Source organism: Micrasema longulum, unplaced genomic scaffold (assembly GCF_059751315.1).
Source record: "Micrasema longulum isolate JH-2025_06_02 unplaced genomic scaffold, ASM5975131v1 h1tg000522l, whole genome shotgun sequence".
Lineage (NCBI taxonomy): Eukaryota > Metazoa > Arthropoda > Insecta > Trichoptera > Brachycentridae > Micrasema > Micrasema longulum.
This window is the reverse complement of record NW_028277719.1, coordinates 216672-288760: the sequence shown is the minus strand read 5'-3', so window position 1 is coordinate 288760 and position 72089 is coordinate 216672. Positions and strand designations below refer to the sequence as shown.

At 32.6% G+C, this 72089-nt stretch overlaps 3 protein-coding genes, 1 long non-coding RNA gene and 1 pseudogene across 10 annotated transcripts; 3 read left to right on the top strand and 2 right to left on the bottom strand.

Annotated features, from left to right (window-relative positions):
* Window positions 1–18301: 18301 nt before the first annotated feature.
* Window positions 18302–33083, bottom strand: ref(2)P (refractory to sigma P). Of its 4 annotated transcripts, none has more exons than XM_088227669.1 (8): window positions 32947–33083; window positions 29367–29558; window positions 26547–26720; window positions 24837–25021; window positions 23919–24034; window positions 22177–22862; window positions 21159–21485; window positions 18302–18884 (listed from the first exon to the last, which is right to left on the bottom strand). In XM_088227669.1, the coding sequence occupies exons 2-8, from the start codon at window positions 29545–29547 to the stop codon at window positions 18745–18747; spliced, it is 1809 nt and encodes a 602-aa protein (XP_088083795.1). In that variant the 5' UTR covers window positions 29548–29558; window positions 32947–33083; the 3' UTR covers window positions 18302–18744. The 4 variants fall into 4 exon arrangements, with proteins under 4 accessions (XP_088083795.1, XP_088083797.1, XP_088083794.1 ...); XM_088227671.1 differs by having other exon boundaries at window positions 22501–22862; window positions 32947–33061; XM_088227668.1 differs by lacking the exon at window positions 32947–33083 and adding an exon at window positions 32788–32909.
* LOC148280864 (uncharacterized) lies at window positions 28317–31282 on the top strand. Its single transcript, XR_015822483.1, has 2 exons — window positions 28317–28983; window positions 29277–31282. It is a non-coding gene; the product is annotated as an uncharacterized LOC148280864 (long non-coding RNA).
* An 873-nt stretch (window positions 33084–33956) lies between the features above and the next one.
* LOC148280861 (nuclear RNA export factor 1-like) lies at window positions 33957–56156 on the top strand. 4 transcript variants are annotated; one of them, XM_088227666.1, is made up of 12 exons: window positions 33957–33975; window positions 35420–35627; window positions 36587–36679; window positions 37723–37963; window positions 38529–38655; window positions 40506–40728; window positions 40808–41000; window positions 41707–41757; window positions 41846–41958; window positions 44505–44708; window positions 48995–49116; window positions 54814–56156. In XM_088227666.1, the coding sequence occupies exons 2-12, from the start codon at window positions 35460–35462 to the stop codon at window positions 54884–54886; spliced, it is 1608 nt and encodes a 535-aa protein (XP_088083792.1). In that variant the 5' UTR covers window positions 33957–33975; window positions 35420–35459; the 3' UTR covers window positions 54887–56156. The 4 variants fall into 4 exon arrangements, with proteins under 4 accessions (XP_088083792.1, XP_088083789.1, XP_088083790.1 ...); XM_088227663.1 differs by lacking the exon at window positions 33957–33975 and adding an exon at window positions 34990–35096; XM_088227664.1 differs by lacking the exon at window positions 33957–33975 and adding an exon at window positions 34997–35091.
* On the bottom strand, window positions 44747–47831 carry smid (nuclear valosin-containing protein-like smid). The gene has a single exon (XM_088227662.1). It carries the CDS (start codon window positions 47770–47772, stop codon window positions 44983–44985), a length of 2790 nt encoding a protein of 929 aa, XP_088083788.1. The 5' UTR covers window positions 47773–47831; the 3' UTR covers window positions 44747–44982.
* Window positions 56157–56978: 822 nt separating the features above from the next.
* Window positions 56979–59280, top strand: LOC148280860 (uncharacterized; annotated as a pseudogene).
* The last annotated feature ends 12809 nt before the right edge of the window (window positions 59281–72089 follow it).

Sequence of the window (72089 nt, the reverse complement as noted above, 5' to 3'; positions counted from 1 at the left end):
AATTATCGACAATACCGCGCAACAATAGATAAAAATGTGAGTCAAATACACATTCCTTCTAGTCTCTAAACTCGGTCGGGTAGAGCCAAGGATAATACCCGCACTCTCTTATGTAGAGATATCAGCCTCAAAATCGGTCTTGAAACTGATTATCTTGAAAAGACTGATGTGACAAAATTTTTGGAAATATCTATAGATTCACCGCTCTCATGGACGCACCAATTTGATGACGCTAAATCCAAAATCGCTTCCATCGCTGATATAATGTAGTGGTTTACGGGAATTCTTTTGATTTTACTACGTCGTGCATGCAATCGTACTACGCAATGATACACTCGCATTTAGTATACTTGTCATGCATCTGGAGAATTTCCACAAAAAAGCGTGTATCGGAAATCCAAGTTATACAAAATGGAGCAGTCAGAAATATACACTGTATGAGTATACCAATGGAAACACACGTCAAAGGCATTTATAAACTTGCTGACATACTCCCATTTTTGGTTATATCATATTATGAGATCTCAAAAGCGGTGCTTCAAATCGTAAATAAAAACTCATCAATATTGGCTAAACTATGTATTATGACTTTTAGTGCTGTTACATGTTCACTTAATTGTCATACTTACTAGTTCTTTGCTCAATGTATCATTATTGCGTTTTTTTTTTTTATTTTTTATTATTAACTTTTTGAAATCATTCTTATGTACAATTTTGAGTTTGTCCAATTTTTTGTAGACAAGGACTGGATTCAACTCCCTGGGGAGCTGTTTATATTAACATATTACAACAGAGATGAAGAACATTTGCCATTGACAGGTCATAAGCCCTGTAGATGCTTAGACTTCTATATTACCTTCTCTTAAATGTTCTTCATCTCTGTTGTAATATGTTAATATAAACAGCTCCCCAGGGAGTTGAATCCAGTCCTTGTCTACAAAAATTTAGACAAACTCAAAATATTGTTGATAAATTACCTGGTCCATGAAGAAGTATAGAAATTGAAAAAATAACATTTTCAGGCGTTGCCTAGTATGTAGGTGAAATAATTCAATAAGATGAATCTCACCAGCATAAATAAAGGTTTCAGCTCTTTAACTTCACAAACATCAACAGTTGGAAGAATTGAAGAAATATAGATGTTCAAATATAGGCAGAATGGTGAATATTACACAGTGTGTAAAGTGGCCACTTAAACCAGCCATTGACAGGTCATAAGCCCTGTAGATGCCTAGACTTCTATATTACCTTCTCTTAAATGTTCTTCATCTCCCTCATTCTTATGTTGTTGAAATTCCATTTGCGATGCGTTTTGAAGCTGCAAGACTTTTTGTGAGTATTATTTTTATCATATTATGTTAATATTATAAACTATCAAATATCTAAATTTAGTAAATGGGGTCTAGAATTTCAACCGTCCATGCGCTCAGTAGCTGCAAGACTTGTTGCTATCTAACTTCTAATTTTATAAATTTGCTTTTTATTTCGTTTTTAAAATATCACTTAAACTCTAAACTTCATTGTCAAATAATTTTTTTTTAAATTAAAATGTAAATAGGGGCTAGATTTCTTATTGTCCATGCGCTCTGTAGCTGCAAGACGTTCTGTTATCTAGCTCATATATATCATAATTGTAATAAATCATAATTGGAGACGAGGAACTAGAATCCCAACCGTCCATGCGCTCTGTAGCTGCAAGACGTGTTGGGATATTTATTTACTGTACAGCGCCTTTGAGGTGATTTTCACAAAAATGGCGCTATATAAATTATCCAAACATTATTATTATGACGTTACCAGTATAATACGCTACCGAGTCAAAATCTGCACGTGCCTGAATCACCCACTACAAAGTATGTTTTAAGCTTGTAGCATGCTTGTAGTCAATAGAACAGGCTACTGGAGTGCTATGGAACATAAAAAAATGACAAAAAATCTCAAAAAATATTACTTGAGGCTGTATGTAAAAGGCGATATTTTATTTTAAGTTTTAATTTTTCCTGTTATATTTTTCCATATGTAAAAATATTTGCTAATAATTGAAAGAATTCATTTTATTGTAATAATTAATTTGTTATATTATTTAAGTTGTGTGTTTGTTTTTACTATACCGAGATAAAAAGATTACTATACCCTATGCAAACAGCGCACTAAATTCGGTGAACCCGCATTTGCGGTCGCAGGCCCTATGGCATGGAATGCTCTCCCAGCAGAAGTGCAAAGCTGTGAGAGTGAAGTGATGTTTCGGAAAAATCTTAAAACCCACTTTTTCTCTAAACCATTTGAATAAATACGTAGCATGTGATAACAAAGTATTTTTTGTACTAAAATTACAATTTCAAAAAGTTTCAATTAAAATTATTATTTATTAATAAAACATATAAGACATGAATATCATGATATTATATTCCCAGGAGTTGTACGAGAAAACTCATTTGGGACGGTACATAAAAAAAATAGTACATTTCTTGTAACAATACATAGTATACATTTAAACAATAAAAATTTAAACAAATTTTAACAATCTATGAACTTAATATTAAAAAAGGAAAGAAAACATTTAAACAATCTGTGAACTTAATATTAAAGAAGAAAAGAAAACATTTAAACAATCTGTGAACTTAATATTAAAAAAGAAAAGAAAAACATTTAAACATTCTGTGAAATTAATATTAAAAAAGAAAATAAAAACATTTAAACATTCTGTGAACTTAATATTAAAAAAAGAAAAGAAAAACATTTAAACCTAAAACACAATATATAGACTATTCACAGAAACTGAGCTAAAAACTATCACTTTCAAAAAGATTCAAGAAATAGGTCTTCATTTCTGGTCTTTGAGATTTACCACTCGACATTTCATTTTTAAGGTCATCAGGCAGTTTATTAAATTGTATACGACCAATGTATTCCAGAGACCTTTTGCCGAACTTCGTGGAACAAAATTTAGAAATGTGAAGATTTTTTGCATGTCGTGTATTATAGTTGTGAATTTCATGATTAAATGTAAGTTTTAAATTTGTGTGAGCAGAAAAGTTTATGATGTTTGAAATAGTGTTAGTGATGTCATACAGTGCCATTACCTTGAAAGGAAGTATTTTTGTGTTACGATAAATATCCTTGACATGGGAATCCCATTTCAAACCAAGAATGCTTCTCAGAGCTCGGTTTTGAAGAACTTGAATCTCAGAAATCTGGTTTTTGTTAGCGAAACCCCAAATACAGCATAAATAGGATAGGTGAGAATGTATCATAGCGTAATAGACGGCAAACAAAACAGAGTGAGGAAACAGACCACGAAGTCTATGCAAAACGCCAGTTACGGGTACTATTTTTTATTTAACATGTTCATATTGGTATTTCCATGAAAGTTGAGAGTCAACATATAGTCCTAAGTATTTAGTAACATTGGTCTTTTCAATATAGCCAGTTCCTAGAGAAATATTAATTTTCAAATCCTGTTTGTTCCCAAAAATCATATATGATATTTTTTTCATATTCAAACTTAATTTGTTTAATCGCATCCAGTCGGCAAGACTATCGAAATCTGTCTTCATTATTTTTTCTAGTTCTTTTAGGTTACTATTATGATAAAAAATGACAGTATCATCGGCATACAGTTGAAGAGTCCCCTTTAACCCCCACTTAGTGATATCATTAATATAAATAAGGAACAAGAGTGGACCAAGGATTACTTACTGATTATTGATTACTGTATAGAATCTCTCTGAAGCGCCCCTGAGGTATTATATTACGAAACTGGCGATTTATAAGTTATCCATATTGATAATAACTCCTTTACGTAATTATGTTCCTGTCCCAAAACGAGTTTTTTGTAACTCCTGGAAGAACAAAAAAAAATGATTGAATAAGAAATAAAATTAATAAAATTCCAGAAATTTACTAAGTCCTATTCTTTCACTAGCCCCGATCTACCCTTTTGATAATAATTAATAAATTCCACGGAGTTTATGTAAACCACGTGGGTATCCGGTTATAACATAGCTGACACCAGGTCAGTGAGTGTAAAAAATCTATCATATTAGCAAATGAACATAGCCTTACCCAGTGATCGGCAAACTCATTATTTCAGTCAAAGAGCCAAATATCAGCAGTATAACTATTTAGATTTCTTTTGGTTTTCTGCGCAAGAACCCTGTTTTTAGAAGTCAGTTGGGTACCTATTCTGAATAAAAAACCATGTAATAAAATATCTTATTTTTATATGAAAATTTCGTTTTTATTATTAAAATGCGGCCTCCGTGGTGTAGTGGTCAAGACGCTTGACTCACACACGGAAGGTTCCGGGTTCGATTTCCGGTGAAAACGAAAACGAAAAAAATCCTCAGACATGTTTGACTACGGGTAGCCATGGTAGGTACTTCAAATTTTCTAACAAATATACACATTTTCGTACAGAAAGTTTCATTTAATTGTATTGACAACTAAACGGAACTCTTAACCTCACAATAAAATCGGGGCCCAAGTGTTAAAAATCGTAATGTCTTAATTCTCCGGGTCTTTCAAAGCAGACCACTGGTGTCGTGAACCAAGTTCATGTATGTGGGTTTCAATATTTTACTGTAACACACTCAAAAGGAGATTCAGTGTTATTTTACTAATACTTATTTGCTAAAAGAACTATTAAACTAAGCCAAAAAGTTTAGTTTTTTTTATTTTGATGTATCGTATTATAGCGCTTTGATTTTTTAAAGTTTTGTATTTCTGAAATTACACCGCGTGTGACGTCTCAAGTTCTCCTCCACTTCTTCTTGGCCAGTTCTGCCGATCGGTCCGTTGGCTAACCGTAAACCGGAAATATTTCAAAACACTTTGGTTGATTCATGTGAACTAGTGACGTCGTTCAAAGTAGTTCGTTTTTATTAAAATATTTTTATTATTTTTTTCGTACATTTTCAAGAAACTTCACGATACAATATCTAATTTTTACCGAGCGTAAGAAGGCATTTTTTATATCTAACTTCACGTTGAGTTGAACTTGCTCACTGATTAAAAATTGTTTTAAATTAGTGTCTATATAAAATGAAACATATATTAAACACATCATTCATCAAACACCGTGTAGCTCGCGAGCCGCAATTTCCGACCACAGGCCTAACTTAGCCTCACTCAATTGAGTATCTACCTCACGCAGACATAATTAGACGAATCGAGATTGTTCGAATGGTACAAATATAAAAAAAATCACCTCGAAGATTGATCAATGAATTAAAATAGACTTAAGAATTTTATGTTCTAGGCCAAGGCTGTTCAACCTTTTTAACGGTCGGGCCAAATGGACGATCTGAATCGGCGGGACAGTTCCTATTTTAGTTACTTTTAAGACTTGTGTAAAAACAAACCAAAATGCATTATGAAACAAAATGGTTGTTTATTAAAATAATAACATGAAGAGCATCTTAAATCAAAGTCTAAAGGTGGGTAATTGATGAAATTAATGTGATTTCTGACATTGCGTTTGTTGCAATAATTTTCTTTTATTCAGATGTTGACAGTAACAAGTCACAAATATGTTGCTGTGACGAGTGATATTAATTTTTTACACAATAAAGATTTGAAAAAACCTTTTCACAAACATATTATGTTGATCTGAAACTACTTAAGCCCACTACAAGGCCAGGTCAGTTATTGAAAAAAGGTCTTCTTTTCGTACCAATTCCCAGAAATCTGCCAAATCTTCTAAGGAATGTTGTGGTTTCGAAGATAGCTTTTTGACAAAAAGGTTTTTTAGGGAAAAATGATTCTATAGTTCAGTGAGTTCTAGCTGAATATTGGAAGTTCAGCTAATTATTTCAGTCAAACTGATTGTGAAGGGATTTATAAAAATTGATATATTTTGTTTCTTACTCTCGAAGTGAGCCATTTAAAATTCGTAGGCGGGCCACATTGTGGCCCGCGGGCCTGGGGTTGAGCAGCCTTGTACTAGGCATTTTCTTGCATGACGCATACATAAACATAATCGTTTATTAATTACCTATACTAATAACATAATTATAATGACCATTATAAACTAATTTATTTATTGTTTTAAAAACCCTCTGAATATTTTTTTTGGTCTTTCGAATTATCCCAGACCCGCGACTTATACCAATAATTTTACTAGCCTAAATCGAATGAATAATTTTACTAAACGTTATTTAATATTAGTATATAACCACTTACCGACTTTTCTATGTCTACCGGTTTCGAGACGTACTAGTCTCTTCGTCAGGACACCAATTAAACGAGTTAAAATCGTACATACAAATAATAAAGGGTTTAAAGAAAATACCATGAAAATATTTCACATTAGGAAAGCTTAAAAAATAAAGTTCCTTTGATCAATAACCAAATAACCTTTCAACATAGCCCGTAATCCGATGTTTCTTTGTTAGGATCACCCTAAACTCAAGCTCCTCCTTTCGCCCCCTCTCTTTTTATCAACTATTTCTCAAACAACATAAAATATTTTCATAATCTAATCAGTGCATGTTTGTCCTAATCAATGCATGTGCATATTGAAGTGTCGTGTTGGTTTGATATTTTGGTGCAACAACTATGGTGAAGGTGTATAGTGGGTTTTGGATGTTGGTTTAATTGGTGTCCTGACAAAGAGACGGGCACGTCTCGAAGCTGGTAGACATAGAAAAGTCGGTAAGTGGTTAGATACAAATATTGAATAACATTTTGTAAAATGTTTGACCACAAAGTTAATGCTTTAAATATTAATAATGATAGTTTTAGTATTAATTAAGTATGTACTAATCATTGACATATTAATACACATAGACATGCCCTGAGCCCTCAAAAATGATGACTTTTAACTCATGCTTAACGCATATTTAGTCATTCTTCGACCCCCAGGCCAGGTTTGACGTTTAGAATTAAAACCAAAATGCCTGCTTGTGTCATAAAAGCGTGCAAAAAACTTTACGGATGAACATTGTAAAAATAATTATTTAACTTTTTATTGGTGAATAATTTTTCATGAGTGATTAACAAAGCTAATAAAAACAATTGATATTCAAATATACATATTATTTTTTGTAAACTTAAAACTACGCCTGGCGGCGCAATTGCGAAGCTCTTTTTAGTAACAGGGGTGCACTTAGTAAACGTGAGTTAATACTATTTTTGCGTTCCCTTAAAATCCCGATAAAATATATAAACGGGTCAAAATTACAAAGAATTAAAGGAAAACATCTTATTGGGATCCACCAAAGACTATGGTTAACATCAAAATACAAACTTTTTTGTACGTGCAAAAATCAGTATCCTTCAATTTTAGGTAGTTAAATGCAGCCTTTTAATAAATATACTAACTGGGTAACTTTTTTATACTACAGGACACGTCTATACATAATAGAAAGAAAGGCGACATTAATCAATGTTTTTTTTAAACTTTATTGTATTTAACAATGTTTCGAGTATTAGATGTTTAAATATAGGCAGAATGGTGAATGTAACACTGTATGTTAAGTGGCCATGTTAATAAGACTTGTAAATGCATGTAAATACCCTGCACGCAACTACACTGGCTCAATATCAGACATAGAAGAAACATTCACATTCCATCACTTCTTCACAATATTTTGAATAATCCACTTCGCCTGTTTATCCGAGAGAGCTCTTCCAACCTCTATCACAACATGGACTATCTCTTTGCTCTAGTAGCGAGAGAACCCTTTTAATAGCCCTTCGCCGCTCTAATTTCCTTTTTCACAGTAGTAGCCGCTCGATTGTGGATTGTGGAATAATCTACCCACTAATGTTAGAGACGCCCTTACATTTAAATCAAGATTGAAATGTCACTATCTAAATGTTTGAATGAGGAACTTCAGGCCTACAGGAAATTGGATACAAAAAATGTTTTCTTGCGCGCGGTAAAAATTAGAGCAGTAAATTGTACGAAAAAAATAATAATAAATATTTTAATAAAAACGCACTCCTTTGAATGGCGTCTCTGGTTCATATGAACGCTCCAATGATATGAGAGCATTGAAGGATATCCGGTTTGGTCACCGTAAACGAACCAATTGGAAGAACTGTCATAGAAGAACCTCTGACGTCGCTCGCGGAGTTATTTCAGAAATACAAAACTTTAAAAAATCATAGCGCTGATAATACGATATATAAAAATAAAATTTTAAAAAAATTGGCTTTGTTTAATATTATATTAACAAAAAAAAAATATTTAAAAAGACACTGAACTTCCTTATTGTTCTTTTCTTCTTATCATTTCCTTCCTATCGCCTCTCCTCTCCTCTCCTCATAGTATAGTGTAAAATTTTTGGTTATTTTTTTTTTTTAATTCTTGTATAAAATTTTGCATAATTACCATACACGTAGTTGTAATTTTCTCAAACTGAACGGTTTGGGTAGGTAGAAAGAAATTGTCTTATGGCAATATTCCCGTCCTTATAGGTAGGTATATAAATGTAGCATAGTAAGTTATTTCGTTCACAAATCCAAACTCCTATAAAACCAAACGGAAAAGCAAACCAAACTCACAAATTCAAAAAACCGGGAATCGAACCCGGAATCTTCAATCGAATGTGATTGAACTTAAGCGTGGGTGTTCTGTGTTGTAATTCACCGCTGTAATTGGGTCTCCTGGCCTGTTGTGATGCAAAAAAATATGTTTAATGGCAAGCAAACGTACTAATCAGTAGGTACAACATGTGGCCGACTAATCTCCACTCGATTTCCATCAGCCAGATTTTAACCTGAGACCAGTCACTACCAATAGATAAATAAAATAAAGGATTTATGTAATTCAAATAAATCCACACTAAGTTTACCGAATCCTGTGCATTTGTACAACCGCGGCGTACATACGAAACTAGAAATAGAAAAATCTAAGATGAGAAAAACAGAGCCTCAAAACGTAATGTAATTTGTACAAGGGTTTTAAATTGTATTATGAGTTACCTGAAGAAACGTGTCCTATCAGCACGTTGGTTTTATATTTTTGTTGAAATCTACTATGGTGAAGGTGTATAGTGGAATTTGCATTTTTTATATTTTATTTTAAACATGTTTTAATACAAATTCATAGCAAATATATTGTTCATAATTAATTTATTTTTTAAAATAACATATATATTACAAACTTAAATCCAAGATGTACGTATTATAAAAAAACACATAAAGAGAACAATATTATAATATGCGATTCACAGAAAACATTGCCTTTTAATGCAATTAGTATCTCAGGACTAGTAAAGAGAGACGGGTACGTCTCGAAACCAGTAGACATAGAAAAGTCAGTAAGAATATGCAAAAATTATCTAACATTTATTAAATATTAATAATATTAAAATTAAATATTAATAATATTTTTTTAAATTTTATAAGTTAATATGTAATTTAAAAAAATAGATACAGGTAATTAATATTATCAACATGTTAAAATATTGAAAGACAGTTGCAACAACAAAGTTAAGTTCGGGTTGTGGTCCCGTGACTAGTGTCTCGGACTCACGGCTCAAAGTTCATGGTTTGAATCCCACTCTACCCTAACTTGATTTCCATTTTCTTACAGCTTATAGTTATTTACAGCTCGTTGAAAATGGCCCTCCAAATGAAATATTTGGGTAAATGATAAGAACGCAAATATTTATTTGAAAATTTACAGTATCTTCGTCGGTTTATTTTTTATGCAGAAAACATAGTTTTGTTTTATAGATAAAATTGAAGATAACTTACTTCCTATTCGAAGTGGCTCATTATCAGTCGGGGACAATCGGGGAGCCTGCGGCCCGTTCTGCCGCCCCACTTGCCCCGCCCTTGAGACGGTCCTGCTGAATTGTATATATAAGGCAGATTTATCTATACACTCGATTTCCCATCGAGTCGTAAACGCTCGTCTAGAATAGGGAAATATCATGTTTTTTTTTTTTAATTTTTAAGTAATAAAGGTCTATGAAATACTGTCCAGTAATTTTTTTTTTGCTAATTATTAGTAGCTTAAAAATTACTTTTAAATTTGGAATTTTAAATTCCCGCAAAAAAAAATCTTGGCCACGCCCCTAATACGTTCGTGGCCGTCGAAATTTGTGTAGAACAATATCACGAATATTGACGTCACAACAACCATGGCCAAACACGTCGCGTTTTTCCACGAACGGATATTTATTTTTAAAAAAATTTACATTCGGTATTCGTTGTATGTAATATTTCCCTATTCTGGTTCTATTTCTCAAACAGAATTTATTGTTTTCTTATTTCGCCGGGCCTAGACACTTATTTTACTATACCTAGTGAATAACCACAAAGTTAGTGCTCATATATAAAACCTTGTTTTGAGTATGTCCAAATGTTTGCAGAGAGGCTGGATTTCCTCCCTGGGGACTTATTCAGATCTAAATTTGTTTCAAAAGAGGGAAACTGTTTTTGAGAAGGGAATAAAGAAGTCTAGTCATTTACAGGGCTTACGACCTGTCGGCCACGTGGCCTTTTTTACACACTCTGTAACATTCACCATTCTGCCTATCTTTAAACATCCACATTTCCTAAACTCTTCATCTGTTGACTTTTGTGAAGTAAAAGAGCTGAAACCTTTATCATGTGGGTGAGATTCATCCTGCTGAACCAATTCACCTACTAGGCAACGCCTGAAAACAATTTTCCAATTTTTATACTTCATATTTTACCAGTTAGCTGATTCAACATTTTTTTTAGTGTGTCCAAATGTTTGCAGACAAGCAGGCTTTCCCTCTGTTGCAACAAATTTAGGTAAAAAAAACTAATTTAATAAATTGATAAAATAATGCATAAATTTAAAAATTAGTTTTGGAAGTACCTAGTCTTTGAATATTTGGAAATATATTGACACAATTAAGTTCTGGTGTCTCGACTCTCAACGAGTATAGTGATCTGATGGCAAATTAACCTCACTTGACCTCACATATGATAATAATGACCTTTTGGTCCTAAATAAATGAAGGGATGTACGTAGGTAAGTACCTCAATTCTACATTACCGATGATAGATTTACTTGTATACAGAATGTTTCTATTTGAATAGATTTTATTTTACTTTTCATTATCATCATTCCCTATTCAGCACCCAGAGGTGCAAAGACAATGCATTTGTAAAACCTACGCCGTATTTTAATCATTTGTTAGGTGCATGAAAGTAATGTGATGGTGATAAGTTCTATGCTTCAAGTGTTAGTCCAGAAACAATCCGAAGCTTTATAAAAAATAATCTTAATTACCATATGACAGATCTCTGAGATCTGAGAGAGAGAGAGTAGAATATTTTGAGCTGTATTACGGCGAAACGATGCAACTATAGATGCATCGTTTTGCTATCAGACAGGAGAGCTGAAGAACTTCCAATACTGGTTCCATTGCAGCACTCATTCCATGATCAGGGTAGCAGCAAACAAAGTCAGCATTGCTGCATTGACATTTGACCACTTATCGGGGAGAACGACAAGAAGAAAATAAACAGTTCCAAAAAAATTATATTATTCATAGAGAAACACCCAATATATCCACTGGTGGAATTGATTGATTGCAAAAACTAAGTGATTGATGTGATGTCATATGAATTCGTAATCATTAATAGATCACAGATTCAAAATCTTTCAAAAGATGGCCTACTCTTTACGCATTCAAAAATACATTACACGTGAAGGAAGTTTCGTTATATCTACCCAATATTTGTTTCTTGTTTCAGGACTTTTACTTGAGAGAAGCCATTGAGTCGAAAACACTCTTACAGGATATTAAGTACTAAGCACAAGAGTCAGTGTTCTTTTTAATATCATTAGAATGAGATATAGATACGAACGAACTTAGAAAATGAAGCTGTGAATACTAAGGGGTCTGGTTGTATTGCACACTCAGAACTGTATTCTTTTTGAAATATTTGCCTAGTATACTTAAGAAAATGGGTTCCATTTCTGACAAGGCCGACATGAATAAGACGATATGGAAGAATATTTGTTCAAAAGTTTATTTTATGCTTTAGCATAAAATATTTAACTGTCAGACTAGCACCTAAGGCATAAGATTAATTACCTTATCTTTATGTAATAGATTATTGAGATTTGAACCTCGCTCTGCTACAGCTAGATTCTCATTTCTGGTACTGCTTTTAAAAGTGTTCAAAATTTGTCCCAAAATAAAAATGTTACGGCAATCATAAGAACAAATAGATTTCTTTTGAAAAAACAAACAGAATTATCACGATCAGATAAATCAAAACCTTTTGAGGATAGATTTAGATTGCTTAAACTATTTTTTCCATTATTTTCATTCTATAGGAACAATTAATCTACATTGAACAATTTACCAATTTTTCATCAAGATTGGGGACATTATTTTTTATTACCAGATCTAAATTGAAATCATGATTCTTTCGTTTATCATACCCTCAATTTTCCAATCAGATAGTTAAAGAAAGAAAGCGTTCACATGCTTAGGCATCCATGCCTTTTTAAAGGGGAAATATTAGCATTCTTATGATTTACTTAAAAAAAATTCATTTTATTTTTTATTTTTACTAGTCAAAAATAACTGTCAACAATATTTTGAGTTTGTCCAAATTTTTGAAAACAAGGACTGGATTCATAAATACAGGTTTCAGCTCTTTAACTTCACAAACATCAACAGATGAAAGAATTGAAGGAATATAGATGTTCGAATATGGGAAGAATGGTGAATGTTACACAGTATGTAAAGTGGTCACTTAAACCAGCCATTGACAGGTCATAAGCCCTGTAGATGCCTAGACTTCTATATTACCTTCTCTCAAATGTTCTTCATCTCTGTTGTAATATGTTAAAAATAACTATGCTTGAAAACAGAAACCAAGATGTACCAGCGCAGGGTTCCAACCGTAGACATCTGATCTCATCAACTTAGATCACCTTTGTTAATTTAGTTTTCAATAATTGATCTTGTGTATGAACTAGATGCGGCACTAAGCACCCGTCTTGTGTTCCATTCAACTGAGGCTTCGGAACTTATCTTTTATTTGGTGGGAAAGTGTTGTGAAGCAGCATAAAAGGGTGCAACATACAGCTTTGAATTCACAGTAAACTGGCATACAGTTTTCTCTACTACGCGTTTCGCATGGCAATGTTGATGTGGCATGACGCGACAAAGCTCATTTTTGTAACATAATTTGAACATTGCATTCTATGAAGCATCATCTCTATTTAATTATACCTCGGTGTTTTCAATAGGTAATTTTGAATGCTTAGACATCAATATTAGTATTGATAACAATTTACAGCAAAGGGATATTGATAACAATTCAAAGCAATTCTGGGATGTTTATTTCACAGCGCCTTTAAAGTGAATTTTCACAAAAATGGCAATATAATAAATAAATAAATAAAATAAATTAATCCTAAATAAAAAGCAACAAAAAGCATTGAAATCCAAGTCATTAAAATAATTCAATGTTAGATCATTCATCACTCCACCCTGAGATATTAAACTAAATCAAATATAAATAAATAAATTCTTAAAATTTATTGATAAGTCAGCCAATCTTATGTGGGTAAGAAATTTAATGCTTGTAGGTACATCAATGGAATTTTCAGATGTCTACCAAAACTCGTGTGGGTGTGAGTCATTGATCTTATTCATTTAATATCATTGAAAACAATGACACATCTAATATCATTACGACTAAGGACACACTGTTATATCTAGATAAAAAATTAAAGCTGTAGCAAATTGCATCCATGTACAGTACTGTAACGGACGGTTAAAAATATGTGATATAAAATAAAATAATATGCAAATAATATAGTTACGGCCCCCGGTATCTGTCGACTAAATGTTAGACCTACAATAAAGGATGAATATTCCACTTTCGGGTCTGACATTAGCGATACCGGGTACTATAGAATAGAAAGTTATGTTACAGGCCCTTTTTAGGTAACATGGAGCTTGACATTTGACTAATTATTGACCTAAAAGGGGCACTTTTATTCGAAGAGACTAAGGTCTGCCCTACAAAGGGCATTTGTATTCGACAAGACTAAGTTCTGCCTTAAAAAGGCATTTTGTATTGACAAGACTAGTCTGCCTTTAAAAAGGCATTTTATATTTGACGAGACTGATGTTTGCCCTGAAAAGAACACTGTAGTTGATGTGGCGCGTGCGGCGGCTCCCAGCGAAGTGACCAAGCTGAGCGCCGGCACCTCCCCACATGCACTTTGGGGGAGGCGCGCCGGCCGGGAATAGTGGGTGCGGTATTTCCCCCCCCCACTCCCGAATAGCCTAACGCCGGTTCGGACGCAGGTAGCGGGAGCCTGCAACACGCCCTCCCTGTATAATTAATGTGTACATTTTAAATAATAAATCAGTTCGCCTCGAAACTTTACCTTCAGTCAAATTGTTTTATTTCGTCACTCCGCCCGACCTCCTGCTCTACTACTGGATCTACCCCTTGGACTTGACCATCGATTCACCCCAGGACTACGAATCAGTATCTTCTGCCGACCTACGCAGTGACACCGGACTTGAGAAGGATTTCAAGACATCATAACTTTCGGGTTTAATTTATTTCTTTATAATGATTTGAAGAAGCATTTACAAAATAAGTTATGTATGTGTAATCATAGTACAAAATTAAGGATCTGTTTTTTATCATAGAAATAAATAAAAAAACGTATGAATGATTCCACCAATTTTTGATAACCATTGACCAGTTTCATTGCTTTAGCGACATCTTTAACACGTTGGCAGTTATCCCGGTAAAGCCGTCAAAATTGTGTCTCATTTTTTTATTTACTTCTGCGCTTGGTGATTTAGTTTTTGTTTTTTTTTAAATTATTTAATTTATTTTGTGTTTTACTGTTTTAGGTGTTTTGGAAGATAAATAATATATATGTATGGATATTTATAAAACTTGGAGCTTGTTTTCTGCATGCATGTCCGATGACGGCAGACAAAAATGGGCACTTGTGAGGGTTTTTGGATGGTCCTATTTCCCATAGTAAACAATTACGAGATCCTCATTATTTCTTACCATGTTTTCCAATGTCTTATACTATGTTTTTTTTAAATGTTTTTCATGTGTTTTTAAATATGCGTTTTATTATGTTTCTTACTATGTTTGTTTATTATTTTTAACTATGTTTACTACCTTTTTCTAAAATATTATTCTTCATTTGTTTTTTCTTTGTATTGATTATTGTTTTCAAATTTTGAATGTCTTAACACATTGTAGTCGGGCGCTTCGAACAATAGACTCTAGCCTATAGCGGGTGTTTTTCGCGATTAGCGCAAAAATATATCGCTTTCTTAAAATTGACACAATTTCTAAACCAAATAATATTTTCGATCGAAATTTTCAAAGAAATCATATTTGACATTTGATCATCAAAAATAAATTATAATTGCTTTGATTACATCATAATTTCAGCACATTTCAAAACTGAATATAAAAACCTGAAATTAATTTAGTAAATAGCATTCAATATTTAATATTTGAAAATTCCATGTAAAAGATAACATGTTTATTCATATCATATAGTTATATGATAAATAATAATGTTTATTTGCCATGCCCGCAGTTTTACAATCGCTGGATGTGTGAAATCTGATCGCGTAAATATTGAACAGTGTCGCCTAAGGCCAAGGCGAACCCTCAATAACTCATAAGTTTAATTGCTTCTTGTCAAAAAAGGATCTTTTGCGGTTGCCTCGTCTAATTAAAGAGCCCATTCCACTTATGAATCATAGTATTTATTCTTTCAAGGAATCAGTACACTTTATATGTTGACAATCCATCACACACTATAAGTGCATGTATCACATAAATTCCTCCAAGTATATGCTTGTATAAAACAACAATGACAATTGAGTAAACAAAAAATAAAAATACATGTAAAAAGCAGTGGATGATTGGTAAGAACTTACGAAAAACTGGCATTGCAAAGGATTACAGTACAATCATTGCATTCTGCAAACAACTGGTCTATCTGTGTGGAATGAAAGGGTTTGATTTTATTTCTCCTGGGTAGATAAAATAGGGTGAAATATTTAACGGAACACTTGATTCACTGTGGCACAGTCGGTTGTCATTTTTCCTTACAAAACTTTGGCAACATGATATAACTATACATAATAAAATAAAATACAAAAAAAAAACGAAATGTAATGTTTATTTTATAAACTAATAATGTTTTACGGTGTGGTAACGTTCGAAACATTTTCCAGGGTGAAGTGGTACACAGCAAAATTGGCAAATAAAACACGTTTCACTTCGCTTTTGATGGGCTGCGCATACCCGACATTGTCTTAGGGGATTTTTTCTCTTACCCTTACCTACAATTTTACCTAATTTATGTTGTTTCATGTCTTTTGACAATCTTCCGGGAGGATCGAATTTCGGTGTTCGCTTCGTAGGTTGTGTCGATGGTCCCGGATCCGGGTTATCTAATTCATCATCAGAAGGTATTCGGTCGGTTATCCAATGCAATGCTACTTCATGCAGAAATTTTTTATATTTCATCTTTGGTTGATGAACCGAATTAAATATGACGAATGAATTAAAAAGTGCGCAGTTTATCAGGTACATCGTTACCCTCTTTGTCCATTTTGTAGTTTTACGCAATATCGAATAATATGAGAGGTATTGATCAGCACGGTCAACACCTTTCATGTGCTTATTGTATTCGATTATAGATGTTGGTTTTATGATTTTATTGCGCGTTTTCCAATCCATGTTCTGGCTTTCTTTCATTTCAGCAGAATGAATGGTGGAAATCATTCGAACTTCTTTTTTAGATTGCCAAACTTGCAATAGTATATCGCCTTTTCTTTTGAAAATTGATTCACCTTTCTTCTGTTTAATCATTTGCAATGATTTGGGTAGACCTCTGTTTTTTCTTATGGTACCACAAACTCTTATTTTATTTAGTAATAAAGCCTTGCAATTTTCGACACTGTTGTAGTAATTGTCCATATAAAGATGATGCCATAAATTAGTATACTCAGATACAACTTTTTTTACAGTTTCTAGTAATTTAAGTCCTTGTGCACAATACATCTCAAAATTGCAAATGTAGCCGGTATCACTTTCACATAAAATTCGCACAAGTATTCCGTATTTCACAATTTTAGAAGCATTGTAAACTCTAAAAAATAGTCTTCCCCTCCAAGGTATCATTCCCTCATCTAAACTCAATTCTTGGTGGGGTTTGTAAATGTTTTTAAATTTAGGTAAAAAGTGGTCAATAATTGGTTTTACTTTGCATAATCGGTCGGAACTATCTATGATTTCTTCATTGTTAGAAAAATGCCACGCTTTCCATATCTGCCGAAACCGGTCTCTGGACATCGTTTTAGCAAAATAAGGAGTTTCGGTTGTTGGTTCAGTAGACCAGTACTCGTCCCTTATATCCTTTCGAACTTGTCCCATCAAAATAATCAGCCCCAAAAACTTTTTCATTTCTTTCAAAGTAATATTTTTCCACTTTCCCGATTTTTTATATAATTTGTAATTATGTGAGTTTTGGTGGTAATATCTATTAGATTCGTTTATAAAATATTCAAACAAATCATCACCGATAAATAACTCTATCGCATCACTTACAGTTTGAGGACAATGGACATTTGAATTCAAACCGCGGCGGCCTAAAAACGATTCCAGAACTGGAGGATTATCAAACGATGACCACTCGTCCACATCCTCATCTGAGCTCGTCTCCGAATCAGAATCACTTTCAATAGTGCGACGGTGAAACGTTCTAGGTCTTGGTATTTGTTCATCATCACTCGGTTCTTTGTCTGACAACTCTTCAATGTCATCATTCCATGAACAATTAGATAAATTGTCGGCATACACTTCATCGTCACTATCATTGGCTTGTAAAGACATTTTTGTAGGGGTAACGTCCTATACAATGCTAATATATTCAAATAAGAAAATACCAAACAGTAAACAAAACAGTGCGAGCGGTATGAAAAATAGTCCAATACGTGAAATGACTCAAACTAAACTGGAGATTGAGATCGCATAAAACTCTAGATTTCTGGCGACGCCTTTACAAGTGGCACACTAGCCAATCCGGACAAGGCATCTCAAATAACGTCGACAGACTGTCGCCTAGCACCCCAGGTAGCAAATCACCCTTCAAGGCGTTTTATTTCACGCTGATAACAAACCCGTTTAATGCCGTTTCCCGCCAACAACCGACAGTCGACAAAAACGGCATTTGCCGTGTCCCGCGGTTGACCGACAGTCCGCGAAAAACGGCAAATGCCGTGTCCCGACGACAATGTGTTAAAACAGGTTAAAAAACAGTAAAATTGAAATAAAAACATTTTTTAAAAGATAATAATTTTATTTAATATGTAAATACACCACTAATCCCAATTCAATAAAAATATTTTTTCATAAAATATAAATAATTTTTATCACCATTTAAAAAAACTGTTAAATCACAAAATAGGTAAATAAGTCTACCCTAAATGCACCAATTTTTGGTTCTATAGTGAAATATAAGTTTTCTATACTTTTTATTCTAGTTAAAAGGTTGATAACACGTAATTTATCTTCTTCCAAGTCGGTCCCTTAATGCTCAGGATCGTGATCACCATGAACACTTCTAATAAGTCGGTTCCGCTCCAGTCTGTCCTCAGCCCGACGTACTGACTCAACAAATTTTAGCCCCGTAGCCACCTTTATTTGGTCAGTCCATCTATATGTAATTATGTAATGTAATAGGGTATGTAATCTATATATAATTTATAGGGCGACAGATATTTAGGGGATATTTTGAGAAAGAATATCCAATACAGAGCTGATATTGCCATTCTTGGCCTCCAATAACCTTGCGAGTCTTCCATTGTCGTCCTTGAAACCCATGCTCAACATTCTTTCAAGGGATTCAGCAATGAGAGGAGCTAAAATGGAAGAAAAAATCATAAAATTCCATACTTTTTTAATTTGAAATATAATATGAATAAAGAAAATCTTAGTATGTAATTAATATAATAATAATAAAAAATAAAACCGTCAGATTTGAATAGCACCTTACAAAATGAATTAATTTTGTGCAGATATTTATTTTTTTATCAAAGCGGCCCTTATACGAAAAAGATGTTTTATAGCATGAAGAATAAGACAATTTTTTTTTTTTTAATATTTTATGTGGAAACTTAATATATACTCTTGTTTTATCCTTTGTAGGATATTTATTTCTAAACTGAGCAAAATGCAGATTTGACTGAATTGGCCTGACAATACATACATAATGTGTATAAATTAAAAAATAATTTCGAAAATGCTATAAGACTTATATTCAATGATCAATGATCAGGCCAGGCCTCCGTACAGGTTGAGCAAGGTATATAGTTCCTATCCAACTGTGGCTCAAAATAAAACAATACAAAAAAAAAACATTAAATTTTATACAAGTTGTCAATGTGTAGATATGTTTTTAACAAAGGGTGTAAAAAGAAAACTGTTTATTTAATAGCACTGTTTTAGACAATTATTATCACAGACACTTTATTCTAAACTAAAACATGTGAAAAATAGTGATATTCAAAATCAATTTCATGATTGTGCTCCTATATAAGATCATAAAAATTTTGAAAAGTCCGGAACACTACCCCTCTTAGTAAATTATAAAAATACTGCTAATACATCGATAACGGTGTTACTTAGAGCGAGCGTACATTTATTCATAAATACAGTAAAACCCCTGTTTTAAGTTTTTCAAGGCAGCAGCGAAACTGAGGAAAATGCTTAAGTGAGGAAATGAAAAACTGCGGAAAAATTGTAAAGACGGTCATAATTGGGAATAATTGATATTTACCAATAATTTCATTAAAAATATTTTAATATTTTTTCAATCGATACCAAAATGTGTTTTTTTTTTTTTAATTAAAAAAAAACATGTTTGATAATTTTAAGTAAGTACTTAACCTTAAAAACACGAAAATAAAAATTTGAATTTGCATAAAATATGATTTTTTCCCCAAATATTGGGAAATTTTGTTTATATGGTATCACATTTTCTAGTATGGCACTACAGAATTTCAACTGTCGTTTACATCGCGGCAAAACAGTTTCACACTTTTATGATAACTGTTTAAAGAATCTTCTTTCCAAATTATGTTTATAACTTCGAATAATATTTCTGTTGCCAAATTTTTAAACTTGCCGCATCGTAATTTATTAATGTTAAAACTTTTTTCTTCCTAAACAAGCCATGCGTCAACCGTATGTCACAATTTAGTAAAATGTCAAAATTAGACACTTAAACAAAATGATTAATTACACTGAACCTACTTTGAATTTAGTTTGACACAAAAATTTACATATTTACCTCGATATTATTCATTATAACGCAAACGCGGCGGTGTGTGGCTCAGCATTTTTTAACAGATCTTATGAGTTTTTAAAAATCTTCAGCGTAAAACCGGGGTTATGGAAAACATAAAAAACATTAATTGGAAGAATATTTGAATGAGAATGTACGCAAAAAAATGGGACCCAAACATTTCAGCGTAAAAAGCGGGAAAACATAAAATCGAGGAACATAAAAACGAGGTTTTACTGTATATAATAAAAAATGTTAACGATACAATCAGAAATTTTGAGCTAGATTGTTGTGTCCTTAATTACATACATTTTACTCAAAATGTCGCATCTCAAAATGGACACGAAGCCGGTGAAACAAAAGGCATCACCTTATATGCGAATCTTTCTATCTACCGGGAATTAACTGAAAAGTTGTGGCTAACAAGTTTTCGGTTACCAGGCAGAAGGAGGGACTACCTACCCCTCGGACACATCGATGGTTGATTTCATCTTGTGAACAATAATATAAAATAGTGCTTAATTATATTTATTTAGTTGTTTATTGTTTACTTTTTATCGTAAACTTACTAGTCTGCACAATGTATACAATTTCATAGGTTTCTAGAGAAGTGATTTTGAAAAATAATTCAAAATGCCAAAACTCAACTTTTTCAATGATGTAATTTAATCTAGGTTTCATATTATCCACGCGCTCTGTAGCTGCAAAACGTATTGGGATATTTATTGTACAGCACCCTTGGGATGATTCTCACAAAAATGGTGCGATATAAATTATCCCCAGTAATTATAATAATGGTTTTTAAATTACTATAGAACTTCATTTCATTTGAAACAAAATATGAACTTACACGAAGGTTTGTAAGTATTGGCTGGTGCAGCTGGCTTCATCGGTGGTGCTGGTTGTTTCAGGGGTTCTGCAACCACCTCCATTGGGGAAGAAACTGGAACGTTTTCCTGGGGAGCAGAGGGCACAGCAACAATTTCCGGAATAAGTGGGTAAATCCCAGCTGAAGAGTAGGCACTCGCTCCGCTGGAATTTGATGATGCCATTGCCTCTTTGTGCAGAGCTCGAGCTTGTAATTCCAGGTGCTTGTTAAACTCGCGAGTCATCTGTTCCATGTCAAAGCCAATATTGCGAGCATTTATATTGGGTTTAGGAGCACTCTGACTTGTTTCTGAAAAGATAAGTTACACAAAGAATCAAGTAACCGTAAAAAAACATTCATCAATAATACAAATCAATCACAGTTGGACATCATTAAACAGAAAGCAGTCAATGAAAACCAACCAATAATGAGAGAAGTAAAAACTCAAAATGACAATGCAGTTATTATGAATTATATTTATGTTAAATACTTACCTATGAAATTATCATTTTTACAAAATAGCCAATTTGAATTGAACTTTCGTTCCCGTAGGAATTCCACATCAAAATATTTTTAAAGCAAAGTTGTCAATCAATAATTACCATTAAAGGGGCAAAACTTTATAGATAATATGGGAGAATACTTAGATTAGTTCTATGCATAATTTTCATATTTGAAAAAATCTTGAATTTTTCTATTCAAAATAGCAATTTCATATGTAAGCAACTAATACATAAAAAGCACAATTATCATAAATTAATTACTATATATATACAGTTATTTGCATATACACCTGACGATAGTATGAAGCATAAATGAAATACATATACTGGTAAGTTGCACTCCTACTACAATGCCTTGCAGTTAATGACTAGTACATCTGAGATTGCAATAGTGCGATTTTTGTGCACTAAATTGAATATTCGATTAGATGTTTGTGTGAACTTTTGGAAATGTGCATGTTTGTAATTATATGTTGTTGATTTAAAAAGTAACTAACCTTTAACAGGCTCGTCAGTGTTCAAAAGTGTCCATCCCTCAGGCCTTACGGCATTCTCAGAAAAACTGTCATCTGAATCATCGGAGGAGGAAGAACTATCATCAATGTCAACAGTGGGAATATGCTCCGGAATATTAGAATTACCCGAGACACAAGTTTCCGGGTGAGAACAAGACTGACTTTCTGTGTTGGCATTACAATTTGTCCTGACATCAATATCAACATCGATTCCTAGGGGGTCTAGAATAGTAGCGACGGTTCTGCCAATATTTTGCAAATATTGAACATGTAGATTATGCATATCTGACGCTGTAGGGGCATTACCGTTTTGAGGGTTGGCTTCGTTGGCATCTGTGCCATTTGTAGAGGCTTGAGGAGCAGATGGCGGAGTAGGATTGGCATTAGGGACCGGGCCAGCAGCGGCACCAGCTGCAGCAGCAGTTGCAGCAGCAGTCGCATTCTTGTGCACATCATGACCGAGGTCTCCCGCCAGGTTGGCAAACTCATTGATGTAGGTGGAGAAGGTATCTAACCAGCCACGACCTCCACAGTGTCTGCCCGGACGACCTTGACCCTCGGGCATCTCTCCTTGCCCCTCATGTCTCGCTCCGTGGTGCGGCCTTCCTCCATGATGCCTCCCGCGCCTGCCATATCTACCTTCAGGAGTAGCATCCTGAGTTGAATGCCTAAAAATATTACTTAAATTTTTAATTCGTTTAGTATTGTTACAATTGCCGTTTTTGAAATTGCTATATTATAAGAAATTGGTACACAATATATTTCTGATATCATTATTTGACCATATTCGATAAAAAAGGTTGGCGATTAATGTGTTATGTGAACCTTTATACTGTACCTCCAGATTCAGGTGCTGGTGAAACTGATAGTTGATAAATTAAAATGATTTACAGTAAAAAGCCCCTTTCAAATTTATAAAGGGAGCAAGAAAAAAAGTGCTAAGTGAAGAAATGAAAAATATACGGGAAAAAAATGGAATTAAATAAAAATAAAAATAATTTGCTAAACTTTAATGCAAATATGCTTCCAGAAAAATTGTAAAAACTGTAAATATTTTTATTTTATTTAAAAAAGAAATATGTGCGTTCTTATGATTTACCCAAATATTTAAATTTCAGGGCCATTTTTAACGAGTTGTAAATAACTCACTATTAGAAAATGGAATCGAGTTGAGGTAGAGTGGGATTCGAACCACGCACCTTTGGTCCATGAGTCCGAGACACTAGCTACAGGACCACAACCCGATTATTTTAATATTTTTTCTAATTTATGTAATCTGATTTTTATTTCATTTAAAAACAGCACCTTAAAATTATTTGATGTGTAAATTTTTAAAAAACTAAAAGAAAATTTAATATTTTGATAAAACACAGTAATTTTTCCCCTAATTGCTAGGAAATTTTATTTATATGGTATCACTAAAAACAACTCAAATAGATGTCTTGAATTTAGTTATTAAACTTAAATTATTAAATTTACCCTTTATTGGTAGCTAACCTGCTTGTATTCAGCATTCACATAGAACAAGCGGTGATTCCATTTTTAGAAGATAATTTCGTCTTTTTTGACAAATTTAAATGTAAAACCGGAGTGTTTGGAAATGTAAACAACGTTAAGTGGGGGGGAATATTTGTATGAAGAAAAATAGGACCTGAACATTTCAGTGTAAATAGCCAGAAAACTAAAACATTGGGGAACATTAAAATGAGGTATTATTATATTACCTTTCCTTGCGATGTCTTTTGTAGGGGCATTCTCCCTCATTCTGTCCTTCAAAGGCCCTAGCCTTTCGGAGAGACTTGAACAGTTTATGTCCAACAACTTTTGATAATTTTCCCCCCTGAAATCATAACATACATGAAATAAACACATAAGTAAAAACAAAAACTACATAATACATATATGTATATATTTTTTAAGAAGTTTCACCAAATAAAAAAGGATTTTAACCTTCTGGGGACGATGGTCTTGTAATTTCTTATCAAACCATTCCAGAGGCAGCTTTTGATTGAATATTTATTTTTATGATTGTATAATGAATAAGGCACTTAAAAATTAATAATCAAACTTGAGAAGACCTGAACTGTTCAAAAAACATTTTGGGGCACTAAAATAAACATTATTCCCTTGATTTATGAAGATAACCCGAACAAAGACAATTCGTAGTAAATCACTTGTCACTTGTAACCGTACCGCCATCTTGAATGTCATATGATACCTCAGAGCAGTAATATTGGAATACTGCGCCAATTAGCAAAATATATTTTTTATCTGTACTAGGGCACTTTAAAAGCTTTTATTAAAATGGGTTTTACTGGTTAATTGATGGTTTTTGACACATGACATGTTCTTTATCACCTAATAATAAAATTTTACGATGTGAAATTGATGACAAAACGGATATATATTCGGGTAAATTATAAGAATGTAAACATTTCTTATTAAATCTTTTTAATTAAAATAAACTTAAAAACAATAAGAATTTTATCTTATTTATCTTGTCAACAAATGAATCCTCGTCAATTAAAACAATTTTTACAGAAAAATATAGGTAGTAACAGTCAAAATTGAAGAACATTAATTAGAATAATTTTTTTATACTCTAGCAGCATATATTATCAAATTTATATTCAAAATCTTACCAAGGGTCCCACAGGTACGGGGATGCGAATCATGAAATGCTCGGGGTGTGTGTTCTTTCCTTCACATACAGAGCACAAGTCGAAATCCTCGCACGAAATACACTTGTAGCGGAACCCAGAAATGGGTTTGTCACAGGAGTCGCACACTACCCCGACGTGTTCCGCATGGGCATCGAAAGTACGCTCTAAAATCGAACACATAAATTATTATTTTAACTTTTTCTTTTTTAACTAAGCCAACATAAATTTTGTTACATGAAGGTAAGATGATCAGTCTTACGCTTCAGGTCTGGTACCAGGGATTATGAAATATCCTAGTATAAAAACATCGTTTAAATAAATATTTCATGCCAACCATGTCGGGAATCGAACCTGAGACCTCTTGCATGGTAGGCAAACGCGCTGACCACTACACAAGAGGCCAAAAACCACATCCTGGTTTTAAATAATTGGTTCTGGCATTGACACATTGTTATTGAAATTTTTTTACTATTTGTATTATTTTTTTCCTATATACACTTTGGAGAAATTTTGTCGTACAATTTAATGTTTATATTGTTACGTATGTCCGAGGACACATTATTCCTTATTATCATTAATTGTAGTGCTTTCAAAATTACAGTTTACGCAGACAGTCAACCTCAACAGAGTTGCACAGTTAATCAATTAATAAAAATATATTTACAGTAGACACAAAAATGTTTTGAAAAATGATTTCCTCAGTTTACAAGCTTATATATCTATAGGCGAGGGGAATAATCACATAAGAACACTATTTCATTCATTTTTTATTTGCTCATCTTGTAGTACGCATGTTCCAAAACACGCTAGTCAAATAACATTATTAAGGATAATATTATCAATGTATTTTATTCCACAAATAAATTTATTAGTTATCGGCTACAAAAGAGTTATGACTTAAACGACGTAACATTGAAGAGTAATCACCTTACTTTGTATCCCGATTATTAGCGATAATCAAATTCCTGTAAGTATGGAGGAAGAAAAAGACATTCTTTCAACGATAGATTTGATTCCCGCAATGTTCGAGACACAAAAAAATGTTTCCTGAAAAGGCATTTTGACTTGTGTAATTGTTGTGGTGCATAGGGCACTGCCTTGCAAAAGTACATGTGGTGTATCTTGATCGCGTGTTACAGGAAGGTAAGGTGATCAGTCTTACGCTTCAGGTGAGAATCCAGGGACAGTGAAACATTGCAGCCTGAAACCACATTTTAAACTATTATTTCATGTTGACCCTACCAGGAAGCGAACCCAGCATGGTAGGTGAATAAACCAGCCACTACACTTTGAGATGGACGCCACTCGATGATTTTTATATGAGAGTAGCTATTATACATATTAATGATTATAGAATGTTCTGCTTTTAAGACTACATTTTAATAAGAAGTTGTTTATATCTTGCATTTTAATTCAATATATTATATTATGTGTTTAATATAAATTACAATAGCAAATGAATTTCTATTTGATGTTCAAATTTTATCTGAACAGTGGAAAAATAGTCAAGGGTCAGAAGAATTAATCATTATGAAAATAATATCACAATCTGCGTTCAATTTATTCTTTCTGACATGACTCATTAAGTAGATAGGCGATAAGACGACAAAAATTGTTGATTGGTATGCAATATGAAAAACAAGATAAGGGAAAAAACATATTGTTAATTTTTATCTCAGTAAAACTTACTTCTGACACCTGGGGCAGCAAATGAAACTCCAATTATTGGCACATCAGCAACCGGAACATCAGCATTTGAATAACTCTTGGTCACATACAACTTTTTCAAGTCATCCTGAATGCTTGAAAGGGCCAAAATCAGCTCATCATCACTTGAAATCAGAACTTCATCTCCTTCATCATCTAAAAAATAACATATTGTATAAGATTACACGTAATGTGATACAAACTAATCAATGTTTGAAATCTCTACTCATATTCTACTAGTGACCTACCCCACAATTCCCCCATTCCTTCCATAAAAAATAACATCATATTGTATAAGATTACATGTAATGTGATACATACTAATCAATGTTTGAAATCTCTACTCATATTCTACTAGTGACCTACCCCACGATTCCCCCATTCTTCCATAAAAAATAAATAAAAACAATCAATCTAAAAAAAAATAAAAAAGATATGAGAAAAAACAGGAAATTTGACCCCACCCTAGAATAAAAATTATTTACATCATGACATAAAATTAGGTACAATATTTTTAATTTGTCCAAATTTTTGTAGACAAGAACTGGATTCAACTCCCTGGGGAGCTGTTTATATTAACATATTACAACAGAGATGAAGAACATTTAAGAGAAGGTAATATAGAAGTCTAGGCATCTACAGGGCTTATGACAGGGCATGAAGAAGTATAGAAATTGTTGCCTAGTATGCAGGTGAAATAATTCAATTAGATGAATCTCACCCGCATAAATAAAGGTTTCAGTTCTTTAACTTCACAAACATCAACAGATGAAAGAATTGAAGGAATATAGAGGTTCAAATATAGGCAGAATGGTGAATGTTACAGTGTGTAAAGTGGCCACTTAAACTAGACATTGACAGGTCATAAGCCCCGTAGATGCCTAGACTTCTATATTACCTTCTCTTAAATGTTCTTCATCTCTGTTGTAATATGTTAATAAAATTAGGTTTTTTTTAATGAACATCACTTCATTTTAAGTTTTATTTTTCATTCACCGCAAAACATTTTTATACTTTGACATCGTCAATAATGTCTGGTTATAAGCATTTATAAATGTATATATTTATGAAATGGTTCCATAAACTGTGAATTAATAAATTAACATTCAAGATTAAATGAAAGACAAAATAACTCTCCAACGAACAGACAAGACATTATTGGATTCTGTTAAATACATTAAATTTTAATGTTCTTATTAAATACATTATTTTTTTACTTGTTAAATGTTAATGTTCTACTAGTAAAGACCAACCCAGTGGAATATAGTGATATCTATTACTATTGAGGGGTGGACCTAGACTCTTTTAGCTCATTCTCATTTAATTATTAGCTAAAAATGTATAGAAATAATGAATCATTGTTGCATGTCGTTATTATTCATATTCATTTTGTTTTTAGTCAGTTTTCAATATTAGATTTGTGCAGATGTTAAGCTACTGGAGGTGAGTCAGTGTAATAGTACGTAATTACCCACACAATGACTCCCTTTAAAAATGTATTATCTTTGTAATTCTTAAATATTTTTTTAATACAACTTTTTGTTATTAATATAAGACCTCTTAAATAAATATGAAATTAAGTACTAATTACATAAAATAAATGCCTCAACATCAGTTTTACCAAGTAAGCAATGTGGATAGTAAAAAAAATAGCTACTTCTAAAAATTTAAAATATTTCGCACCTGAGCAATAATAATGTCACAAATCCAAAATAGTCATATTTTCTATCTGCAAAATGAGGAAGTTAAGTGTTTTTTATTTTTTTAATATTTGTTAATAGACTATTGAACTAAGCCAAAAAATGTTTCAAAAACTTTATGTATCATATTATCAGTGCTATGATTTTATCAAGTTTAGTGTTTTTTAAATTACTTCACGTTTGACATCTTAAGTCCACTTTCCCTTTTTCTCGACAAGCTCTCCTGATTAGTCAGTTCACTTACTGTAAACCGGAAATCTATCTCAACGCTCTTATTATTGGTTGATTCGGAAGAACTAGTGACGTCATGCAAAGTAGTTCATTTTTACTAAAGTGATTTTTATTATTTTTTTCATACATTTTCAAGAAACTTTGCAGTTCAATTCAATACTCTTTAATGTTTACAGCACATAAGAATACATTTTTTTATATCCAATTTCCCATAAAGCTGAACTTCCTCATTGATGGCGTAATTCTGAAAAATATTTATGAGGCCATAGAAGCGAAAATGACGATGACAAACTCAAGACATAAGAGACGCAAAATGACAATTATGCCATTATTTCTGACTATTTAAAACTAGATGGCACGAGTAAGTAAACTTGTGCCTCGGTTTTCATACTAATTAATGAAAGTTTGCGTTAAGTTTAGCATGTGTGTGTAACTGCTCTCCTTGAAAAATGAGTTTTTTTAGTTGTGCGACTTTTATTCTAAATTTGGTGAGCGCGCATTTGCGGTCGCAGGCCCTATGGCATGGAATGCTCTCCCAGCAGAGGTGCGAGGCTGTGAAAGTGAAGTGATGTTTCGGAAAAAACTTAAAACCCACTTGTTCTCTAAATCATTTGAATAAATCCGTAGCACGTGACAACAAAATAAATTATTTTAATCAAATTACAAATTTAAAGCTTCAATTAAATTAACTTAACAGTAGAATCACCATGTAAAGCGCCCTTGAGGTATTTTATTACGAAAATGGCGCTATATAAGTTATCCACAATAAATAAATAAATAGGGTGCGATTTGTTTTAATTATAAGTGAATTTAAAAATAATGCAAATGATTTGCGATGGATGTTTTACGGCAGTCATAAAAATATATATACCTTTCCAAGTAACTGTGAAGGATGAAGTCTTGATTATCGGGAAGACGCTGCAGAGCTTGGCTTTGAGGTATTCAAAGCTGGTTACGGCACTTCGGTCAATACCAAACCTTCTCACTTCGGACTTCTCTCCGTCTCCCGAGGAGAGAAACACCTTAAATGCAACACCCTGATCAGACTGCATTTTCTTCAATTCTGAAAATAGAGACTTGATACTTGTAAAAAGTAACTTAACCCTTCAAGGACAAGGATTTCTTTTCTTTTATGAACCAATTTTTATACTTAAAAATCGCCATTAATTCCACTGACTGTTTATTCCATTGTGGCACACCACATACTAAAGAACATATCTTTCGGGGATTAAACATAGTAAACGCAATCATATTTACTTAAAAATAGGAGAAGTGAGGATAGTATTTCGCGACAATGTCCACTGTTACCATATGGTCACGCTCGTACTTAATGGGTTAATTTAAATTGAAAATGAAATTGCTGTAAATTGGTTGTAAATTGATTGTCAAGAATTGTCAAGAATATTTTATCCAGATTGAAGAATATAATACTTCTGAAGTCAATAAATATTCATCCAGGGAGATGACCGATCTACGACGTATTCATATCATTTACCCAACTGTTTTCAAACATATGCGGTACAAAAAATAGGTATGACACATTAAATGCTTTGGAAGTGTGTATATTTTAAATATGAAGTTAATAAAAGCTGTGTAGAAAATTCTAATTTTATTTAAGAATGGGAAATTTAAAGTTTAAACTTATTATATCTATGTAGAAATAAAAAATGATAACATCTTGTTTTTCTTTTTGCTGATAATATAAATATTATATGAGCTCAATTTGTCAATGTTTAATGTTGCTTATCTACCATTGACATATAATACATAGACATGCCCTAGAGAGTAAAATATTATAAAAAGTAGTGACACGAAAACATACCCATAGTTACTAAGAACTGTTTATTTATATCAGAGCTCCATTCAACGAGCATGCATATACTACTAAAAATTTAATGATACTCCATTTTGGTACATAAAAAAGTTTGTGTTTTAACGTTAACAATCAACATTAATTTTTGGTGGATCCCAATCAGGTTCTTTCCTTAAATTCCATATAATTTTGACCCATTTATTTATTTTCACTGCATTTTTAGTAATGAAAAGATAATATTAACTAACGTTTTTTATATTTAAAAAACGTATTCCCATCAGTGCACCACTGTAACTAAGAAAAGCTTTGCAATTGCACCGCTAAGCATAGTTTAACATTTGCAAAAAAAAATATTTTTATTTGAAAATTAATTGCTTTAAGCTTTATTAATGACTCATGAACAAATGTTTACCAATGAAAAGTTACACAATCCTTTTTACAATTTTACACATTTTCGTGACACAAGTAGGTATTTTTGTTTCAATTCTAAACATAACGCCTAGCTGGCGGTCGAAGAAAGACTAAATACAATTTGGGCATGACTGAGTGTTTGGGCATGAGTTAAGTGTCATAATTTTTTGGAGCTCAGGGCATGTCGATGTATTAATATGTCAATGTTACCTACATTTATTTACACCAGGTAAGCATAGTCGTCATTATGTTGTTTATAATTTAAGCACCCATAGTTCCAAACAACATCATTTACGCAACCAGAGTTCCAAATTTGGCGATAGGGCTTTTGCAATAGCCGGACCTTTGGCGTGGAACGCTCTACCTCCAGAAGTTTGAAATTGTGCAACAGAATCGCTTTTCAGAAAGATAAAAAAACTTTTTTATTTGTGAAATCGTTTCCTGACTTGAAAAGTGATACTTTTTAGATGTAACTTTTAAAAATACAAACATAATATATGTTACATGGTTGTAAAATTTATCTGTAATTAAATGATAACTAAGAGTTAGCCTGCAGATAGACCTTATTTTATCTTACTAACTCAGTATAATGAACAGCGCCCTTGAAGTGATTACTCATGAAAACGGCGCCATAAAAATTTATTATAACTTACTTATTAATTCTGATAAATCAAACAATTGAATTTCCATTACTAACATACTAAAAATAGTATCAATGAGGGTTTGTTTTGTATTTACTAGGTATTTAAGAATATTTAACAAGACTACTCTCACAGAGCAAAACATCCCTTTAGTAACACAAAAACGTATCTCGATTTTGTCCAATTTGAGAAAACAGATAAAAACCGCGAGACACGATACAAAAATGAGAATACAATTAATACCTTTCAGAGCTATTACTTTTAAAGCTTCAAATAAAGTGTCATCGAGATACGTGTTTTTGTGACTAAATAGAACCTGTTATTTTAAGAAAGGATGTATATATGTTTTTGTGTTACTAAGGGGACGAAAAAGAACTATTTTTATAAGTATGTGGATAATTTCATGTAAGTAATGGTGAAAAATAATAATTTATGGACTTGTAGCTAATTTAAGAGCAATTCAATAAATTTGATAAAACTTGCAGTCTTAGAAAATAATATTCAGAGATCGTGGTGCACCACAACTTAGTTTATATCAAGATGTTTTTTAAAATGCATTTTAGTACTTAAGTTTCTAAAATCATAAATGTAGTTAGTTTTAAAATTTCACAATAAAATATAAGTACTTATTTTAAAAGTGAATTATCCTTTATAATTACTGACTAATGATTTTTTTTATTTGACATATTTAATAAGTTAGATTTTTTTACAAAAGATATATAAGATAAGGCGAAATATGACGCAAAAGATACGAATACCACATCAAAAAAATAGGAACCTCTCATGCTTGGTGTGGGAGTTAAAAATCAATTCTTCGCATGTCACTCAAACTTATCATTTCCCACATGAAGACACATAATGAAATAATACCATGAAATAGGGAAAATTACATTTTAGAAAGGAACTAGGTATGGTGGAATAGGTACTTAACTATTGCACCATGATTTCATCACAATGTGAAAAAAAAAATGAAACGCAAAATACAGCTGTATACATAACTAATTGGAACACATCTGCTTTGATAAACCATAAATCATATAAATTATGTATGCCATGCAAATACATTGTTTTTAATCATTGATGATTAATGGTTGATGCCACATGAGATTTCACAACTAGCAAGTCAAATCCAAAGTACAGTAATAATCCACAGTAAACCACAAGCAAGCGAGACTGATTTAAACTAATGCTTTGATCAAATAATGTAAAAAGAATGAAATTCAGATTTAAGCTATGTCAGTGAACGAAGACTACAAAATGGCGATTTCTTTATTGCTATCAGAAGTTTGCAAGTCAGAACCAGTGTTCAGAAGGAAAAAAAACCTTGTATCATGTTCATTCCATTGTAAATTGTTGATTGACCGGTTTATATCCTTAATTTAAATTTATTTCAACAACATGATTTGATATAATATAAAAATACTTACCGAAATTTGATAGAAAACAAATACTTAATATGTAACACGCAGATACCGCAGTAACAAACACTAGATAATTTTAATCGAATCAACACAGGTGCAGCTCGGCCAAAGAGACTCAACAAATTGATAGGAACATGGAGAAAAACGATAGATATATATACTCACGTTATTTCACTGCCTGACGCAACAAAAACAAAACACGTAATAAAGTTAATAACATTGAACATGACAGCGCGAATATGAAAGGATAAATGTTCCTGAAGTTTCTCGAAGCAACAATACCAATTTGAGAACTATGTGTCAGGTGGAAAATGTTGGGGTTAGTTTTATACTTTTTTTCTAAAGGTATTATATTATTTTGGATCAGGGGTACTCAAACAGTCGATCGCGAGTGTTTTTTTGCGTCAATCTAAAGAAAAAATATCCTTTATAGAATTATTCACAGATTTTGTTTTGGTTACCTACCTACTAAAACAGAATGTATTGAATAAACAACTAAAATTTATTCGATCCACAATTAGGCCAGAATAACCCCTCATCACTTTTTTTCTAAGCGAATGTGGAAAAGTCTACATTAAGATCCACAGCTGAAATTTACTCTCTTTCCCAAAATTACTCAGATAAAGATAGCAAAGTACATTTATTTCAAATTGTTTGCTCGATACACGAAAAGATTTTTCTTCTTTGTTATTTTAACATAATAATAAATAAGACGATTTTTCACCATAATAAACATAAACAACAAATATTACATATAATTTTATTTTTACTATTGAAAATTGCAGCAAAATTCAGATTCACGTAGAAGCAACTGGGGTTTATTTTATTACCATATCATTATTAACTAACAAATCAATAGTAGTCCTTGTCGTGTCTGAGTGCGAGAGAGACATATGTTATTTTTCTAATGCGTATGCCGTGCAATGTCATACCATACGCTTGTTCACAAATACTACACAATATGTTAATGTACGTTTTGTGAGTGCGCCAGCTTTGAATAATCCAGTATCGAGGTTTATTTCACCCTGCTGCCGACACTCACTCTGCTTCTTTCAATTTCTTTCCCCCTATCTGAAAACGTTTATGTTTTAATAAAAAACATTTCTTGGTCACTTTTTTGGAAAATATAAATAGATCAGATTTCAAACCACCCGTGTGCTCTATAGCTGCCAGACGTGTTGTAGTATTGCTCCTGTAAGTAATTAAAATTTAACATAATCGGAAACGGTGAACTAGAGTCTCAACCACTCTTGCGCTCTGTAGCTGTCAGACGTGTGTTGGGAAGTTTATTGTAAAGCCACAATTAATTTCATTGATTTTCACAAAAACAAGTTACACGGTTTTCATTTTTTCGTCTAGATTCGACTCATGTTTCATCGTGGTTTCGATGGAAACAAATATATAAGAATTACTTCATGGAAATGAAAAGGACTCGTGCACAAAAAAAAATGTTCTAGTATACCAGTAGTATAACACGTAAGAAAAAAATACTTTGCTATTTTCATTATGTTGCTACACTACACGCTTTTTAAAAATGCTATGAATAGTATGAACTTGTGCATAAAATGGGTAAAACATTACAGGATGGTTGACATAATAGACTTGCAATTGTAATATACTTTTTGAAAGTATTTCCTCATCAATATTCCACAATTACATCCAAGAACGAAACAGCGTATCACCAGCGCATTGTCGTGTTAAAAATATTATTACCAGAGGTTCTCGCAATTTCCACCGCTAGCAGCACGTCGTGGCTCAAAAATTTAAAATAATCAGAAAACGAGCTTGCGTTTATACTCCGGAATATTTTTTTTGTTGTTATTATCAACTTTTATAAAAATAATTCAAATAGCGTATTACTGTAGTTTTTCAAAAAAATATGCTTTTTTGTTTATAAAAGCGATTAAATTAAATACTTATCAAATTACTTACAGCAACGAGTCACGTGTTTTTTTTACTTCTTCATTTATCTTAAAAAAACTTTCTCAATTCACCTTTTTTTTATTTATTAAACACGGTTTGAAATTTTCCATTTCAACCTTTTTTCAGAAACCTGCTACATTTAAATTCTTTATTTTATTTACCTTATTACACTATTTATCAACAGACATTACTTGTTGTCCGAATATATTTTATAAAATATATGCGAGGATTTTAAACGTCTGGGTAGCGGTGGCTTTGCTAGAACACCCAGTGTGTACCAGTAGGGTGTAGCCATTAACAGAAGAAGAAGAACGGTTTTGTTTTCATCTTTTCATATTTATATTTAATCTGACAATACAATAATAATTTTTAAAAATCGGATTGGAGGTTATGTTAGGATAAATATTAAATAATATAAAATATATTTTTAATTATAAAATACAACGCTTTTAACTTTTTATCATTTTGAGCCTTAAATTATTCATAATATTTCATTTGCCATCTTGTGTATAATAATTTTGTTTTATGGTTATTTGTCACTACATTAAAACTAAACTTAATCACAATACAAAATCAAAATAGTTTGAATATGGAAAATACGATTAATTTTTAATGTTTACATTATACACGCGTTTTACTAGATCATGTAGTAAAAGATGTTTATGATATTTCTTGTAACATTGCGTTGACATTCAAAGTGTTATTTGCATTTTAGGTTTACAGAGTTTGATTGATTCAGAAATTTTACTTTCAAGATGATTGCTGTACCGCTTACTGATACTATTTCTGAGTATGTTTTGATTGACAGTGATGAAGACAATTCGATAAATGAATTACCTTTAAAAGCTAAAAGCAAACCAAGTTCTGACAATTTCATTGAAGATTTGGATTTGGTTGACTCAACCAAGTGGTATTCCATAACGGTATGCATTTTCAAAATAAGTCATTCTAATATTTTCTCCTTTTTACCATTTGTTCACCTAGGGTGAAATGCGTGGTTTTCATGTATTCAGATGCTGTAAATCTCAATTGTTTCTTTTACTGATGGAGTTTAGTGTCAGTACAAATCCTAAATACATATCCTTACATATTCATACAGGTTGCACCAACCCAAATGATGATCCGAAACATCAGAAAAGAGTCCGAATTACACATGGCATAAAAAACCCACGAAAACTCATTGTGCACTATGCATGAAATTCTGGATTCCATTCTTGACGAAGATAATATCTGTAATATTAATACTCTAGATTTGATTGATTGCGTCTGTCCCTTATGCTCGCGCTCCAGAATTTGGGCCTTATTATCGTGGTATCAACGCTGAACCAGGGTCCAGATTCCCTTCGGGTTGAAGTTCTTCATTATACTTGACTCAGATTTGCACTCTTGCCTGATTTCACAATTCGTAACCCTGTCATACATTGATTTCCCACACATTTGTCTGAGAGATAGTATGTCAACCGCATTCACTCTGCTTTCATCCTTCGTCTGCCAGTTCCATGTTTCACTTCCATACATAAGTGTTCCTCACATTTAAATGCATATATAAAACATACACATGCATCGCATATGGTACCTACAACATACATAACATAAACCACACAATGTGTATATTCATGAACTATCCTAAATAATCAACTCCATGAAGAAATTTTCTATGTGCTGCGAATGAAATATGCTGTAATTTAAGAACAGTAAAGTATATAGTGCCCAGTGGTTCCACATTCTACATTCCACATGATATGCTTCAATCTGCATTTTATCAGCTGTTTAATAATGCTCCTTAACAGTCTTTCACAAAAGCCACCATTGATATTATGTTGTGTATAATAATGATCAAATTTCAAATATGTATTTTTAAATGAATTTCCGATATTTTCAGGTTGAGAATGCTGGTAAGCATTCAAAAAGCTTAATTTTTGATGCAATACTACATAAAATTACGCCCTGTGAATTCGTTCCTGTTTTGATAGAGGTATGTAACAAAAAATATTTCTAAAATAAAATTTAAAAACTTCAAAAAATTACTTATTTTACTAGTACTAGTTAATTTACTTTGATCAATATTAACTGCGTTATTTTGGACTTGTAGAGCGAATGGACAGTAAAATAATGGCTAAAATGATTTACAATGTGAATGTTGATGGATGCAGAAAATGAAGAAGACTGAGAAAGACTAACCATGACCAAATAAAACACGTACTTGAAGACGAACATGTCAAAAGTCAATATAATCATGCATAGATGTGCATGCATGAGAAGACGTATGAATGTAGAGAAAGCGAGGTCTGTATGCAAAGTCGGAGAGGTATGGCGTTCTGTCTTCTCTGCCTACTTTGCCTGTTTTGTTTATATTTTACATTATTTTGATCTTTCAAATGTTTATTCATTGTTTTATACATGTCATGCCAATGTTGATTATTTATTTTGCAATTTTAATGAGTATAAATAATTTGTAAATTTATTGCAACACAGAGGAAAACCAAGAATCGTGAATGTCGTAAAGTGTGTAAAGTGGACACTTAAACCAGCCAATGACCATACTCCCTTTTCAAAAATGTTTTCCCTCTCCATTGCGATAAATAAGACGTTATCCAGATGTGCAGAAATCCTGATAATTGTATTAACCATTAAATTCAGGCAAAGTGAAAGAAAACGCTAAATTTACTTTCAGATCACTTTTTTATAGATTTCAAAATAATACAGAGAATTGGGATCACATTAACACTTACTCAAACATGTCCAGCAAAGTTAATTGCTTTGACGGAGAAATTATTATAACATAATTACAACATAATATTAAAACATCTCATTTATATTTTATTTCCTGTTAACGATCCGGATATTTGGCAATCCGGATGACTGGAGCCCTGTACTCACTCATTGTTGCAATAAATTTAGATCTTAATAACTCCTTAGGGAGTGAAATCCAGCCTGTCTACAAATGTTTGGACATACTCAAAACATTGTTGATAAATAATTTGAGTAGTCAATAATTGAATTTGAAACAATTTTCAGAAAGGACATATCCTCAAAAAGTTTTATGTCACTAAATGTGAAAGAGCTATAAAGATGATTTCATTGCTGGGATTCCAATTCTTTTGTGAAAATGACAAAAATGCATTTAATTTAAAAGTTGTTCACAATGATCCACCTCAGAAGATTATTAATCCATTTAAATTGATTCATGATGTTATAAAATCATGTTTTAACATGGGAAACAATGAATTGAATCTTTCCAACTTTCAAGAGAGCCGTGGTTTGTACTTAATTCTTATATTTCCAATACAATCGCAGCTTTAAATCATTATGCATGTGTGGGGGAAAAAAAACTTAAATAATCCTCCAGAAATCTTAAAATCGATACCAAATATTAAAACAATTAAATCTAAATATAAATAGCACAAGAGCTACTCTCTTTTTGGAAAGTTGCAGTAAAAATATTAATTAAATATATAAAAGTACATTGTAAAAGCAAAAAAAACATGCGTATCATTTGTAACTATATTAATCAATAATAATAAAAAATAAGTTAAAAAAACTCATGTCACACCCTATCCTGAACTTCATACAGTAGAAAATTATGTTTCTTTTAGAATGTAATATCTTTATAAATATTTTCTAAATTTATTTTTAAGAATTTTCTGTGACTAAAATATAACTAGTTAAAAATAGCCCCAAAATGAATTAATTAGGTAAATAATAAGAATTTAAAAAAATCCAATGAAAGCTCATAATATCTTTTTGTGTTTAACCTCATAGTCTGCTCAGAATAAATTACATATCAAGTTTTTATGGTTATTTTAAAATATTTTTTCTTTCAGAATTTCTGGATGTTATTTACTTTCCACTCTGGTACCCTGGAAATCAAAAAATAGTTAATCTATTGATCAAGGCTCTTTCATTAACACCATATATTCAAATACTGAATATTTCTGACAACAATTTGGAGTGAGTCTCATTCCACATAGATAATTTGTAATGTTTTTCATTTATCAGTTGTAAATTACTCTATTTTGAGTCGCCATACAGTTTTTTGTATGAAATAGAACCAGAACCTCAGTCGAGTTTTTACGACTCGAGCCATCGAGAACAGCCATGTTCTCAGGTAAAAATTCTGAAAATAAAATCGAGTGAACTAAATCTGTCTCGTAGTGTACAGTACCTGGCAGTTAATAAAGTACATCGGGCTTAAGAAAGAGACTGCCGACTTTGTAGAGCATCGTCTTTGTCGTAAGAGTCCGGTATCTGTATTAATGTATAAATAGCAAAGATGACGCTCTACATACAAAGCCGACGTTGATCGTAATCGGCCATAATTCAGCCAGCAGTCTCTTTCGTAAGCCCGATGTACTTTATTTAATGCCGGGTACTGTAAAGCAGTGACATTGCATTTATAGATGCAATATAGGCGTTCCTTGCCTATAAAATGATTTAGAAATCGATTGTATTAAACCATCGAACTAATTCGTCAAACCGTTTTGAATGTCACCCCATTATCCGTGTGCTTAGGTGTCCAAAAAGTGGCTACAAATGAGCAAAAATCACTTAATGAGTGTTGATATTTGCGTATTAATTCTTTGCCGTATGAGTGCGTCTGTGTGCAAGCACCATAAATTGGCTGATCTAGATACAAACATGATGCCTCTAGCAAGTTACTTGTTTATCTAGGGATACTAATACATTTATTTTATGTGATAAAGTACATTGATAATACTATCCTTAATAAAGTTTTTTGACTTCCATGTTTTGGAACACGTGTGAACATAGTTGCATACTAAAGATGAGCAATAAAAAAAAAAAAGCTGACTTATGCGATTGTTCTCCCCGCCCATAGATTTATTACTTCATATTTTTAATTTATTAATATTAAGTTATAGTAGAATTATTTATATTACGGATCTACTAAATTTATATAAAATAATTCATTCCATGTTTGACACTCTTGCCATTTTATCATTCATTAATTTTAATGTACCAAAAAGGACAACTCGCCAAACCTACCAATGCTGTACAACAATTTTTAACTATATATTTTTTAAATTGAAGTGTGTTATAATATTAATGTATCAATGTATATGGTTTAGTATATAAGAGTCCCGATTTAACATGGAACTTTCTAGCAAGTAGGGACCTGAAAAATAATAATTTTGTAATAATGGCATTGTATATCAATTTTAAAAAAATTGTTTCACTTCATATGGTAAAAATGTAGTCATCAATAGACTACATAATCCGAAAAATAAGTATAAGAACATCGGTGATTCATTTCATACCTTCAAGGCGGCGGCCCTTCTCTATATTATTTTACAGGTGTGATAGACTAATGCTTAGTAATTTCTAAATAACAATGTTTTTGATTTTTTTTGCTTATTATTTGTACTTAATATTATTCTCATTTGTTTTAATTTCTTTATTAACATGTATAAAACAAAAAAAAATATTACATCTTGATATATACGTATCACATACACATTAAAAAAAATAAATTGTTTACTCTTTTTGAGTATTTCCAAATTGTAGTTTTAACCATTTCCCTTTGAATTTCATTAATATTTATTTTTATTCTATTTTATTTATTTTTCGTACTATTTTCCTTTTTTACACGTTTTGAATATTTGTTAATTTTTGGTGTACTGTTATTAGGTGCTTATTTATTTTTAAATGCTATTTTATTTGTAAATAACTGAACTCTTTTCACTTGTATGCATATATTTTATTTTTCTCTTTACATGTGAAAGGCACAAAGTGCCTTTATTTAAATTAAATAAAAAAATGATTTGTATTTTATGAAATTTCAGGTCTCTGTCAGGATTTGACATCTCAAACTGCTTCAATGTGATACATTCATTAAATTTATCAAACAATCTTCTAGGTGATTTTAAGGTCTTAAGAGATTTTTTAAATATTTCTGATAATATAACTGAACTGTGGTTGGATGGTAACGACATGTGCTTGAATTTCATTCAAGAACAGCACTATATAAATTGTGTAAAATCAATCTTCCCAAAAATAAATAAATTGGTAACTATATGATTCTTTATTCTTTGAACCAGAATCAATGTTAAAATCTCTGATATTAACATCCTCTTTTTTTTTTTAGGATGGAAAAGTATTTAAACAAAATGGGCTCCCTATTACTCAGCGTAATTTTGTGATTGACAGAAGCGCAATTACATTAGTAAACAAATTTATGGAAGTATATTTTACATTATTTGATTCGGATGAAAGAGATCTTTTATCAGAAATGTACTCTAACAAAGCAATTTTCAATATTGCCTGTCAAAGGACTTTTGGTAATTAAAAATATATTAATATCAGCATTGTAGCTTTGATCTGGGCAGGCGAGCGGCTGCCAGGGGCGTAACCCTCAGAAGGGCGCATTTTGCAGACCCACAGCCTTCTTTCCTCTTTTCCTTCCTAGAAAATAAGTCTTGGAAGGGGGCAAAATTAAAATCTTACCAGGAGCGCTTATGATCCTAGCTATGACGCTGACAATCGAGTCAAAATCGGTTATAAAGACTACCAAATGTATTAAATTCGTCACTATTATTTGTTTGTACTTCATGTGTAAAGTGTGTAATAAGAATGGCAATATCAACTCAATTTATCTGTTTCTGGGCAGATGAGGAATACAGTTGTGTGTGCAAAAGAACCAGATTCCTGGACGAAAGTTTTTGACTTGATGTCTACTCTTAGTGTAGCGGTTGGCACATTTTCCTGCCATGCTTGAGGTCTCAGGTTCGATTCCTGGCAAGGTTGACATGAAAAGTTTGTTTTAAAATGTGAAATTTTATCGCCCCTGGACTGGCACCTAAAACTGATCACCTTACTTTCATGTGAGAAATGCGAAAAGCTGTATTTGTTTTACCAATGCATTATGTTGATTACGGTTAAACACAATCACAGTTTTATAAAAGTTACATAAAATTATCCATTGGTATATTAAATAAGCAATCTACTTTTAAGACTATGCATGTCATAAATATACTTTGATTTTAGGTTCAAACTTTCATAAAAGGTCTCGCAATATTCTACAATGCAAACAAAAAGGTATACTTTTTTTTATTTAATACAAATTAATCAAAATTTTATATTACTATAAATAAAAAGTCAAATAAATTCATGAATATAAATTTAGGACTAGGAGGAAATGTGTTTGTCGGATCAAGAGGTATCATTGGATGTCTTGGGTTTCTTCCTAAAACTGAACACGATCCACTCACCTTTACTGTGGATATTACAGGACATTCCGTAAGTGAAGACACATGTATTTATTCTTATACACTTGGTTGGGCAGATTCTATTCTCAAACCAGCAAATTGCAGATTATTATATAGCCCCGTAAATGCATTGACTGCGTAAAGGTTTTTATCTTTACCATAAAAATATCCACTCGGCTATACCAAAAAAGCATATTACATTGACTGATGATGCCTATAGAATTATCCAACTAGTTTCTGAGTAACTGAGTAGATCAAAGTTTTTTTTCTGTATTATTAAATTAAGATGAAAAATGTATTTTCTAGCCAGCATCAGATACTGGATAAAATAAGAATTCTGTTTACCTAGGTTATTACCCTCTGTCGCAGTAAGTTTTGAAAATAAAAACTTTTGCACTCAAGGCTGAAAATGAAAATATTTATTATTGTTAGCCAATAATTGCATATTTTACTATCGTTATAAGCAAAAAAATACACAACGTGACCCATAATACCCATATATGTATGAAATATAGATGGAAAATTAAATATGAACTGGTTGTGGTCCCGTGACTAGTGTCGCAGACTCACAGATAAGGGTTCCGAGGTTCGAACCTCGCTCTACCACAACCCGATTCCCATTTTCTGATAGGGAGTTATTTACAACTTGCGGTTGAAATTGGCCCCCTAGTTGAAATATTTGCATTAATCATAAGAATGCAAATATTTATCTTTTTATTCAAAAATAAATAAATTATATAGTGTCACACAAGTTAAGTACACTAAAATATAAGTACTAAAATAATTTGTAAAAATAAATGAATCAACAATTGAGGACCGTTTTTTCAAAACACGCTTTTTGCTCCACATCCTGTTTGGTTTTTATTTTATGAATTTAAAGCCAGTGCTGACACGCATCGATTAACTGAAAAAAAACTCACCAGAACATGCTAAAAACAGGCTTTAAAAAATATCAATGTTTTGAAATCTAACGTAGACCCAGATTCAAATCGGGTTGTGGTCCTGTGGCTTGAGTCTCGGACTCATGGCTCAGAGGTCCGTGGTTCGAATCCCACTCTACCTAACGTGAGTCATTTACAACTCATTGAAAATGGCCCTCAAAATGAAATATTTGGGTAAATCATAAGAATGCAAATATTTATTTTTTAATTAAAAATAAGTAAAAAAAGTATTCCGTTAAAAACATATACGTATTTGCAAAGAATTTTATTATATACCCTTGGTGATAATATTTCTTCATGTTTCGAATACTCCTGCTCTATTCTACCAACTTTATCTGCAGGCATAAAAATATGCCCTTATATGGGATTAAAGTGTATAACTTTCGAAATGTTTGCTGTTAGACAGGAATTTGCTTAAGTCAATATTATGAAGTTTTTATTCTGATTCGAGCATGAGTCAGAAAATAAACAATTGTGTTGCGGTTGGTCCATTCCCGCTAATATCTTTCTTTCAAGGTTTCAAAGAAAATCAAATAGTGCACTGGAGATTTCCATTGTATCCCCTGGAAGATTCAGTTTCTAACCAGGTATAGAAATGTATGTCGTCTTTCTCTTGTTTTTTCTTATGCACCAGTATACAAAAGTTATAAAGCCATACCTGCCTACTGTAAAACACTTCACCGAGATTCTTCGTAATGGGCTGGTTTTGTTGAACATTAAAACATATTTTTATTATATTAGGGAAAACCGATATCAGACCTACTCTCGAATACGGGTTTCAGATACGGAATCCCTATTTTGTTAAGGATATCAACTTGTTGGAAAGAGTCCAAAGACGAGCTACAAAGTTGTCGCCGAGCCTAAAAAGGCTTTCATATGTGGAGAGACTGGAAACTCTCTTTCAATGTGTAGTCTCAGTGGGTTCAAAAATGGATTAAATTTGTTTTGGAAAAGTTAAAGTGCGCCAACAACTATCTTTCGTATATGTTTTTCATTTGAATTTTATAAATAAAGGCTTTCATAGAACTCGAGTACACTTAACTCAATTTTGTTAAAAAATGGTATGTTGGACAAAAACTAACTAAAACGACGAACGGTCAGTGTTTGGATTACCAAAGCCGATTAAAATGTTTGTAAAAACTGAATTTGTATTGACAACGAACAAGGTTTCATATTTTTTTCTCGCTCTGCACAGCAACATATAAGAAGTTCATTTAAGGAACGCTCTGGTGGTAAATACGACCTAGTAGTTTTACCTCTAGTATCATTATACATATAATGTGACAAGAACAGATATACGATACCCTTTATCCCTAAGAGACCGATAAAGTAGAAATAAAATAACAGCAAATTCTGAGCTTTGAAAAAAAATATTTTGAAGCAAATATCGTGTTTTGAAAAAACGGTCTTTAATTCAAACTACAGATGTACATTTATGACAAAGAATGCTTACTATAGCAATATTTAAATAGAAGTATTAACAAATCACAACAGAGATGAAGAACATTTTAGAGAAAGGAATACGGAAGTCTAGGCAATTATAGGGTTTATGACTTGTCATTGGCACAGAAGTAATATTTGCTTTTTCTCTTATTTTAAGACTAACTTCAACATGTTTTTGCTCTAATTGTTTCAGGATACGTGTACTGTTTTTAGTATTACAGGTGTATTTAAAATGCCATCGGTGGTTCTTTCACAAGATGAGCCTATGTATGAATTCATGAGAACATTCATAATAATTAAAATAAATGAAAATTGCCAATACAAGATTACCAATGATTTCCTGAATATAAGTTCACACCAAAGTAGCAGGGCAAAGGATGCTTTCGCCACAACTGTTGTAAGTTAATGTTTAATCATAATAAAAAGAATGTAGCGGAAATTTCGATCAATTTATTTTTTTATAAAGATCTACAAAACACACTAAATGATATGAGAAATTTAGTATTAATGAACATGATTAAAGAAATATTGAAAATAGTCAACACTCAAATGAAAATAAAGTAGTTATAATAACATTATTATGTCTTTTTTGTCATTTTTCTTAGTCAAGTCAGAGAAGTTAAAATATGATTGTATTTGTACATGGTTTTGTAGGTGTCAGTACATATTTGCTATACTGTTTCCATCGATTCTTCTGTATCCATTTCTACATCGAGTTTTTCATCTCCCAGAGAAGAATATTTAAGTCGCAGTTTCTCGTAATGCTGTTGTTCTTTGAGTGACACGGAAGGCTTCATCTTAACAAGCGCTTTCTGGAAGTGAGTTGCAGATACAAGTAAGTGAGAAGGTGGAATATTGCCCGTTATGAAGTCTGTCAGAGCTTGCGTGGCAGCTAGTCTCACCAGCCCTGCCAGATCAGCTCCTGTGTATCCTTCAGCAGCAGCTGCTACAACCTCTATTTCTACATCCATTGCCAACTGTGGTTTGGTGCCTTTCTTAGTAATGGCCTTCAGTATGTCTACTCTGTCTTGAAGGGAAGGCATTCCAACAAAGAGAACCCTGTCCAATCTTCCTGGCCTTAAAACAGCGGCGTCTATTATGTCCGGTCGATTAGTTGCAGCCAACACAAATACTCCTTCTCTGCCTTCGATTCCATCCATTTCTGTTAGAAGCTGGTTAACCACTCTACTTGCTCCTCCCGAGTCTCCGCTCGTTCTTCTGGGACACAGTGAATCGAATTCGTCAAAAAATATAACGCAAGGCGCTGAATTTCTAGCTCTTTGAAAGCATGTTCTAACTGCACGCTCACTTTCGCCAACATACATATTAAGCAGTTCTGGACCTTTAACGGATATGAAGTTTATTCCCGCTTCATTAGCTACAGCCTTGGCAAGGAGAGTTTTACCACAGCCCGGTGGGCCGCAGAGCAGTACTCCACTGGGAACCGAAAGGCCCAATGCTTCCAATTGCTCAGGGTATTTTACCGGAGCTAAAACAGCAAGTTGTAATTCTCTTCTTACATCTCCCAGAGATCCTATATCCTCCCAAGTCGTGTCGGGAACTGTTGCGAATCCTTCTCGTATCGCGCAGGGTCTCGTAGATTTCAATGCGATTAATATGTCTTCTTGCACGATGCTCATTGTGGATAGCTGCTCAGCCGTGAATGGTTCCGTTTCGTCTAATAGTTTTTGTATATCTTTTAACTCCGATTCCGGGGATTCCACATCTTTAAAATCTTCGCAAACAGTTACTGCCGGCTCCACAGAACAGGTATCGTTATTATCTAGTGCAGAATTAGACTCCGCAGGAACGCCAACATCATTTGTGCTGTTATCTAATAAGGGGACATCCGGTGGCTGCAGAATATTATCTGTATTTGAGACGTCTGAATTTATATTGTCTTCCACAGGCTTTGTTTCCAAAATATGAACTTCGCCATTTAAGGAGTTTGATTCGTTCGCTTTTTCAATTTGCGTTTCTATGGTAGCTGATCCTACACTCTCGGGGATAATTGAGGGTACATTTAGTTCACCAGTATCATTTGTGAAAGCGTTTTCTGTCTGAGTAGCTGGGATTTGTCTATTTATACTTTGGAAAACCCTTTTAATCGCAACCGTGCTCGATTTGTTTATTAGAGCCCGAAGATCTGCTCCTACGAATCCCGGAGTTAATTGCGCTATGATGTCCAGGTCAATATTCTGGTCCATATTGAGGCTTCGGCACATAATTCGCAGAATGTCCTTTCTCGCTTTTAGAGTAGGTATTCCGAGAGCAATTTCTTGTTCGAGGCGTCCGGCGCGGCGAAGAGCGGGGTCGAGGGTGTCGGGGTTATTGGTAGCGGCGAGAACTAATACCGATACATCGTTGTCTCCTAAAGCATCCAAGCTTGATAACAACTGGGAAACTATTCTTCTTTCCATGTCTTTCTGCGCATTAATTCTATTTGCGCAAATTGAATCGATTTCGTCAATGAATAATACACAGGGAGCCAAGGCAGTGGCTTTTTCAAACAGGTCTCTGATCCTTTTCTCGGACTCTCCAGAGAGCCCCCCAACTAGCTCTGTGGCTGGCAGGGATAGGAGAGGAAGGTTCAGCTTGCCAGCTATGGCGTGCGCCAAGAGAGTCTTTCCTGTTCCCGGGGGTCCGTGTAAAAGCGCTCCCCGCGGCGTCTTCACTCCTAACTGCTTGTAAACCTCCGGATGCTGCATGTGCATGATGAGATCGCATACTTGTTCCAGAATGGACACTATTCCTCCCATATCTTCAAAATTCACTTTGGATATGTTTGCCTCTAACTTGCGGTCTGGTTCTGTTGGAACATTCTTTCTCTTTTGTTTTTCTACTGATTTTGATGATTCGTGATTTGTTTTCCGTTTTCGATGATTGTCAGTCGGGGTAGAAGTTATATCGCATTTGCTAAAATTATTGTCACCGCTCGCGTTTATAGTGACTACCGGAACAACCTGTTTGGATTTTTGTTGATTGGAATCAGGGATGTGCGTAGATATCGTTATTTGGTCGTTTAGTTTAGGCAGTTTCGGAGCCTTTCCACCATTCGATTCATCGTCACTACTTATATCGATCAATTCGCTACTTTTGTCGTTCCCGCCACGATCCTTTTTTTGACTTTTTTTATCTTGCATTTTGTACATAGCCATCAATTGGTCGTTTAGAACATTACTGTCGTCCAGAAGCTCCAAATCATCCGAATCTTCTTCAGAACCTTCGGAAGAAGATCCTTCGTCGAGTCCGTAGCTGTGAAGCACAATTTTATAAGCCGCTTCAACCATTTGACAGAAGGCGCTTTCGTTTCTGTTGTTGTATTCCCGGTATCGTTCCTTTAGGGAACGGGCCATTTGACTGACATCGACGAACGTTTTGTCAACATTTTCAGCTAGATAATTTTTAACTCGCGGCACTATCAAGGGATCGCTAAATTTAGTCCGCGTTTGTTTCTTCATGATTATTTTCCGATTCTCTAGAAAATGTGATCTTGCCCGCCGAACGCTCGCGTCACAAACGCCACAATCGTTTGTTAATTTAGATCCGTCAAGTTTGCGCCACTGTTAAATGAAGTACGCGACCTTTTATAAGTAGATACTAAATATTTGTCAAATGAAATCAAATTTATTTCGATCATTCAAGTATGAAAGTGAGTTTTACGTTACTATTTTTATGTATTTTTGTTTATTGTGATTGTTTTCAACGCGAATTTACATGTTGTGGATGTTCAACTTTAAATAGGGTGAGCTTATTTTTTACTATGGCAATACACACACCATTAAACTAATTGTGCGGGAGTTTTGAAACTATTTCATTCATATTCATCTCGATTTGGATATAAAATCTTATTTTGTATGAACTCATCCGAAAAAAGCCGCTCATAATTTACGTATTTGAATATACACGATATTATTTTTAAAACTATACTTGAAGTTGAGGTTATCTACTGTCCCAGATAATATCGACCTTGGAAAGGAAAAAGTTACCAAGCGACATGTATTGGCTTATCTGTAAAGTAGCTACATGTCACTTAGTAACTTTTTCCTTACCAGCGTCGATATTAAAAATATTTTTTTTTTGCTTATTTTTTTTTAATGATGAAATTGGCTTTGCTCTAATCAGCCCTTTTCTCGAATAAAAATTATTGTTAAATCCATAAAACACGTATTTTTAGCCTTGACCACTTTTTTAAGTAAATTTCAATACACAAATATTACAAATTTAGGGCTATTTTTTAACTAGTTGTAAATTATTGTGCTAAAAATGAGAATCAAGTTGTAGTAGAGTGGACTTAAGTGTTTTTACACTGACCAGCGCGACCGAGTTTCGTCAAAATCGACATAATCAAGCTGTCAATATGATTACACAATTGGTTGATGTTGTTTATGACTAAATTCAGTCGCTGGCCAGGAGTGGTCAGGGGTAAAAATACCAATTTTACTTAGAGAATAAATGAATATAATAAATAAACACATTTTTCCTATACTAGCTACATCTAAGATATCGCAAACAGACAGGTGCCGTGGCATAGTTGCTAAGGCAGCCAACTGTGACACTGGCATTGTGGGTTCGATTCCCGCCTGTTGTAAGGAAAAAATCCAAGAATTTTTTTTTGTATTTGAATGTATTTCCTGTGTAAAAAGGGGTTCCGGTGTATTTATATTTTATTGTTTGTTTAAGACTGTCAAAGATAAATTAAGCTTAAAAACCATGAACCCTTCTCTCTTGGAGCGACCTGTCATGGATGGAATGGTGGACCTATTTATTGTATTAACACAAATGCCATACACGGAGGCTAAAAAGTGAGTAGAGAATTTGTTTTATATAAAGAACATATTTCAATATATTATGTATGAAGAAACACCCATAACATCTGTACCTCAGAGGCAGACGGATGCAAATCCAAACGTCAAATGTTCAACAAAAGCCTAAAGAATCTATTTTCTCTAAGTGATTTCTAATAATTCAGAACAATTATTAGTATTTTCAGTACTCGTATCTTAATACATTGGTTCTTTCATTAAAAGACTTACATTTATTCAAAATCAATGGACATGATCACAAACTGGATACGAAAATCGAAATGTCATTTCATCAAATTCTGGATTTGCATCCGTCTGCCTCTGAGGTACAGATATAATATGATTAATAAATTTACTGCACAGCAATTGAGGGCCTTGGATGAAGTGGGGGGCAAATCCAGTTTGCAAAAAGTTTGGGAAATTATAAAAAAAACTGTTTTAATAAAGAATATTCATTCTTTGGGTATTAGAATATATCTTTTTTCACACATTATGTACAGCAATATTTAAGTTTGTCCAAATGTTTGTAGACAAAAGACTGGATTTCACCCCTCGGGAGTCATTAAGATTAATAAATAACAACAGGAAAATTGGAAAATTGTTTTCAGGCATTGCCTAGTATCTGAAATAATTCAGTCAAATGAATCTCTTCACAACAATAAAGGTTTCAGCTCTTTAACTTCACTAAAATCAACAAATGGTTGAATTTAAGAAATATGGATGTTCAAACATAGGCAAAATGGTGAATGTTACACAGTGTATAAAGTGGCCACTTAAACCAGCCAATGACAGGTCATAAGCCCTGTAAATGCCTAGACTTCCATATTCCCTACTTTAAGGTATTCTCCATCCCTGTTGTAATTCATTATGTGTATAATTTTACCTTAGAGTAATAACCTAATAGAGTCGCCTGTACGGAGAAAAACGATTCTATGATTATTGGCCAAAAAGTTGGCCATAGGTACTTAAGTTGAGAATTGCAAGCGCTAACCGAAACCGTTCATTACACGTTTGTTGTCAAACTAAAAACCAAACTAAAACCAAACCAAAATCCAAACTAAAACCAAACCAAAAATTTGTAATGCTTTTGTTCTATGCAATAGAGTTATAGGGTTTCTCTAGGGAATTATTATTCCGACAGATCTGCCTCCCTTTTGCACCAAAATGTAAAAATTTGACCACCGTTTTAAGGTTTATAGTTTATAGCTAATGAAACACAGATAGAAATATTTTTTATTTAAAAATCATAATATATTTTGTTCACACCACATTAATTTACATTAATTTTGCAATAGCTCACTTGTTTTTCAACAGAATTGACTTGTGCTTCAAATGATAGCATTTTTTTTTTACAAATAAAAGGTGAAAAAAATAAATGGTAAAAAATTACTCATCATGCAATGTCCTTAATTGCAGTCCTTGTGGTGAATTAAGTTAGTGGCCATAATGTCTAAGGTCTAAGACTCTTGGTGAGATAATTATCAATGTTCCCTTTAAGGCGGTTCATCCAGCCAAACACAATTTCATTTTCGTTTTAAAACGGTAGTGAGTTTTAAAAAGAGACAGCAATATATTTGTCCGTGCGCGCGGGTGAGTCAAGCTTGGGTAAAGTTAAATACAGTATGCCCGCTAAGTACCCGCAAAAATGAGATTTTTTTTACCTGCATGGTCATGAATTTGAATTTGAGTTCCAATAGTTCCTTTTGAAAACTATAATTACTTTTGCAAGATAAATAATATGTATTATGTTACAGTACGAACTCACGGCTCAATTTATTTATTATATTTGGATTATAAATTTGTACTCACCTCTCATTAATTTTCGTTTAAACTATTTTTTTTACATCGTTTTTGGAATATTATTTATTCCTTAGTCTTAATATATCAATGTGGTGGATAAGATTTAATGCATAAAAAGTATACAAAAAAAAACAATATTTTATCATCAATAAATATTTTATTATTTATCCAGATACATATCCAATTACATTAACAAATATATTATTGTTGATAAAAAAGAAAGTAAAAAATACCATTTAATTATTAATAAAAGCACACATATTCTATCTAATACTTAACATATTTTTTGTTAAAGCTACACTTTATTCACAAACAACATAATAAAAGTAAAATATAATATACTTGTTATGTCTTTAAAAAAAAAACATTTATTGAAGTCAAAACACCGAAATTTGCTAGACAAATAAAAACAGAAAAATTACACAGGTAAAGATTATAAACTACTTTATACTACTACTTTCCCTTTTCCGCACCCAAAGTACAACAAGGTACACCAAATGCAGTGTATCGTGATCATTTTATTACATGAACAATCGAACAATTATTCTTCGTCCACTAATACTAAAATGAGTATTGTCGTCTTCTTTTTTTTTTTACGTCCAAACAATATCCAACATCTTCTTCAAGTATTGTTTCAGATACCTGTTGAAAAAATAAAAATATATATATGGTATTTGCAATATCCAACAGTGCACAAGATAATAAAATAGGAAACATTATATTATTATGTTCAAATTTTATTAACATAATTGAGTTTTCTAAGAAAAGAACCCTTAATGAGGAACGCAATTAGCTGTGGTTTTAATATGTATTTTCAATCACCAAAAAATCCGAGTTTGACTCAAATAAATATGTAGTTCCAAGAATCAACAGTGCTTATCATGGAGTGTGCATAAATGTTTCGGTGAATTCTATTTTTAATAAGCTAGTGATAATTAACTCAGTAGGTATATAAATTAAATGATTTATTTCATTGTTTGGTAATATTATTACAAAAAAAAAACTAAAACCAGCACTATATCCAGAATGCAAAGCTGAGATAAGCTTTGTAGAACAAAATAAAAAAAAGTCTTTTATGATGGTTCGCTCATGCGGAACGCATAAATGATGGATGTAGAAGTCGATGAAGGTCGAGAAAGACGTGGCATGATCAAGTACAATAAATATTTGAGTTGTCCCATGTCGGAGTAATTGGCGTGCGCGCATGAGAAGATGCATGAATGTGAAAAAAGCATGCCACGTGTGCCAGGACAGAGAGGTATAGCGTTCTATTATCTCTGCCTACCCCTTTGGAGAAATGGCGTGATGTTTAGTTATTTAGTTAGTTATTGAGCATAGCATAAATATAATGCGAGTATGCCTAAATTTATAAGTACAACAAGTGCTTGAAAGTGGACATATGAATTATTCTCGTGAAGATATATGATGCCAGGATAGATTGGTGTGGCGTTCTACCTTCTCTGCCTACCCCTTTATAGAAATGCCGTAATGACTAGTTACTAGTTAGTTGTTTATAATTAATTATATTAGGTAATTAAATTTAAGACAGTACATACGGTTGAATGAAGAGTATCGCAATTGTAATTTTCTCCATCATCAGCTTCATTTAAACTACTGGAAACAATATGCTTGTCTGTAGAAGATCTTTGGGCAGCTAATTCCCTTTTCCTGAAACACGTTTATTGTTTAGGTGGGTAGAGGTATATATATATATTTTTTAATGCACTAACAATCAACATAACATCAAGTATCCATCAAAGATGTTGCTACATTATCTCTGTTTAAATCACGTCTGAAGAAAAATCTCTTTTCTACTCCTTAATCTCTCCTCCTTCCCTCTTTTTTTCATTTTTCCCATTGAGTAATAGTTTTTATCTAAGGTAATTTATAAACAAATACGTTTATTTCTATTTTTATATGTTCTGTAACTTGAATAAAAAAAATAAAACTATTATTTTATTGGTTGGTTGGAAAAAATGCCATTTGGCAATAAGCCCGCCAATTTACAAATAACATTATGTACAAAACGTTAAATAAATAAATATTTATTGGATAATTCAAGGCCTCGGAAAACAAATCAATCAGTTTCTATGAAGCTCTGCGCCTCATATATAATATGCTAAAGAATACTCGATTCCGAAACACACTGTAGTTATACATGCGAAAATATTTAAAAAAATCTTACCTATTTCTTTCTTCATTTATCTTGTCAAATCTCTTGGTCTTGTTACGACATTTATGTTTTCTTGTAAAACCTTTAGCTTTAATTGTTTTGGAACCCATTTTTAATTCAAAAACTTTAAAAAATCACAGAAGAAACGTCCCGAAAAATCCGACACAGAAAACGCGTCCATACTCGGTGAACGCCCGAGAGAACTGATACCAAACTCTACGTTTTATATATGATTGATTCTCAATGAAAATACATGATTTTATAATATTAATTACATTTATATTTTAGCATTTTTTGAAAAATAAAAAATAGATGTAACTAGAAAAATGTGTGTTGTATAGAGAAATGTAAAAAAAAAAAACAATTTTAAAAGTAATATACATAAGAAAGAGCCATTTAGTTTCAACAATTTAACCCAAAATGGACTCTGAAAGAATTGTATTTTACGAAAATTATATCCTTTTTTTCAAAAAACTAACTCATCATCGGCTTAGATAAATAATAGATCTTTCAATAACTACAATAAAAAATATTACAATATATTATCTAAATATAGATAATTTGTGTTGAAAATGTTGAAAAAAACGGAAAGTGCACTTTTCCTTGCAATTTTTTAGTAAAATAAAATTAAAAAAAAACATTTTTACTTCATCAGTTTACTAGATAAATGTTTAATCTTTTATGTGGTTTTAAAAAAAAATTGTTACACTTATTATTAGACTCTAAATTTTAGTTTGAAAACTGCCTTTTTTTGCTCCGCGCTGGATGGATCGCCTTAAGGCGTGCGTGTGTGCAGTCGCACATCTTTAGAAATTGCCTAGACACAAGTTTTCATCTTGCGCACACATTTCAAACAATGAAACTGGTTACCAACTTCTTGTTTTACAGAAGTAAAGTAATTGTAATAGGTTCTCTGGATTCACATCATATACTCGTATTGTTACGTATTTTGAACAAATGTTTTATGAATTATCCGTTTTTGCAAAGTCGTCCCATTATTTCACTGGGGTTTTAAATTTTTCACTTTTAGTATTTTTTTTTCCTGTGTTTTTTTTGTTAGTTCTTTGACCATAGATTTAATGCTGGACTATGTTCAGTTCCTACTCTAAGCAACTTGAAACAGCAGAAATGCAAATGCTTAGGCGGTTGGCAGGAATATCACTAAAAGATAAAATTAAGAGTTCACACATTCGTGGCAGTCTAAGTGTCTCTGACATAAACAGTAAGCTGGAAGAGAGACAGCAGATATGGTACGGGCACATAAGACTGAGACCATAAGACGGATACCACTAGACTATACGGTAAACCAGGTAATGTCTATGGATCTTCCTCGACAGTCATCCAGAGGAAGACCTGGATAATTTAATGCTCCTACAGCCTATCTAGACATTGCATTAGAGCAGTGTCTGGAAGAAGTTCTTCCATATTTTTTTTTACTTAACCTTGGCACTGACAAACCTTTATTCTGGACAAGTTTTGTGTTGTGTAAATGTAAACAACTTTTCTTGGAAATACTGTTTGCCTGATATCTACTCACAAATAATGTAAACTATATGATTGCATTTATTACCATTGCATATATTAGCAGATCTTCCTTATCAATTCTATTATGATATTGTCTGTTACTGTTGAGCCCTTTACACTGTTTTTGACACATTCTTAACAAAATAGACAATTAATAATGTTTGAAAATAATATTTTTACTTACATTATTTTCTTTACAGAATATTGGAGAGAAACCGATGGAATTTTCGGGCTGCGTTGGTTGACACAATAAACATTCTTCAAAAAGAATAGTTCAGTGCTGTTTAAGATAGAATCATTCATTTTATTTCCATAAAAATTATGAAATTCCTTTTTATATTTTTTGTTAGAATTTCTACTGACGTATTATTAACCAAAATAACACTATTATTTGTTAATAGTTAATAACATCTAAGTTAAATACACAAATAACACATATTTTTTCACAATGAGGAAGTTCTGTGTTTTGAGAGTAAGTGTTTGAGGAGAATATTAGGCATAAGGTGGTTCGTTTTTATAACTAACATTGAAGGAGAACGGACGCAGCAGCTTCTTATAAGAACCTGGCTTGGACACGTGCTAAGAATGCCTCGAGAGAACCTAAACCCAAGTTGCCTGTTCTTTGAACCTGCGGGCTCACGCCATCCTGGAAGGCCATCAATGATGATCGATGATAAGCATATGTATGATAAATTATAAATAATATTTTTTATTTTGTACATAATATGTACTTGTAATTTTACAAACATTCAGAGTTTCTGGTCGTCTTTTGTTTTATAGTCGTAAATCATAAATAACATTTTATGATTTTTTTTTTACAAAATAAAATCTAAAGAGATAAAAGAGGTATTAAACTTTTCAAACACATACATATTAGATTTTTGGTATAAATTGTGATTAACTATTAGATAAACGTTTGTATTCTGTTTATTTTATAGAAATTTTGGAAAAATACTATGTAGGATTCTTTATGAGGATAGGCATCTATCACTTGACCTGACCAAACTAGAATATTGAAGATGCAACTTTTTGAAACTTGTAAAATTCTACATCGATTTTTTATTAAAAAAGTCATTATGTAATTAATATGGAGTTCTACAAGTTGACTTGCCGTTCAATAAATAAATCATGAATGGGAATTGTGATTATAAACTTGATTAAATTTTCATAAATATGCAACTGAGAGGACATTCAATGTTATTATAAAAGCCAAAATTAAACCTTTAATAGTCCGAAATATTTCATAAATGGCAGACCAATACATGCATGGAATGGTCAAACTCAAGATGGATAAAATAAGATCTAGATTCATATAAAATAAATTAGATCCAGGTAAATATTAAATAAATGAGATCTAGGTACATATAAAATAGGTAAATGAATATTTTAAAAAAATGGCATACAAGAATCTTAGCTAATTGTGTCTTGCCCTTATGAAATAATATTAATAATAAATAATTCATTTGAATGATAACTCTGATTAAGTATTTACTTTCTTAAATATTGTGAATTATTGTGTGTTTAAATATAAGCTTTTGAATAATATTGTGTTTTTATTTCAATTCTTAGGATAAAGAAGTTTTTCCTGGATTATCTCTTCCTTTCCCCTTCCTAACTCCTCACCTTATCGCACTTTCTGTACATTCCTTACCTCATCATATAACAAGGGATAAGTCTGTAAATTATAAAACATTTAAACATTTATACTATAACTTAAATATTTAACATATTTTCACCTGTTTTTATTTTATGTATACTTGCCTGTCCAATAATCAAACAGTTTTAAAATCTGTAAGTAAAAACCTTAACAAACTTACACCAGTCTATTTTTTGTCGGTTGGAAGATATTGCTAAAAGTATTAAGCCCCTCAATGTATGTATTTTTATATTGTACAAAAAGTTAATTAAGTTACTAAGTATATAGTACAGACCTTAGAGTAATAATATGCCACTGGCTAATAGTCGCCCGTATGGACAAAAACTGTTTCATGATTATCATCATAATCATTCCCTTTCCACACCTTAGCGGTGCATAGGGCACTGTATTGGTACACCGATCGCAGCGTATCTTGATGATTTTTGTTACATGAAGAAAGGTGATCAGTCTTACGCTTCGGGTACCAGTCTAGGGATTATGAAATATTCAAGTGTAAAAACACCCCATTAAATAATATTTTCTATCAACCATGTCGGGAATCGAACCCGAGACCTCTTGCTTTGTAGGCAAATGCGCTGACCATTACCATAGGTATATTTCTAAGATATATATAAGAGCAAATATTACTTTTAAAATTTGCCGCAAAAGTTTCAGACAGGTCCCTTTCGTTTCGCAACATTTTTGTGTAGAATTTTGATATAACTTAAAATGCCTCATAGTGGAAGGTCTGCAAGCCCACCGCCATCTCCCAGGAGGGCTGCTCTCCCTCCATCGGTGCCCGCTAGGGCTCCAGCCACAGTTTGTACTCCAATGGTGGCTTAGACTGCTCAATCCCATAGCCCAGCATGTTTGCCCTAATGGCTGCCACTGCTGGAGGAGTTGCCGTGGGACACGCTGACTGGCATGTTCTCGGGAGACTCGGACAACCAGCTGCGGCCCCTGCGCAGGTGCCCATCCCCCCGTGGGGGCCACGGAGCTCTATGGAGCCTGCACTTGGGAGGTTAAGCAGTTCCTGTAGTGCGCCCAGGGACAGTCCGACTTCAGCCTCTGCGAAGGCTTCAACGACGACCTTCGCCAGTGCAAGCTAACCGTATCTTCTAAATTGGATGCTGAGTTTAATATTCACATTTCTCTTCATCAGCTAGTTTTATATTTGTATATTTACACTACAAAACTGTGGCAAGATTTAGGAAAAAGGCAAAGTCACAAAATTCAATTTTATTTAAAGCAATTAAAAAGTATTACGAAATGGAAAAAAATATTTATGAAGAAAAAAACATATCAAAATTTAAAATAATGGTCAAGACATATGTGATAAACAATTTATAAATTAAATATATTTTCAATGTTATTATTAGAACACACATAACAATATGTATGATATGTGTGCCCTACTTTAAGATTTAAATAAAAATAAAAGATACTCCATGATTATCAACTACGAAGTTACTAACATTTTACAGCAATACACTGCAATGTTTCATTGTTCAACTGATCACCTTATATTCATGTAACCACAAGTTATCAGTATATTCTCCATCTCTGATATAAATATGTAATTTTTAAATGTATTTTGGTTTAATATGTGATAGAAAAAAACCTACACATTTTTATCAATTTGATAAAAATTACATTACTTCGAAGATTAATTCATGAACAGAACAAATTTTATGAAATGGCTACAAGATAAACTCATACCAAATTTACCGCCCAATTCTTTGATAGTCATGGATAATGCTCCTTATCACACTGTGAAGTTAAATAAGGCACCAACATTAAGTTCCACCAAAGCAGATATGCAAACCTGGATAATAAATAAGGGATTATCTTATCTGCCTAACATGGTCAAAGCCCAACTTTCAAAAATAATAAAAGAACACAAAGAAACTCCAATATATGAAGCTGATTAACTGCTTGAAGCCTACATATGAATTAACTCAGGCTCTCTCGGGACATGGATGCATGAGGGAATATCTGCATCGCTTTGGGCTGCGAGACGATAGTTGCTGTCCATGTGATGGCATCACTGAGCAGACTGTGGAACATCTTCTTGTATACTGTCCAATGTTTGATAGGCCGAGGTGGGAGCTTGAATGCAAAATAAACACTCGGATTGCTGCGACTAATAACCTAGCTGAGCTCCTGAACTGTAATGATACACAAAGAGAGACTGTTCGATTCATTGCAGGGACGATCAAGCAGGCTAAGTTATTCAATGGTGGTATCTAGCTCCTTTTGTTTTTTTGTGTCCAACTTTTACGATTTTTTATTTTTTATTATTTGTTAATGTAATATTTCTAGAATTATTTTGTTTATTCTGATTCTGCTTTATTTTTATTATTGTAAGTCTACGGTGAAAAATGATGAAGTCAACGGAATATAATTTAAAGATAAATGTATTCGATAAAACCTTGCACATAACAAAAGCAAGGTACAAATAATGCAACTACAAAAAAAAAAAAAAAAAAACTGCTTGAAGCTTATGGTCGCAAAGTAACGCCTTATCACTGCGACTTGAACGCAATTGAATTTGTGTGAAGTCTTGTGAAAAGGCGAGTAGCAAGCCAAAATGTGGGACAAGACACAAACAATATTGTCAAATTAACTGAAGAAGCTTTCCAATCGGTCACTACAGAAGAGTGGCAAAAACAATGTGAACATGTGCGCCACATGGAAGATAAGCTGTCTGAAAGAGATGGATGTATGGATGCTGAAATAGACAAGTTCATAATGGAATTAAATAATGAATCTGATACAGAATCTGACAGCAGTTCCGAAGACTCAAGTTCGACGGATAGTGATTGTACATGGTCTGCTATCCCCTTGGATCATTCGTATTCAAAATAAATAAAGTTATTATAATTTTTTTATTTTTATTTTTTTATTATTCACAATTTAACAATATTACAATTACCAGTTATCAAAAAATAATTATAATATAATATAAAGGTACTGGGAACAACAACCCCGTTCGAAATTGGCTTTCAGCGCTTACAGCGCGCTGCTTTGACTGTTGAAGTATTTTTTTTTTTTTATTTATTTAACTTTTTGTACATAATGATTATTTGTACATTGGCGGGCTTATTGCCAAATGGCAATTTCTTCCAACCAACCAATAAGTATGGGTGAACTGGTCAAATGAGTGCTGTGAGTAAGCTCAATATTTTTTAATGATAATAGTTTTTTCAGATAATAATTTTTTAATGTGTAAGTGGTGAATCTTAGAAGGTGAATATGGCAACACAGCTCTGAAGTTAGCCAACATAACAACTAGAGGTAAAATTACTGTGAACCAACTGTAGGTACATTTTGGCCATAGATTATCTATTTGGTTTTATTGCAGAAATCATAGTATTTTACATAGAAACGAGGAGTACCAAAATATCTTCTTCTTCCTTTGTCGCTCCTACTGAAGGTTGGCGACTATTTAACTCGCCATGATCCCGGGCCAGTCCAATCCTGCACACCAAATCACTGTCTAAGATTTCTGAGCCATGATGCTCTTTTTCGTCCCATATCCTGCCTGACCTCTATTTTTACTTCCACGATTAGTTGGAGAGGGATATAGGTACTTTTCATTGCGAAATATAAATATAATAAAGAACAATAAAGAAAAAAAAATACTTAAACTTTTTTCAAAAGGGGTCTGTATTTTTAGAATTCCAATCTGGAATCCGTTTTCGCAAAAATGCTTTGCAGGAAAACTAATTAATTACGTGTTCGCTTTATAAGAATAAAATTATAGAATTCATTTAGATAAACACCAGTTTACTATCGGAATATGCCGCCAAGATGCGACGTTCGTGACTAGAATTAAAAAGCCATTTGTATGTATGAGATGAACACTTTTGTATGGGTACCTACTGAAAATGTGGATAGTGCTAAAGTGTAACTACTAGTGATGTGTATAATCGGTTATGATAATCTAGTAATTAGACTTTTTCATAATCGATTTATTTAGTTATACTTTGATCTAGGTATATTTAGTTAAACTTACTTAAAACTTATATTTAATACTAGTCAACTCACCGGGAATCGATCCGGGGATGTGACAAGCGTCGAGGAAACGCTGTCTGACTTTTCTTCATACAAACGCATTCTTGTATTTTCTCGCTGGATTATGGCAATAAAACAGTTTACTTCACAAAATTCAACAGATGGAGGAAATCCAGCTTACCTACAAACATTTGGACGTACTCAAAACATAACAAAGTAACAACTTAAAATTATATTCAGCTGATTTTCTCGTTAAAATCAGTGCATTGTATTTTAAACATTTAAGTTTGAGAAGTCTATTAAATTTTGTAAATGACGGTCTCTTATAATTTAATGGCTAAGCACAGTTAAAGTTGGTCCAAACCTGGTAACCAGGAATCCGCCATTTTACGAGAACCCACGCAATAGGGTATTTAATGAAGCAAGCCACTTTTAAAGCGACTTCACATTCCGTTGTCCCTCTTTGCGGGCGTCTGTTTAAAATAGCGGATTATGAAGGCCTGTAAGAGAGCAAGAAATTACAGTGTGCTGACACAATAATACGTTTTACTGCTTTATTGAATGGAAAATTTGGCGCCGGCTTGGGAGCATTCCTATTAACTTATACTGTAGACAAAAGTTGGAAAACATTCCGATTATTAAGTTCCTTTTCCCTTCGTTTGGATTCATGTAGCATTTTATTTAAGATAATATGACAAAATTATATTTAAAATAGTTATGTGTGAAGATTTAAAAATGTGTTTGAGGTAAGTATTTTCCATGCCAGTGAAATATCCTACTGTTATTGTTGAGAGTTAAGAGGATTCAACCCCCCCCCTCTCATCGAAAAGTAGTTAACACTAGAGATAACTAATTGATATTAAATTTAACCTACTATAAATTTTTCGGTCGAATCCAAACTTTCGGCTAGATATTTTTTTTTTTAAAGATTTTAGTCACTCTCCCCGTGTCCACTGCAATCCCCGGATGAGATTTTTCCACCCCGAAAAGATGAAAGACCTACCTTAAGAATAAAATAGGAGACGAGAGACCCACTAGCCTCACTCTCCTGAATGTTTACTAGGATGTGGAGGCGGAGCCCAATGAAATTGTAAGTTGGTTATCTTAGTCTTTTGTCTGCAAACATTTGGACAAACTCAAATATTGTTATAGGTTATCAGTTATTTTGAACTAAATCACACAACCGACCTCCGTGGTGTAATGGCTAAGATGCTTGACCCACGCACGGAAGGTTCCGGGTTCGATTCCCGATGAGGACACAAAAAATCAAATAAATATCTAAATATAATATGATAATCAAAAATATCTCAAGTATGGGTGTTTTGTACCGTAGTTGAGCCTCCTGACCTGTTGTGTTGCAAAAAAACAACGTTAACATTAATCTGCGACTAAATGATTTGTCGGCTTCGTGGTGTAGTGGTCAGCGCGTTTGCCTGCCATGCAAGAGGACTCTGGTTCGATACCCGACATGGTTGTTGTGAAATATTTATTCAAAAACGATGTTTTAACACTTACAATTAACAAAATTATTAAAGGAATAGTTCCGAGATATTTTCAAAATAAACTAAAAAATGATGTGTTTTTTCATAGAAACTATGCAACAAGAGGATCTAAAAATATAAGACTGGAAAAGAAATCAAAAGAAATGTTCCAGAACTGCCTTATGTACAAGGGAATACAATTATTTGAGGAAATGCCAGAAAGCATAAAAAATGAAATAAATGTAAATATATTTAAAATTAAATGTAAAAAGTATATATGTGAGAAATATTAGGTAATATATAGTGTAAATAGTGAATATAATTAGTAAAAATGTACATATGAAACAGTGAATATTATAAATTAGGATATTAAGTGTATAATAGTGATAAATAATGTTAGAATAAGTATAGATGTAAATATTGTGTTGTAAATATAAATTAGACTATTTTAATCATAGAACTAAATAAAATAAATAATAAAAAAAAAAAAAAATTAAATATTTCATAGTCCCTGGAGTGTAAGACTGATCATCTTTCCTTCATATAACATAATTGATCAAGATACGCTGCGATTAGTGTATCTATGCACCACTAGGTCCGGAAAGGGAATGAAGAAAAAGAATATTAAATTTCCAATGTTTTTTTTATTCTTCACCTTACCTTGATAATATGAGATACTTAAAAAACAAAGCTATGCCAACATACATTGGTAACGGCTCGATGAGAACACTAGGTTCCATCGAATCGTTTTTTATTTCCCACCCCATGTGAAAGCTTTTAATATGTCTGTGGGCAAAGAGGACACAACACAACACCACCCGTTTTTTTCATATTGCAGTTTAACCAAATGCAGCGCATCTCGATCATCACTGTGCTTCAGGAAACTAAGGTTCACAGATTTGTTTCGGAGAAGTTAAAGTGCGCCAACAACTAACTTTCGTTTAAATAGATTTAAGCATATCAGCTTCAAGCTGCTCGCTTAAAATTAATAATAATAATTATTAAACATTTCGATCGGAGCCTTTCCAGGAATCGACCCCGGGACCTCAAGCTCTCACTGCACTACCAGGCGGACTAATCTCTACTCGGTTTCCTTTTTCAGGATTTACACCTGAGTAGCCATTGAGAAGGAAACCCTCGTCAAACATTCTGATAATATTTCACAAGCAGAATTTTATTCTTCATCTGACCGGAACCGGATACAAACAAATAACCAAACTAAAACAACCAACGTACAATAAATTTATCTTAATATTGTTTGAATCTTTGTCCAAGCGTAAAATAAGCCCTTTAATTACCAATATTTTCATATCAAGAGCAATATTTTCATATCAAGAAACATAAAAATGAATTGTGAATTATTGTTTAACCCTTTGTAGGGCAAATTCGTTATTTGAGAATTTGAATTTCAAATGTTATATTTAAAATACCTATTGCCCACATAAAATAAATTCCTTAAAAAAATTAAATATTTTTTAGATTTTCAGAAAAACTAAATTTTTCATCGGTCAATGATTGTTTAGAGTCATGTTAGAAAAAAAAATTCTAATAAAAATACACAGATATTCTTTAAAAAATTGTATTATTAAATTTTATAATATAAACAATTATAAATACAAGTATAAATACCAGTAATTAATTTTTTTACAACCGTTTTGATAACGGCATAAACACATGAATTTCTAGGTAACCGCGCCAACTTTACGCGGTTGGAACAATAACTAAGCAACGACCGTTCTGGACAAACGTATTGGAAATATGACTATTTCTATGGGCGGTATTGGAAATATGACTCTTAAAGCGACTGGTTAATATATTAACCTATTTCGGCCTTTGCCCTATAAAGGGTTTTTAAATAAACAGCTACCAGGAGTATGGTTTGCGAAAACGAATAAAATATGGGCTCTAATCAAGCAATACTTATATTTAGTAGACCGTACAAATTTGAAAAAGAATCTGCGTTTTTTTTTAGGAAGAATTTTTAAAACTTAATGCATGTATACAATATAAATAATACACTCATACGTATTACTTTGAAATATTTTTGCGGAACTTTTCTATTCATAAACGTGGGACGTGTTCCAAGGACTAAAATGGAGGTTTTAAATCGTTTAAATTGTTTTGAGTCTCACGTAGGTACTTTCCACAAATGTCTACTGCAAGTTTTATTAGGCGCATTTATTGTCTATTTTACTGCATTTATTCTCGCAAGGGTACACTCAGTACACTCGCGTTCGATTTTCAAAATTGCTTCGAAATTTCTTTAAGTTAAAGTTGCCGGTAGTTTTGCGTTTTACCACTTTTTTGCTAAAATTTATGGCTTCGAAGCATTCTTAAGTTCGTTGTAGGAAATTTAAAATAGACCAAGTAAACTAACTCTTTATTCCAGGGTTCTTTACTACAATATACTAGAGATATTAAAAAAATATTATATATTTATATCCTGTATTAGGTCAGAAAAATGTGGCATCATTGATGATAACAGATTAAAACCAGGATTACAACAAATAACGTATGCTATGTATAATAAAAAAATATTGAAAATGTTTTGAATCATCATTTTATGACATGAATCAGCATGACATGAATCAGCTCTACAGCATTTATTTTAACTCTCGTGTGACTATGATATCACAAGAGTAGGGCTGTCAAATTTGTTAGGGTCTTGTCGGGACGTTCTGGATGGAGATATGTACTAGCAAAAAATGCCGCTTTCAAAAATACAGTAAAAATATTTAGCGTACATTTGATGTGGTGTTTCTTACTAAAGAAGTACTTGCTGAAGATATTTTTTGATGATTTTACTTTGAGCAGTTCTTTTTCCCTTTTACGTATCTGTAGAAACCAGTTCAAGTCATGTAACAATAACTTAATAGTGCAATATTGATTTTACAGTCCCTGGCAGCGGACGACTTCTTTCATTGGTTTACTGCACTGGGTCGACATTAATGATATTTCTTTTTCCACCACGGCGTTATGAGCAGGAATTGATAATAAATACCCAATCGTATAATTTGAACAATAATATATTTATTTATACTTTTACATAGTTCGTATTCTTTTTTTTATACAGAATAATGTTCCCTCACTGGGGTGTCTCGTGCCGAGGGAAACATTTTACAAAATGTGAAACATGCCTTAAATTAGCTATTTAACAAAGTTAACATAATAATGACAATAAAAAACGTAATTAATCCAATTATTTACCTAATTATCATTAACATAATAAACAATAAAAAACTAAAATAATCATAAAAAACATAACCAAGTTATATAGACCAATAGAACAAATTTCATAAAAAGTACACACATTTTACCTTTTTGGCTTGATCCACTCATTGATCCGTGTGCAACTTACCTCCACTATCCATTTCATAATAGCTTATATTGTGAGAACTTACTTATTGTCCTTATGGATAATGGAAGTAGATTGTACACTTTAACCGAGTAGTAGGCCAATCCTCTTTGACCGAAGGTTGTATTTTTTTTTTGCAGCATCAGGGTGGAGTATCTAGTAGCTCTTGTATTTGTAACGGAAGGTAGAGCATAATGTTTACGTGCGTATAGTAACAAAGCTTTTACATAAAGTTGTTTTATAGATTTTGAAGTAAATAAATAAATTTACCTTTCTTCCACAGAATTTGTATACTTCAACTCAATCGAGGCAAATTCAGCCTCTAAGAAATTATATACATAAATAAATTGTAGAAAGCATTCGCCACCTAATTCACCGTTTCGTGGTGAGTAAGCCGTGGAAGATGTTTCTCAACTGTATTCGTTTAAATTGGAACATTCAAGGTTGCATCGGGACGTCGGGACAGAGGGCTTAATATCGAGATGGATGGCAACCCTACAACTTAGTCTACATAGAATACAAGATTTGATATGTCAATGCCTTTAAAAAAAATAATGAAGTTATATTTTTCTACAACAAGCTTAAATTATATTATTGTTTTTATAAATTATTAAACAGTACATACAAATGTTACTTTTTTGTTTTTGAATATCTGTATTTCAAAACATCTTGTATTTTGCTTAATATAATACTACGTCACAGCACCGTTTGCAGAGGGATTTTTTAGAGAGTCTTTTAATTCTTTAAAGGACACCTAGAACGAGGTAGTACATACGTTTTCTGCCAGATTTGAAGTATTTCGTATTAATAATAAATCGTTTGTCACTCAGCTTTTTCAAATGCAATGGAAATGGAAAATAAAATACTTTATTAGATTTGCAAGACACAAACTATGTGTCCTATAAAGGTTTAAGAGCTATAGTCCTTAAAATATAGCTTGATTAGATTGACAGCGGTCGAAATAATTTCATTAGTGATGGAAATTACAGATCATTGATCAAATCGATTTTATCAGTTATTTCATGCAATCATGAAACTCTGTTTCCAAAAATTGATATAAAAACGAAAAAACAAGCCTATTATAGTGTGTTTAACACAATTATTCACCAAAAAATTAGACATTTATACTTTTTTCATGAACAACATCAGCTCAGGGTTTACCTCTTCGTTCTAATTCTCAAGGCACTCTCTTAATACCCATCCACAATTCTTCTTACTTCTCTAACTCATATAGTGTCCATGCGGCTCGAATGTGGAATCACCTCCCATCCACCTTAAAAGATGTTACTACATTATCTCTGTTTAAATCACGTCTGAAGAAACATCTCCTTTCTCTTCCTTAATCTCTCCTCCTTTCCTCTTTCCTCTTTTTTCCTTTTCCCATTGAGTAATAGTTTTGATTTAAGGTAATTTATTACGTTTATTTCTATTTTTATATATCTTTAGCTTTTTTTTCTCTATTGAATATGTTCTGTAACTTGAATTATAAAATATTTCATTGGTTGGTTGGAAGAAATTGCCATTTGGCAATAAGCCCGCTAATGTACAAATAACATTACGTACAAAAAGTTAAATAAATAAATAAATAAAAACACAAAATAAATAATTTTTTTATTCAATCAATTTACATTGATCAATTTGTCCCATCTCTAACGTTTTTGCAAAATGATGTAATCTTGTTAGAACGCCGTTAATAATTATGTTTATTTTAGTTTTACAGCTGATTTTATATATTAATGTTGATTTATGTTTCAAGTATTGTATAAAAAAAAAAATAACACGCCAGATACAAATGATTTTTCGTGTGTCAATATAAATAACTCCTTTGACGTTACTACAAAGTTATGTCGTCACTTTTTCTGACAACTGTCATTCTAATCACGTTAAAGTTTAAGGACTATAGTATAATATAGGGAATTCGAATACCGAATTCTTCTTTAAAAAGTTAAAAGGTTGACACTTTATTACATAATTTTGAAGACTAATACTGCATAACACTCGTAACAAGATTTTCAGCTGAAACCGAAACCGAATGTCGGCTTCTGTTTTAGTTTCAACTGAAACCGAAACCTAAGCCCATTTAAATAAGTCAAAAGTCACTCCAATACGCCCAAAATTACGCATTTTTATTATTTAACTGTAAGAGTTAATTAAAATAAGTGTTGAATAAAATACGCAATGAAATTAAAGGCATAAGTTTAATGAGTAAATTTGTTTATTTTAGCGCCTTTTGGTTCGTTGGTATGTATAATATAACTTATATTTATTTATTTATTTTATTAGGTAAACAAACAGTATGTACACAAATATTGCCAATTTATTTGTATATGAGTGTAAGAAACTCATGCACACACCAAAAAAATTGTTTACACTTAATACAATAATTTAAATTATGTTCAATAAAATAAATGTAAAAGAAACGAAATGAAAAAATATGAATATAATAATAATAATAAAGTTAAATATCTGCTTCTCTCAAAATGTTTATAATTTTTGACCTAAATTTACATACATTGTCACAAAAAATATCAGCCTCGGTAAATATATTGTTATATTGGTCGCATATTCTAGGTATTGTAGATCGTTTAAAATAGTTTTTTGACGCGTTTTCAGTGTAAAACAGAAAATTTTGTCTTGTCGGTCTAGATGGCACACGGAATGGAAGCCTTTCAAGTAGGTTTGGAGAATCAATTTTATTATTTATTAATTTGAATAAAAATAACTCGTCTAACATTATTCTTAGATTTTTAAGAGAGTTTATTTCATGGTACTGCATACTTTCAGCATGATTAGAAAAGTTAATGTTTAACCGGTAGTCGACCTGCTTAAAAAAAAATATTGGACCCTTTCTAGTCTATACTATATATTAATACTTACATTATAGTAAGGTGATCAAATAGGAGTACAGTATTCTAGCTGGGGACGAACAAATGTTTTGTCGAGTTTTTCATATGTCTCTGCATGTTTTAATGGTTTTAATACTCGCATAATAAGTCCGACCATTTTAAATGTTTTTTTCAAGACTGATTCAATATGAATATTGAACATTAGTTTCTTATCAATAATAACACCTAAGTCGCGAATTTGACTATCTGTTATAGAGATCGGGGTATTATTAAAAGAGTAAGGAAAGCTGATCGTCGTTAGTTTGCGCGAAATACAAAATTAATGACATTTACTAATATTTAATTCCAGTAAATTTTGATTACAATACTGAAAAAGTCCGTCGAGATCTTCTTGCATTTTTGCACATTCAGTGTGAGATTTAATTATGTTACAGTTCTACAATATACGCTAAAAGAACATTAACTTATTAACTATAAAGGGATTGCCAAAACAAAGATTTTAGAACTACCAACTATAGTCAACAAATCACCAAATCAGTTTAGGTTTTTTTAATGTCAGACAATCGCGATGCAATAACTAATTATTTAACAGTTGCGTTGTTTGATGCACGGTAACTAATTTGACAACGCCAACGTGACAACCAACAACACTCACCGGCCGAAAGCCGAAACAAACAAAGTCTCATAAGATGAACGCGAGTACAGCCTAACGTAATCCGACACATCCCGACAGAAACTTGTATTATTGGCCGAAACTGGCAGAAACCGAAACTTCGGTTGGATACCAACTGGTAATAAAAATTCGATGACGTCGATGGTGCAATCAAACCGTTAATATTATTGAGTGAAATTGCTTTGAACTTAAGCTAACTAATTTAAATATTCTTAAGTACAATTACAGTCATTGACCATGGCAAATTAACTAAAACCCCTCGCAATCTTTATTAAATCTAATAAATCGGCACTAAAAATCAGTATATATAATTTAATGTATCAATAAAGTGTATAAAATCATCATGGCCTTGTATACAATTACTTAATATGGTGTGTTTAGGTACATACAATTTTTACCGAGAGGCTAAAAATAGTATTAAAATTTCGTGCATATATATTTTTATATACGTCACATTATATTTTTATGATGCATTAAGTTTCGCGAGGATATTGACATAAAAGGAAACAAAGACGTTTCTTCCCCTAAAATAACTTGTTACTCTATACCTAAACCTACACCAAGACGAAACCAATCCGTTTACACAACGACCCTTGTTTTATTTCTGGAAAGAAAGAGGGGAGAAACGACCTTATGACGTATCAACAATCAGCACATAAATAGCATTTTTAAAATTATTTTATTCTAGGAGATATCCTGAGGTGAATCACTGTGAAAAATCAATTATACAATTTTTTTTGATACCCGAATCTTTGATTACGAACCCTGGATTTAATCTCGTAGGGAATTTACTGGTTTCATTTTAGGAACTCTCCCATTTAAATTTGTCATGTGTGTTAACGTGTCATGCCGTTATTAATTTTTTATTTTGAAATTATCATGAGTATAAATATTTTATTTATTTATTGCAACATAGAGGGAAAACAAGAATGGTGAATGTCGTAAAGTGTGTAAAGTGTTTACTTGAACCAACTTCTTTCCTTTCCTCTTTACCCCCTCTTTTTTCATAGTATAGTGTAGTATTTAGTCAGTTTTTACTGTTAAAAAAAATGTTTATTAATATTTGGTTCTATAATGAAATTATTAATAAACCAACTATATGTTCATATACCACTGATTTTCTAAAATTGAACGGTTTGGGTAGGTAGGAAGAAATTGCCTTAAGGCAATATGCCCGCCCTTATGAGTATGTATGTAAACTGCATATGTATATAAAGTGTTTAAATAAATAAATCAGCCAACTCCATTCTCAAAGATGTTTTCCCTCTCTGTTGCAACAAATTTAAATCTAAATAACTCCCAAGAGAGGAAATCCAGCCTGTCTACAAATATTTGGACATACTCAAAACATTGTTAACTCTCTTATTGTTCACAGGTACTATGTGTTGTCTAGAATAATCCAGAGAAATACAAAAATCACCCTGTCTAAAGTTATCATCGGAACCGTGGTATCGCATTAGTTTGAGCTGTGGACTGTCTGCTGAGATGCTGGACATCCTGAGAAGAGTCAAATCTGCTACGTAATATCCTGGGTCCCATGAATGAAGGAGAAACCTGGGCTGCGATTACAATGGGAAGTCAAGGACGTCATACCTTCACCATGACGGTATAGTTGAAGATAAATTATCCAGAGCGATTACGAAGATACACTACCGACCCCCCCACCTTTAAGTTTTGAGGTAAGTAAAACTGCTCGACGGGACAATTTTTTTTCACTTTCAATAAGTAGATACGTGTACCGTGAGGTACTAGACCTATCGGTACAAACCGATTTGGCTTAAATTACACTTTTTAAATCGTTCTGGGGTGGTCAGTTTTTTTCTTAAAAGCCTATTTCAAATATGAGAGAGAAATGAGTAAATTTTGAAGTTGAATTAAATCCTGACGTAACTGTCAGTTTTGAAAACGAAGGGCTAGATGCAAAGATAATGTGGCTAGATTTTGCCCTATTAAAATGTATGATCATCTTGGCATAAAAATGTTGTCACTATAAAAAATAAATTCAGTGATATTTTTTCCATATATTTTACTATCTTCCTTGATGTTAAAAAAGCCGGCTTTATAATCGCTCGGTAGTTAAATACAGACGAAAGTTAAGCATACCTCCTATGTAATTGTCAAAAGTCATATAAAAATCATGTTCAAGCGAGCATTTTTGCTTGAACTAGGTTTTATTGGAGTTTATAATCATTTTGAAGTGACCACTTTTTATCACGAAAGCCCATTTAACATATAAATGAGAAGTGTAGTGAAAGAATTTTAATTAAGTAAGGAACGCGGACTAAATTTTCGGGGTAATTCATTGGTTGAATTCGATCATATGATGTCGAGATGGTAAATCGGTAGAACATATCGAGGTAGATAGATATGGTACAGAAGTTAAGTATACCGTTTCGGTATATACCGATAAAGATAGGCTTTATAATCGCGGCCCTGGAGCATTAGATATAACGACGAGCTGAACAACATTTACAAAGCTTCCGGGTTCTCTATAGCAATCAAACTAAATTGGCTGAGATGGGCTGGACATGTCCAAATTATGCCATCATAACGGGTACCAAAAAGAGTCATAGCTAAGCACCCGGGAGGCAAAAGAAAGAGGCTTCGATGGTTGGATGACATAAAACGGGATGCATCTCAATCACTTGAAGTATCTAACTGGATGGTTGTAGCGGATGGCAGAAGTTGGAGAAGAAAGTTAATGGAAGCCAATGGGCTGTAGTGCCATTGGAGAATACTCTGATTCGGAGGGTTTTTTTAAACTTAAAAAATGAATTAATTGTTACAAAAACCAAGTAATCTACCTTTTCTTAGTAATTTATTGAAATTAAGAAAATACAGGCTTTATCCGACTGATTTATAAAACATAAATTATATTCTCAATGTTTCCTTAACGTTGAGAATGCTGACATAAAACAAAACCACTGGAGATTGTGAATTAAGTTTCACGGTTCACTTATGACAAATTATAGAGGGGACATCTCTACTTTAGTCATAACTTTCTTTTCAATGGGAAGCTTCATAATTCAAATGCCGGTTTTTTAATTATTATCTGGGTAGTACCCTGTGTAATACCATGTACACCACCAGGGTGGTACTCCAAACGCTCTCGCGGCCGTAGAAAGCACTTTTATCTCGCGTATTTTGTATGTAAATATAAACTTCCGATGATTTGTTACACAAAGGTAAAATGATCAGTCTCAGGTTTCTGGTGCCAGTTCAGGAAGAGAGAAATATTGCAGTGTACAACTTTTTTAACAAATACTTCAGGTCGACCGCATCAGGAAACGAACCGGGGACCTCAAAAATGGTAAACGAATGGTGCAGCTCGTTTTTATCTCTACTCGATTTCCATTTATAGGATTTGATTTATCTATTTATTTGCAACTTCAAGTACAAATAATAAGTACTTAGGCGGACTATTGGTAAAAGCAATATCTTCCAGCCAACCAAAAAATAAATTGGTCA

Excerpts from the sequence above, each read along its gene's own strand:
- smid (XM_088227662.1), bottom strand. The coding sequence starts at position 47,772 with ATGAAGAAACAAACGCGGACTAAATTTAGCGATCCCTTGATAGTGCCG.
- LOC148280861 (XM_088227666.1), top strand. The coding sequence starts at position 35,460 with ATGATTGCTGTACCGCTTACTGATACTATTTCTGAGTATGTTTTGATT. Across the intron at positions 35,628-36,586 it reads CCAAGTGGTATTCCATAACG|GTTGAGAATGCTGGTAAGCA; the intron begins GTATGCATTTTC and ends CGATATTTTCAG. Across the intron at positions 44,709-48,994 it reads ATGCTTTCGCCACAACTGTT|ACTGTCAAAGATAAATTAAG; the intron begins GTAAGTTAATGT and ends TGTTTGTTTAAG.